This window comes from Bidens hawaiensis, unplaced genomic scaffold, assembly GCF_021521415.1.
Source record: "Bidens hawaiensis isolate Kalapana, Puna unplaced genomic scaffold, B.hawaiensis_p1.1 tig00010348_1, whole genome shotgun sequence".
In the NCBI taxonomy this organism is placed as follows: Eukaryota; Viridiplantae; Streptophyta; class Magnoliopsida; order Asterales; family Asteraceae; genus Bidens; species Bidens hawaiensis.
Genome location: NW_027491786.1, coordinates 849,909 through 921,997, shown reverse-complemented (window position 1 = coordinate 921,997; position 72,089 = coordinate 849,909). Strand labels below are relative to the sequence as shown.

Below are 72,089 nucleotides of genomic sequence, written 5' to 3'. Positions count from 1 at the left end.
CATTGTTACTAATTGTTAGGGCATAGGATTTATGATGAGAATCCTCTATCCTTGATCGATTTGTGGATCACTTATACTTATGATATGTTCCGGATTGTAAAGGATCAAGGATTCTTGGTATTATATGTTTACTAATAGTTGTATTTGAATGGTGTTGTGTTTGTTAGATATAACGGATGGAGGACTAAGTCATCCTATTCTTGCGCTAGTGAAAGACTTCCGCATGTGGTCAATGATGAAGGAACGGCTAGTGGAGTGGTGGGGTGAAAGTAGGAATTCTAGTTAGTTATCATCTTTGTTTATAATCGAGATAGATGATCAGTTAGCAGACACTTGTTTACACACACACTTGAGCAGTCTCTCATTGGTAGCTCACACACTTAGCTTTCATTGTAATATTGATCAATATCTCCACCATTTTTAACCTTTTTTGATATTAATAAAGAGGTGATAGACGTGTTGTCATCACCCGGGGTTTTTTTCCTTTGATCTAATCAAGATCAAGGGTTTTTCCTTGCAACAAATCACGTTGTTCATCCTTATTTTGTTGATACAATCGTTATTAATACCATAGCACTATACCTCACAATCACTAATTTAGATACATTATTCTTAGCAGATTTTAGTCCAAAACAATTTGGCACCCACCGTGGGGCAATTGGTGCTATAATCCAGAAAATACCCTACCAATTTTCACCCTTTTCCATCAATACCACTCTCAATGGCCTCTCAACAATCTTCTGCTTCATCAACCATACCTTCATCCGTTTCTCACTCATCAAGACCTTGCCAAGAACAACCGTGGCTGGAAACAATATTCAACTACCAGTCTTCCAGAGCTCGAAAACTTCTGCTGCCACTTCGGTTGTCAATACTAATAATGATGTTTCCGTTTTGTTTCACATGTCAAAGCAACATGGAACATCAAACCAAGACTAACCAAAGGATCCTTCGGGAGATAAAAGACCTCAAGAAGACTAAGACCCCGGTAGAGGATCAAACTCCTTTAATGCCTAGGAAGTTGGATTTTAACACTCCAATATCCTTGGCTCAACCTACTCAAGGATCATCCATCCTTCAACCAAGAGCCATGAATCTACAGACTCACGGACCCTCAATTTTCCAGCAAGGGTCATCTACCCATAACCCGGGGTCCATCGGTCAACAGGTTCAAGGATCCTCAACTTTTCAGCAAGGATCATCTATCCTTAACCTGGGATCCAGGGGTCAACCAGCTCAAGGATCCTCAACCTTTCAGCAAGGACCATTGATCGTTCAACCAGGATCCTCCGGATCGTATCTTCAAGGATCCTTCATCCATAACAAGGATCCTTCTACAAGAATCAAGGATCCTCAGGGGTTCAACATAAACGATCCTCCGAGGTCCATGATGGAGATATAATCCCCATGCAGACCATAGCTTTTGGTGGACCAACTTCTGTAGCAGACGCTTCTTACCTCAGCCACTCTTCTGGAATGCCAACCTTTACACAACAAAGATGTAACACGCATGATCCTATATCCTTAACTTCTAACCATGGTTCCATGCAGGATGCAGGTATCAACCAAGCCATGGCTAAGGAACTGTAGAAACTTAAGGATATGATATCCAGCGTACCGGGGGTGATCCGCCCAATCCCTGAGATACCGGAGGGAAGCCACAAATTGTCCAGATTTGCTCCACTAATCTGTCACGTAGAGATCCCGAAATGATTTCAACCCCCCCCCCCATGAAAGTGTATGACAGGACCACTGATCCTGAAGAGCACGTAGCTCAATACAAAGAAAGGATGGAAATCAACCCGATTCCTTAGAGGCTCAAGAAGGCTTGTCTGTGCAAAGGTTTTGGAGCCACACTATCAGGTTCTGCTTTGAAATGGCTGATAAGTCTTCCTCCCTTTTAACAGTCAATTTTCCTATAGTAGGAAATTTGAGAAGTTAACTAGTGATTTATACTGAGTTATCCAACCTAGTGATGAATCCCTTAAGGATTTTGTTATGAGGTTTGGCAGGGAAGCCCTGGAAATCCCCAACCTTGACATGGCTACTATTGTTGAAGCATTCAAGACGGCAATTCAGAAGGGCTCCCCCTTTTATGATGATCTTGTGATGACTCCTTGCAAGTCTTGGATGAAGTAAGAAACAGAGGGCTAAGGTTCATACGACTGGAAGATGACAAAAGGATCCAAGAACGATTGGGGCTCAGATGAAACAAGAATCCCCTGAAAAGAATAAAGGATCCTCATACATAGACAACAATTCTAAGCCGTACTCCAAATTCAACAATCAAAATGTCTGAGCAGTTGAAGGAGATGATGATGAAGATTACCCAAGCATCTCAGAATTGCTTCTCCGTAGATACCCATGGGTTGGTTTGTTCCATGAAGGATCTAGGAGAGAAGGCAATGTGGCCCGAAAAGAACGAGAAGTCAACCACCTTCAGAGACAAATCCAAATGGTGTGCTTTCCATGAGGATTTTGGCCACAGAAGACTGCATCGGATTAAGGAGGGAAATTGGATACCTCCTGAGTAAGGGTCATTTTAAGAAACTATTGGGAATAAAAAAGTCCAGGATCCAAGATCCTGAAGAGGTTCCTCAAAAAGCAACTCCGCCCCCACCAGATGCTCAAGTGATTAACTTCATTTTCGGTAGCTCAGACATATGTGGAACTTCCTTCTCCGCGGCTAAGAGGCTGGCCAAGGAGACCAAGTTAGATAACGGGGAACAACCGGTTATATCCACCACCTTGACAACAGACAAAAGGATCTTCTTTGATGAAGAAGATAAATCAAGCATCCAGGATCCCCATCATGACGGTTTGATTATTACTTTGTTTATTGCTAACCATTATGTACGCAGGATCCTAGTCAACGGTGGAAGCTCGTTCAACATCATCCAGCACAATGTTCTTCAAAAGATGAATATACCAGACTTGGAGATCATCCCAAGGACAACGGTGCTGGTCGGTTTCAGTGGTGAAACCAAGAAAACATTGGGGGACATCAAACTCCCAATATACATCGAAGGGTTAAATTCTTTTCAAAAATTTTATGTTATAGATAACCTTTCTTGTTGCAATGTTATTTAGGGCAGGCCTTGGCTACATGGTATGAAGTCAGTGGCCTCTACTTACCATAAATGCATCAAACTACCAACTCCTTGAGGAGTAGTAAGGATAGATGGTGACCAAGTCAAAGCCAAGAACTACTATTCTTAATCAATGAAGCCAGCAGCTAAACAGACGATCGCATAGCAACCATAGTAACATCCTAGGGACGTGCTGGAAGCTCGGGAATAAGGCATAAAGGAAATTGTTTAGGATAAAAATCTGCTAAGGATAATATATCCAACTTCGTAATTGTGAGGTATAGTGCTATGACGATAATAATGAATATGTAAATAAAATAATGATGAACACAAGGATTTGTTACGAGGAAAAGCCCTTGATCTTGGTCGGATTGTCGGCACAAAATCCCCGGGTGATGACAAATCGTCTATCACCACTTTATCAATCAAAAAAGGATGTTAAAAAGGTTGGAGTTGTTGATCAACAGATACAATGAATGCTGTGTGTTTGTTTACAGATAACTTAGCAGCTAGAGTCTGTGTGAATGTCCCTAATGTCGATCGAAACTCAATGTATATAAAGATAAAAGAAAAATAACTAACTAACAAATAAGTCTTATAAACTCGCTAGTCTTCCACTCCTCTTCATCGTGCTCTTTGACCACGTGCTAATAGACGTTTAGCGACGCAATAAGTGGTAGACTAAGTCTAGGAGCCGTTGTTGTTATTTAAACTTCATTATTCATACAAAAATCATCCATTAATAGCTATGTTGACTAAGGATCCTGGATCCAGACTTCAGCAAGAGAATTCTCCATGAGGATAATTGATTCAAGCACGTCTTCAAGGAAAACATATCTTGCTCTTAGTATTCAGTAATTGGTCTCTTTATTCTGCTACCTCTTTTTTCAGCCTAGTATTCAATTTTGATCATATGCTACTGATGCCTTGTAGTGAGGTATACGGTAGACTTGATCATAAGATTGTTATACTTGCCTAACAAATCATCATTAAAAATGCAATCATTAGTAACCAAATAATATCGAGGATCATTGATCCTTCATAACCTAACACATATCTTAAGGATAATTTATCCACAAGATAATTAAGGATAAAGGATCCTCAGCATAAAATCCATGCCCTAACAGAAATGCCCTTGGATCCCAAGGATCTAGATGTAAAGGTGTTCCTAGGATCTAGTATCCCTAGTGAGATCGAGGAGGATATAATATCCTTCCTAAAGCGAAGAAAGTCCATGTTTGCCTTCAAACATTCAGACGTGACATGTATTTCTAAGGAGGTAATTACTCACAAGTTTGGCATTGATTTATTTGTTAAAACCGTCCATCAGAAGCGAAGGAAATTCGCTCCTGAGAGGAACGCGATCAAACAAGAAGAAGTTGAAAAACTTCTTAAGGCCGGTATGATCAGAGAGGTTAAGTATCCTAGATGGTTAGATAATGTGTTTGTTGTTTCTAAAAAGAATGGAAAGTGGAGGGTGTGTGTTGATTTTACTGATTTAAACAAGGCATGCCCCAAAGATCCTTTCCCATTGCCACATATAGATTCCATGGTGGATGTAACGGCAAGACATGAGGTACTCACCTTTATGGATGCTTCCTCTGGATTTCAACAAATTCAGATGGAACCATCTGATCAAGAGGACACAACATTCATGACTCCTACCGGCATATACTGTTATATTGCAATGCCATTCGGACTAAATGTAGGGGAAACATATCAAACATTAGTCAAAATGATGTTCAAGGATCAGTTAGGCAAGACTATGGAGGTCTACATAGATGATATGGTAGTGAAGTCAAAGAAAGCTGAGGATCATCTCAGACATCTAGAAGAAGCTTTTAACATCCTGGATCAGTACAATATGAAGCTGAATCCATCAAAATACCATTTTGCCGTCAAAGCTGGGAAGTTCCTGGGATACATGGTGACCAAAAGAGGAATAGAAGCGAGCCCCGAACAGATAGAAGACATCATTAATCTAAAATCTCCTGTGAATGCTAAGGATGTCCAGATATTGACGGGAAGAATAGCTGCTCTCAACATATTCATTTCCAAATCCTCGGAGAAGTTCAAAGATTTTTATGACATCCTTAGGAAAAACAAGAAGTTCGAATGGATGGAGAAGCATGAAGTTGCGCTAAAAGCCTTAAAGGATTACTTATCCTCAGCACCAGCTCTGATGAAGCCTATGGATGGAGAATCCTTATATCTGTACCTAGCTGTTTCAGAAAATGCAGTAAATGTTGTCCTCGTGAAGGATCATGAAGGTGAACAACATCCCGTTTATTATGTAAGTAAAAGTATTTTAGATGTGGAAGCCAGGTATTCTCATTTATAAAAGTTAATTCTTGCACTTATTATGGCTTCTACGAAATTGAGACATTACTTTGAAACGCATACTATTATTTTAAGAACTAATTATCCTGTTAAGAATGTGCTTAGAAAACCAGAATTATTAGGAAGGATGGCCAAGTGGGCTGTGAAGCTGAGTGCATACGATTTCCAGTACGAGCCTAGAACAGCCATCAAATCGCAATCACTAGGAGACTTTGTGGCTGATTTCAGCAGTGACTTACAAAAAGAAGCTGATTTGGAAGTCCAGCTGTTAGAAGAAACTAAGGATCCTTGAATCCTCTTTACGGATGGAGCTTCCAACGTGAGAGGAACAGGATTAGGTATCCTACTGAAATCGCCACAGAGGGACATATTACTCCAGTGTATAGCCCGTGAGTTCCAAGCAATAAATAATGAGGCAGAATATGAAGCTCTGATCGCAGGTTTGCAATTAGATAAACGCATGAGGATCAGGTATCTTCAAGTATATATAGATTCATTATTGATAGCTAACCACTTTAATGGCTCATATGCTGTAAAAGGTGAAAAACTAGTCAAATATCTAGATGTCGTGAAGGAATTAGCAAAATCCTTCGAACTGTTTAGTATTGATTAGGTACCAAGGGAAGAGAATGCTGGGGCATACGCTTTGGCAAATTTAGCTTCATCTTTGAAAATTCCAGAAGATATGAAGATCCCAATCATCCATATACTCTCGCCAGCAATAGGAGAACAAGAAGTTGGGGAGATAACAACTAACAAATAAATTGTACTTTGGGATCCATCATCCTCTAATAAGCAAGGATCTTGGATCCTCCCAATCAAAAAATATATCCAAGATGGAGAAGTCCCAGCCACAGAGAATCCGAAATCTTTCAAAATCAAGGTATCACAATACATTTTATTACATGATATTTTGTAAAGGAAATCTCTTGCAGGTCCATACTTGATGTGTATCGAGGATCCTGAAATTCAAGAGGTGCACAAAGACTTTCACGAAGGAGATTGTGGTAATCACACTGGAGGTAGAGCTTTGTTTTCTAGGATTCTAAGAACAGGATACTTCTGGCCAACCATGAAGAGAGACGCCATGGAATACTCAAAGAAGTGTGATTCTTATTAAAGGCATGCAAACATCCTTCATCAACCAGCAGAACCTATGTATCCTATATCCTCATCATGGCCTTTTATGAAGTGGGACATGGATATTGTGGGTAAGCTACCTAAGACACCAGGAGGAAGAGTGTTCATGATTGCAATGACTAACTACTTTTCAAAGTGGATAGAAGCAGAATCTTTTGTTCAAGTCCGCAAAAAAGAGGTGATATCCTTCATTAAAAGAAATATTATTACTAGATTTGGAATTCCTTCATAAATTATTTGTGACAATGGTTCCCAGTTTATCGGGAAAAGATGATTACCTCTACTCCAGTCATCCTCAAGCTAACGGCCACGCAGAATCAAGTAACAAGATAATCATCAATAATTTGAAGAAGAAACTAGGATCCAAGAAAGGAAAGTGGGTCGAAGAGCTACCTTATGTTCTTTGGGCTGACAGAATAACACCCGAGAATGCAACAAGACAAACACCCTTCTCATTGGTGTTTGGGTCAGAAGCAGTAATCCCTACAAAGATGGTGGTTTCTACAGCCAGAACAAGCATCCGTGATCCAGAGGCTAATAAAGAAATCTTTCTCGAAGACTTGGATACTGTTGAAGAACATAGAGACCTAGCTAAGATCAGAATGGCGGCTTATCAACAAACGGTAGCTGGGGCATACAACAAAAGTATAAGGATCAGAAGATTTCTAGAAGGAGATCTAGTCTTGAGGAAAGCCTTCCAGAATACAACCAATCCGGCTGATGGAAAGCTAGCACCCAAGTGGGAAGGCTCTTATTTGATTGAGTCAGAGGCAGGAAAAGGGGCACATCATTTGCTCACTATGGAAGGCAACAGGTTACCAAGATCTTGGAATGCTATCCACCTCATGAAGTACTTCATCTGATTAGGATCATGTATCCTCTGAAAATCAAGTATCCTTATAGGATCTAGGATCCTGAAATGGGTAATATCTATATGATCACTTATTCATTTAAGGTTTTTATTAGTTTAAGGATAACATATTCTTAACATTTGTATTTTTCAAGTTTTAAGTAACAATGCAGGATTCTTGTTTGAGGATTAATGTCTTAGAGGTTGGCCACCTCTCCTTCACGTTTAAAGGTATTTTACAATTTCCCTTGGCCTAGCTCATGATTAAGGTATGACCCCCGATGGTCATATCTTTCAAGGTTTAAAGTTTTTCACTTTTCTTATAAATTAGAGTTTCTACACTCTCGCCTGGAACGCACGCTATCCAACGTATAGTTCGGGGCAGCGGGACCAGTACACGTTTAGTGGCTGACAATTTTGTTGTCTTCGGCTATATGGAGGATCCTACGATTTATGGTAGACGATCCATACCACCGGTTTATAACTTTTTCATGTTATCTCACGTTTGGGCAAGATCCCGGTTTGGGCGAGTCCCCAGTTAACATCCGTATTTTTGGGCCAGTCCCCCGTTTGGGCTTGTCCCCAATTTTTGGGTTTGTCCCCGGTTTTTGGGCTTGTCCCCAGTTCACGGGCTTGTCCCCAATTTGTTATTTGGGCTCGTCCCCAGTTTAACGGGTTTGATACCAATTGAATTTATGAGTTATTTGTAATAGATATCCTAAGTTCACTTATAAGGATCACAGAAGAATCACCACTTATGGATTCAAGTTCCTTAATTTATTTTTACAAAGATTACAGAAGGTTTAACACTTATGGTAACTTAGATCTACTTAGAAGTTATGGTATGGTTTCTACTTCTCAATTTACGTTTATTTGGTTGAGATCTTTATAAATCTTTTTGCTTAAGGATTTAAAATCTTTTAATTATTTTTACAAGGATATTCTATCCTAAAATTTTTTTATAATTATTTTTCATAAGGATATTCTATCCTAAAATTTTTACTCAAGATAATTTCCTAAAACTTTCAACAAGACTAAAGCTATAACAAACAAACTTTCGAAATAATAAATTACAAGCAAATAGTCAAAAGTTTTAGATTATTATTAATCATAAGTCACCTGGACTTATCCAAAATCCTTAACCCGGATTTCACCATACAAAAGATGAACCATCCACCCGGGTTAAGTAGGTGTTACTAGCTGTTCATAGAGTGCAGGAAAATAAAGAAAACAGGGGCACCAAAGGCTTCATCCCTACAAACAGAGGATCCATCCACCTTTGTCACCCCTTGAAATTGTCTTAAGGATCACTGATCCTTCAACCTATTTACTATTATTCATTACCACCACATAATCCATAAAAACATCAATAAAGGAAAAAAAACAAGAATGGGCTCATGCCTTTTCTTCATTATCCTTCATCGCCCATTCATGCAGCCTCCTCACCTTCTGCTGCATCCGTTCCTTCCTCAGTTTACACCACCTCATTTTCCCCGCTAGTTCCAGCTCTGTCTGCCATTGCCACGTCTTCTTCACCACCAACAGACACCAAAGTCGCTTTCCACTTCTCAACATCCCAAACAGCCTTGTCGAAGGTAGGATCACCAGCCTCTGTCACCATCTCGATCCTAGCATGCAAAAATTTTTTCGCAACCCACATCTTTGCCTCTTCGATAGCCTGTTTCACCTCTTCTTGGTGTTGGGCTTCTGCTGAGGATAGTTGATCCTCCAACCGCTTTTTGTCTTTCGAGAACTGGGTTATGACTTTGTCCTTGGCGATCGCAGCATTTCCATCACGGACAGCTTCTCACTCATTTGGTTCACAATCTTCTCATAATGATCCTTGCAAGCGTTTACAGCATGTAACCAATAATTATGTAAAAGTTAGAAGCATTTTTGATCCTCAAATTCAAGACATCAGGATAGAGGATACTTACATTGAGGATCATGTCGAAGTGGGTCTCGGGCTCAGAGGATCTCTTTCTCTTGGATGCTGCAGACTTGGATCTGGTAGTTGTGGTCCTTGGCTCGGAAGTTGCTACTGCCTTCAAAGTTTCCTTCTTGATACTTTGGGGAGTAATCATGCTGTCAATATCCTCCACGGAGAACTTGTTGGCAGACTTCTGGGATTTTTGAGCACCTGCACAAACCAAGTAACAGATAAGTATTCTATCTAATTTTATATATTTCTATTTATTATGCTAAGCTACTTGACATGTTGGAGTCTGAAGAGATGTCGTAAAAAACTTCAACAAATCTTCCTTGAAAAGTCCGAACTTCAGTATCCAGGGCAAGAAATTTTTTCATTCTCTCTTCCGTTCCAGGTAGCTTGGCCAAAGAAGCAAAGTTCTCATCTGCAAATAAGAAAGAAAAGAGAGTCAGAGTTAGATCAGTTATCACGGATTGTATCTTTGTTAAGGATCCAGGATCCTACCCTTCTTAACCCAAGTCAAAGGTAAATCAGACCCACTGGGTATGGAGTCTCGATTCACAAAGAAAAATTGATTCCTCCAGAAGGAATCATTTAGGGTAACTTTTGAGATTGGATTGGGTTGACGAGGTTTAGATTTCAGTAATAACCGGTTTGAACCGTGGGTAGTTAGGGTATAAAGATGAGACAGTTCTTGGATGCCAAAATCAACCTTTTCTTCCTCAATGATTCTTTCAATGGTGTCTAGAACCTCCAAACCATGGGCATAGCCTGGATGTACGACATGCCGGTGGATTCGAAAAAACTCTGTGTGAAAGGAGGAAACGGGTAACTGCAAAAATTGCAAAATAAAATTCAGATTTAAAAACTCTGTGTGAAAGGAGAAAACTATTTTGAAACATGTTCTACTATTAACAACCATACCTCTATTTCATTTAATTCCACGTTTGCTATTAGAAGCATTTTTAGTCACATTGGCCGCATCACCTTCACCCCTGCAATAACTAATCAATTGCTAAAATTTAAACCAACTAGTATATGACACAACATCCCCTTATAACACCTACATTGTGACAAATAAGTATAAAAAAGCTACATTTTAGTACATAACTATGGATTAAACTTACCCGTATCATTTTACCACAAAAAAATATATATCAAAAAAAACAACATTTAATGCATTCCTACATACACATTCTCACCCTTTATTACACTAACAAACGATCCAAACAAAATACTCATTACAATACATACAAATAGTACGACTTTAATCTTCCTATACTGACTAAAACAAATACAAACATAAACATAAAGGTATTATCCCATTGCATAAAGACACCTCATTATCTTGACCAATCAGCCTACAGAAACTATATACAATAACCTAAACTTAGCACATAGCACGCATTACATAGCAGTCATCATAAACATATTAAAATGCTGTCAATATCTATCATCTCACAATCCAGCATAAACATACCTACTATAAAACTTCTAACATAAATACATCATAAAACTATACCATGATTAAACAATGATAACATGCATTAGTACCATTTTTGGCTATCACATGTTCAGCTTGTTAAGTTAAACTCCTACCTACGTAGCAAATAATATCGCAAACTTAACCAAAAGGTTTACTTACATTATATTAAAGCTTATGAAACTATTAATTAACATATTATACACTAAAAAACCATACATCCACTTATCTTTTTTTCACGTTTGCTAGTTGAAGCATCTTTGGTTACATTTGTTGCATCACCTTGACGCCTGCAATAACTTATCAATGGCTAAAATCATTATACAAAAAAACTACACTTTAGTACATAACGACGAATTAAACTTACTCGTATCATTTTACCACCAACAAAAAATATATCAACACAAAATCATTTAATACATCCCTACATACACATTCTTACCTTTAATACACTAACAAACGATCCAAACCAAATACTCATAACAATAAATACGAATAGTACACCTTTAATCTTCCTACACTTACTAACACAAATACAAACATTAACATAAAGGTATAGTCTCGTTTCACAAAGAGAAATCATTATCTTTGCTAAGCAACCTACAAAAACTAAATACAATCACCTAAACATAGCACATAGCACACATTACATAGTACACATCATAAACATATTAAAATGTTGTCAATAACTATCATATCACAATCCAACATAAATCCCTACATAAACAAATACATCATTTTAATAAATCCCTACATAAATCCAAAAAAAAATCAATCTAGACAAACATCAGTTTATTACCCTAACAAACGATCCATACCAAATACTCATTACAATACATACAAATAGGACGACTTTAATCTTCTTACACTTACTAAGATAAATACAAATATTAACATAAACGTATTGTTCCATTGCACAAAGACACATTATTATCTTGGCTAAGCAGCCTAAACAAACTAAACACAATCACCTAAACATAGAACATACCACACATTACATAGTACTCATCATAAACATATTAAAATGCTAACAATATCTATCATATCACATTCCAACATAAACATACCTACTATAAAACTACTAACGTAAATACATCCAAAAACTATACCTCTTGGTTAATATAAACAATGTTAACAAGATTTAATACCTTTATTGGCAATCACATGTTCAAATTGTTCAGTTACACTCCCATCTACGTTGCAAATAATATCGCAAAATTAAACAAAAGTTTTACTTACATTCTATTTAAGCTAATGATGAAACTATTAACAAACATATTACACTCTAAAAAACCCTACCTCCACTTCTCTTTTTTCCACGTTTGCTAGATGAAGCATTTTTAGTTTCATTTGTTACATCACCTAGACCCACTGTAATAAAAAATCAGCAGTTAAAATAAAAACCATATACTAAATGACACAATATTGCCACCTCACCTACATTATGACAAATCCGGATAATTAAAATACACACTTTGTTAATTACGTACAGATTCAACTTATAAGGTTTTACATTCAAATTATATAAACACAAACGTCATTTACCAAATCTATTAACAAAAAAACATCATTTTAATAAATCCCTACTTGAACCCATAAAATTATGAATCTAGAAAAAAATTCAGTTAATAAATCCCTACATAAAAATACATACCCTTTATTAATCTAAAAATCGATCCTACACAAAATATGGGCCACAGTATTTAACATTCGTTAATTTTCAAACCCGAAAACTCGACCCATTTTAAATTTTTGGTTTTTTATACGTATTAATATAAATGTAAATCAAGTGTCGTTATATGTATTTAAATGTTCGTCAACCGATAAATTTTGAGGTTTCGATGTATTCATATCCTTCGTATATATATATATATATATATATATATATATATATATATAGTAATTTATCATTTTATTTAATAGCAATTACGATGTTTAACATTCGATGTCACTATTCGTTCTTTTTCCATTTCGTGTGATTCAATAACGAAACGTTGAGTCCTTACTTAAACGAGTCCCAAACTATCCGGTTGCAATTCGAAAATTATTCAAGAAAATAAACTTTTCTTTTTATATATAAAACATTTTTTAAAGTTAAAGGTTTATATTTTAAATATATTTTAAATTCAGTTTTAAGGTTAATTGAAAGATGAGAGACCAGAAGTGTAAATGATTCAAAATAATATAAAAAAAATAAACTTGCCCAGCCCCCACCCATCTTCCCCGTCTTTTTTCTGTCAAGCCGGTTCCGGCCATCGGAATCCGGCTCTTTGCGAGCCCCAAACTCTTATAAAAACTTGTTTCGATGACTAAACCTAGTTTAATTAAAAGCCATAACATGCGTAGACCATAACGACACGTCCTAATCATCAAATAATAACCTGTTTCGATGACTAAACCTAGTTTAATTAGAGACGTAACCATCGGATTATATTAAAATTCTAATAACTCGAATTAAACTTCAAACGCTCCAATTAGTAGTATAAATAGGTACTAAACCTTCAACTAAACTCGTACCAATCTTCAAAACCAACTAAAATACTCTCTTTAATCCCTCTTTGATCTTCAAAGTTTGTTTTCCGGCGAGGCTTCGTTAACCATCATTCCGGCACGGTTTGAGGTAAACTTTATATGTTTTCCACTTTTTTTAACCGAAAAACGAAACCCCTAACATCATTTCATCAAACAACCAACAAAACTGGAGAATTAAGAACCTAGGGTTTATGTGAAGAAGATGAAGTTGGGTTTGTTGTTTAAAATTATTATTTTTCATCTAGTAACATTAATAATTGTTTGGTCCAGTGGTTGGGTATGCTTTATGTGGTCATGGAGACCCGGATTCGAATCCGGTTCACAGCAGATTCAGTTCACATTTTTTAAAAAAACTATTTTTTTTGTTATATTAAGTCAAATACATATTTATAAATCATACAAAAAGAAATAAAATTATTTTTATAGTTAAACAAAAGATGTTTTAACTTCCGGTAGCAATTTCGTTCAAGAATCAGCTTTTACAAACCCGACAACACTCGTAGAATAATTATATAAATAATATATATAATAAATCCTAAACCGACAAACGCTTTTACTAACAAAACAATACCGGCAACGCTAAATTTCCGTATATATTATTATAATCAATATTCACCATGTAAGTAATATTATAACTTATTAAAATCCGTTAGACTTAATTATTAAAAATACTTTAAAATGGATAAAAGTATATATAAATAATAATGCATGTACCTTAAAACCCACCCTTTATTTTTCATAAAATTATTTAGTAATTCTTGTTTTATTATTATTCCTAGCTCGTGAGATTCGATTGTTTGGTTTCATATAACACGCTTTCGTTTCATTTTCGAGTTTGTCATCCAAATTCAAAGGTGAGTTTCTCACACCCCCTTTTTAACACTTTTATACATTTTGGGTGTAGCATATATATCCTATCAACAATACAATTTCGTTTATTCATTATTTACAAACTACAATTCGTTACATGGACTTGTGTGTTTATGTACTTACTTGCTCAAAGATTACGTGCTCATGGTTTCCTCATTAAGTATGATCATACGCCCCCCTATGCACTCAGGCCCTCAATGTTATGAGTGGAATAGGGACCCCCGATCTGAGTACGTTGGTTGTTACCAACGGAAAAGACACTTACTTGCGCTATTATCCGAGTATGTTGGTGCACAATCCCAAATGAAAAGGACTTTACTTGCTCATTTACACTTGTTCATGGAATTGTAGATTTTTATGTACTTATATCAAAACTTGTGTGAACTCACCAACTATTCATTTAGTTGACATTACATATATATATATATATATATATATATATATATATGCTACAGGTACCTTATTTGGAGAATGCTGCTGTGACGAGGACACTAGAACTTAAGTTATATTAATAAATGGACAAGTTGTTATTTTTTCTTGTATTTCTCTTGTATTTCTTGTTACAAACTTGTGTACTTGATGTTTAAATTAATTAATGATAATATTGTCACTTAATAGTGTCACATGTGTTTTGAGCAATCTGTACGTCACACTCGGGCGTATTCCGCTTTAGCCGGGGTGTTACACACTATTCCCATTAGACACAACATCTTTACACAAACAAACTTGTGTAGTCGCCTACACAAACAAACTGCACTAACCTACACAAAGCATACAAAAACAAACCACACTAACCTTAGAAGATCACCATTATCTTGTTAACTAGCACACATCACACATTACATTTTACTCATTAGAAAAATTTTTAAATGTTTTCAATATCTATTACATCTAAAACAAGCCTACACCTAGTTACCATAGTATGTATGAAACCAACAGATACCACACATTGTGTTGCTATTCATCAAAACATAAACATTTTAGCATACAAATTATAGCAATTACATGTATGCGGGGAATCTTCTACAGAATCAGAATCCACATCAACAAGATCCTCCACAACATTCGTAAACTTCGAAAATGAGGTTTTCAAAGCTATTCGCTCACTACTTCTTGCTGCACGCAACCAAAATATTAAACGATTACATCAAGAATATCAAACCTTCTAAACAAATAATATCACATTTGGGATACCTTTTTTCAATGCGAGTTTACCCTTTATTTTTGTTTTACCACACATGCATCATTAACAATAATTACCAACATTAGTGGTTAAAATAAAAAAAACTACTAATCCTGCGATTTTTGTGACCCGAAAACAACAAAACTCAAATTTTTCCTTCGTCGATTAACTCACTAATTTGTTCAAACTGTGCAAATATTATTGTTCATTTGTTAAAAACAAAAGTTGGTAAACATCAACCTATCGTTAACCTCCGACATATGTTAAGACTCACAAAAAAATGATGACTTCCTACATTAATCGGAAAACATACTTGGAGAAACACTAGTGCCAACATTAATCGAAATACATAATAGGAGACATATGATTATAAAAATCACTCTAACCTTCACGACTGTAGAATCCTTCACCGGTTGATGTTAAGAAGATCATCTGCAACGCACCATATTCCAAAACCCAAGCATATTGTTAGAACAAATTAAACCCCTCTTATAGATTGCATATGAAGTCGGTTGTTCAATTTACGGATGATTTGATAATTCGATGACATTAAAAGTTCATGAGACGGATCGTCATGATGTTACGAAACTGATCCTACTCTTTAATGTACCGAGCAAAAATCGGTACAAGATGAAAAACATGATAATATCTTGTTTAAGCCCAAATTTTATTATATCAAGTCACATGATTACAAAAGATATGAAAGTTAAGCACACGAGACTTAATGGATCATAAAATACAACAATAACATAAAGTGATCCAAAAGCCTTACAAACAAACCAACAGAATATCTATATATATAGACAGTTAAGCCAACGTATCAGGTTAACGTATAAGTGTAGCACCAATCCTTCAATGTATAAGTCCAAGTTTATCATGTAGATGTATAAGTGAACATGTCACACTTATACATGAACACAACAACATATACGTGAATAGTAACACCATGAACATGCACACATTCAAACTTATACGTCCATATATGCAAAGTGTGTTTGACATATCCGCTGACCCGTTTGACTTATCTGCTGACCCGTTTGTAAATTATCAATCCGATCATTATCAATACGAAAGCTAAAGACGTTCCTATATCAACATACTCCCCCTTGGATTTTGCTTCGTCTTGATCGTTTAAACACCTTTATGCTCTCGAATCTTCAATAATAGTGGTTTAAACTTGTTCGTTCAAATCAAAAATCAACAACCGCACTACTATCACATTACGATCATCAAATATATAGTTCTTATCTTCAACACACATCGTTAAATCATCAATACGTATGTAAGGATAGCGTCTACGTACATGTAACTTGAACGATCGTATATGTCCGATTCATATAAGTATGTGGAACCAAATAATGAATATGTATTATACTTACATATATATATATGGATGATGGACATCACATGTGAAGATAAGGTATAAACGTTTTAAGACTTTCATCTTCAACCTTCATTTATGACATCATCAAGCTTCAGCCTCCATTAAAATAAACATCATCAAGCTTCGGTTTGCATCAACACGAAATGCATCAAACTTGATAAGAATAAGATAAAATCGAGTTTCTCGAGTAGAATCGGAGCCACACGGCTCTGATACTAATTAAAAGTTCATGAGAGGGATCCACATGATGTTACGAAACTGATCCTACTCTTTAATGTATTGAGTGGAAATCTGTACAAGATGAAAAACACGATAATATCTCGTTTAAAAAGTTTATTATATCAAGCCACACGATTACAAAAGATATGAAAGTTAAGCACACGAGACTTAATGGATCGTAAAATAAAACAATAATAGAAAGTGATCCAAAAGCCTAACAAACTAACCTACAGAGCATCTATATATATAGACAGTAGCAGCCAACGTATTAGGTCAACGTATAAGTGTAGCACCAATCCTTCAACGTATAAGTTCAAGTTTATCATGTAGCCGTATAAGTGCACATGGCACACTTATACGTGAACACAACAACATATACGTGAATAGCAACACCATGCACATGCACACAATCAAACTTATACGTCCGTATATGCTAAGTGTGTTTGACATATCTGCTGACCCGTTTGTAAACACAATTATCAATGCGATGATTATCAAGACGAAAGCTAAAGACGATCGTGTATTAACAAATATTTTTAGGAGATTCGGTTGTTCAAGTGCATATGAATTTTGTTGCTAACTTGGAAGTACTAATTTTGGGAAGAAATTGGGTAATGAATGTCCGTGATATTTTGGATTTTTAATGTGGCGCCATTTTAAACGAAAAAAGAAATTACTACACTACCCTTTCTTGTCATATTTCTATCAATGACCCATTATTTACAATCATGCTACATTATATATAGGCCATTGGTCACTCTCAATCTAGGGCTATAATTAACTTCTCGCATATTTCGCAATAACTTGATTTCTCTCCTGAACCATCCCTATATATATATATATATAGCAACTCCACACAAATCGGGTTTTAAAAATAGGTTTTCACCTACAACTAAACCAGAAATGAAAGGGAAGTGTAACTATCGTTTGTAATGAGATGTCGGTAAGAATCAAGTATCAATCCATAGACAATGTAAATTTCTAGTACTAATTCTTTGTGAATGACCAACCGAACAAGTAAATCTCGATTTGAATTTTTAACTACTTAACCTAGTATAAAATAAAACAAAAAAAGTAAAAATACAAGAAACAATCAATCCAACAAAGCTACCTAGACCATGCATCCTTTTAAACTAGTGATACAAATAACAATGATAATGACAACATCATGAATTAAGATAAATATAAATATTATATTCCAATCAAGGTGTCCTAATACTAGCACAAAAACATCATGATGAGCATTCATTCAAGTTTGTAAACAGAGATCAGAAAGTTTGTCAAAACTACCCGATCTCACGATCAAAGGAAAGCTAGCGTGAAAATAATATCCTAACCATCTAAAATCATATAACAATAGACAACTTAAGAGACCAAAATTAACATAAGAATATTTCAACTAGCAATTATAAACTAAGGATTATGGCCCCAACCTCTAGAAAACATCAACTATATCAAGAATCTTGTTGTCACCATACAATTTTCCAGCATCAAGTGATAGGTTTCCATACTTGTTAAAATCTGCAACCAAGATAATTTACACTAGTTATTCCTAACAAAATGATATAAACTAAGAATGCATGCACATATAAAGTTTATAAATAAATACTCAAAACATGGTTTTCCAACATAATATGGTTAAGAATCCATCAAATTTACAAGACTATGTAAAATAACAAGCATCTCAACCATTAATTTCTACTCAAGAACTCATCATAAACTTGAAGAACACCAAAATTTTATAAATCATGCATAGATACTTATCACATAAGTAAAAGCTTCAACATGATTTAAGTAATAAAAGTATTTAGCCCATAGGGCTTGATACAGCTAAAATCAAACTAAAAACAAGCATACAAATCATGTTCAAGATCAAGTAATTGCAAACAATTTTAAAGCAAGATTGAAGATTGGAATGATGATTCTTGTGAATCATGGAAGCCTTTAAACTCCTTTTAAAACAACCTTCAATTTCTGCATTAAGTGAGAAAAAATAACCAACGCTTCACACTTGAAAATGAAGTGAAATTAATGTATAAAAAGCTATATGGACGAAGTGCATGGTTGTCCACATAAAGTGTACGGTCATGCACCGATATAGTAAGTTAATGTTATGCTTTAGGCAGACCAAAAGCTTCTATGAGAGGTTTGGCACTACCGTGCAAGGACATGGCATGGTCGTGCATGCCTGGCACAGTCTGTTGCATTAAGTCTTACAAGATCTGATTGTATCGGGGATGCGCACGATCGTGCCCGGTCATGATTCGCCACTAGACAATGCATCGACGTGTACTAGCCCTGATTCTCGGCATTGCAGGGTCGTGCCAGGCATCTAGGATGTTCGTGTCGGGTCACTTGGCTCGACACTAGCACTTGCATGGGCTGTTTGGCTTGGCATGGTCGTGCCACTTCTTGGCATAGTCGTGCATATTCTGGGCTGTCATTTTTATCTGTAACCCGAAACCCGAACAGAATAACTGTTAACTCGAACCCGAGTTACCCATACTCATGAAACCGGAACCCAAATCTAACAAACCCGAATACAACCCGAACTAATATGAGTCGAGTACGAAGTACTTTTTTGTGGGTTTCGGGAAAGCCGAATAACCGGTTTTACTAAGTATTATATTCAATTATTATATGTCATGCCTTTGTTATATTGCATGTTTTACAAGACTATGTAAATTTACAAGACTATGTAAAATAACAAGCATCTCAACCATTAATTTCTACTCAAGAACTCATCATAAACTTGAAGAACACCAAAATTTTCAAAATCATGCATAGATAAGTATCACATAAGTAAAAGCTTCAACATGATTTAAGTAATAAAAGTATTTAGCCCATAGGGCTTGATATAGCTAAAATCAAACTAAAAACAAGCATACAAATCATGTTCAAGATCAAGTAATTGCAAACAGTTTTAAAGCAAGATTGAAGATTGGAATGATGATTCTTGTGAATAATGGAAGCCTTTAAACTCCTTTTAAAACAACCTTCAATTTCTGCATTAAGTGAGAAAAAATAACCAAGGCTCCACACTTGAAAATGAAGTGAAATGAATGTATAAAAAGCTATATGGACGAAGTGCATGGTTGTCCACATAAAGTGTACGGTCATGCACCGATATAGTAAGTTAATGTTATGCTTTAGGCAGACCAAAAGCTTCTAGAGAGGTTTGGCACTACCGTGCAAGGACATGGCATGGTCGTGCATGCCTGGCACAGTCTGTTGCACTAAGTCTTACAAGATCTGATTGTATCGGGGATGCGCACGATCGTGCCCGGTCATGATTCGCCACTAGACAATGCATCGACGTGTACTAGCCCTGATTCTCGGCATTGCAGGGTCGTGCCAGGCATCTAGGATGTTCGTGTCAGGTCACTTGGCTCGACACTAGCACTTGCATGGGCTGTTTGGCTCGGCATGGTCGTGCCACTTCTTGGCATAGTCGTACATATTCTGGGCTGTCATTTTTATCTGTAACCCGAAACCCGAACAGAATAATTGATAACTCGAACCCGAGTTACCCATACTCATGAAACCGGAACCCAAATCTAACAAACCCGAATACAACCCGAACTAATATTACTCGAGTACGAAGTACTTTTTTGTGGGTTTCGAGAAAGCCGAATAACCGGTTTTACTAAGTATTATATTAAATTATTATATGTCATGCCTTTGTTGTATTGCATGTTTTACAAGACTATGTAAATTTACAAGACTATGTAAAATAACAAGCATCTCAACCATTAATTTCTACTCAAGAACTCATCATAAACTTGAAGAACACCAAAATTTTCAAAATCATGCATAGATAATTATCACATAAGTAAAAGCTTCAACATGATTTAAGTAATAAAAGTATTTAGCCCATAGGGCTTGATATAGCTAAAATCAAACTAAAAACAAGCATACAAATCATGTTCAAGATCAAGTAATTGCAAACAATTTTAAAGCAAGATTGAAGATTGTAATGATGATTCTTGTGAATGATGGAAGCCTTTAAACTCCTTTTAAAACAACCTTCAATTTCTGCATTAAGTGAGAAAAAATAACCAAGGCTCCACACTTGAAAATGAAGTGAAATGAATGTATAAAAAGCTATATGGACGAAGTGCATGGTTGTCCACATAAAGTGTACGGTCATGCACCGATATAGTAAGTTAATGTTATGCTTTAGGCAGACCAAAAGCTTATATGAGTGGTTTGGCACTACCGTGCAAGGACATGGCATGGTCGTGCATGCCTGGCACAGTCTGTTGCACTAAGTCTTACAAGATCTGATTGTATCGGGGATGCGCACTATCGTGCCCGGTCATGATTCGCCACTAGACAATGCATCGACGTGTACTAGCCCTGATTCTCGGCATTGCAGGGTCGTGCCAGGCATCTAGGATGTTCGTGTCGGGTCACTTGGCTCGACACTAGCACTTGCATGGGCTGTTTGGCTCGGCATGGTCGTGCCACTTCTTGGCATAGTCATGCATATTCTGGTCTGTCATTTTTATCTGTAACCCGAACAGAATAATTGATAACTCGAACCCGAGGTACCCATACTCATGAAACCGGAACCCAAATCTAACAAACCCGAATACAACCCGAACTAATATGAGTCGAGTACGAAGTACTTTTTTGTGGGTTTCGGGAAAGCCGGATAACCGGTTTTACTAAGTATTATATTCAATTATTATATGTCATGCCTTTGTTGTATTGCATGTTTTAGAGTATATATATATGGTTTGGATCTAATACAAATAAAATTAACGTGCTATACGTGATAACCAAGTAGAGTAATTATGTAATTCCTTTATGATTTAATAATATAATTACTCTACTTGTATATATAATTACTGTACCCTATATATATATATATATCTCAATTTACATTATATATAGAAAAGGAAATAAGTGTTATCCTACAACTATATGTATTTTTAGCAAGAAAAACATTTCTACGTTGATCACTTTTAACATGGCGTACGTCACTTGTTAAGGAATTGTGTATTTTGGATTATGTTATTTGATTATGTATGTTAAAAGTAGAAGATGGTATATTTTCTTGAATTTTTGCACATATATATTTTGTAGTTTTTTTAGGTAAACACTCGAGACCCGATTAACCCGTAATCATAAAACCCGAACCCGAATAACCCAAGGGAGATTAGGTCCGATATGAGTACTTGAAATAAATTTCTCAAACCCGACCTGAAAAACCAGAAACCCGAAAGTACAACCCGAATAACACCCCTATGCATATCTGGACATAATTTAGATTTTGTCCTCAAAACGCCATCTTTTCATCATTTCTTCATTGAGCGGGAGCCTTGATATGCAAGTTCACAAATAACTCGAATAAGTGTCAAATACAATGAATTTGCATTGAGTTTTAATTAAATATGATGATAATTTGATGCTATAAGATGTACACTTTATAGTTTATATTACATCAAAGATCCTTTATATAAACCTTGAAACTTAGTCAACTAGACATTCCTCTTTGAATTAAACTAGAGGAAAACCGACTCTAACAAGCCCTAGAAATTAAGCCCGGTCACTTTTTATCCCAAGTTACAAGATTAGGCTAACAAATAGAAGTATGGAACGAACATCTAATTTCTTCCGTTTGGTTTTCGATTTGAAAAAGACATGCTTTCGATTTCTTGCTTTGATTTTGTAACAGATAGAAACTGATGAGGCTTCAATAATTTTTTTAACTTTCTTTCGGGTTGAATCTTTCAACATAAACTATTATTTACGGTTTTTCCGAGTTAAATTTACCCTGTAAACTACGATGAGGCTTCAATAATTTTTTTAACTTTCTTTCGGGTTGAATCTTTCAACATAAACTATTATTTACGGTTTTTCCGAGTTAAATTTACCCTGTAAACTACGATTTGCCATTTTTTCGAGTTAAAATTTACCTTGTAAACTACGATTTGTGGTTTTTTCGGGTTGAATTTTACCGCGTAAACTATGGTTTGCGGTTTCTTAATTCAACCCGCGTAAACTATGGTTTGCGGTTTCTTTGGGTAAAATTTTACGATTTTCCCTTTTTTCAGGTTGAAATTTACCACATATATAAACTACAATTTGTGGTTTATTTATGCTTGAATTTTACCACATAAACTAAGTTTTTTCAATTTCTTACGGGTCAGAGTTCGAGAAAAAGAAAGATCAAGAAAGAATCATCCAATAATAGCAGTTCAGTTTTCTGTTATTTGATATCTTGAGGCCGTCACCTATATAGATGGATATGTCATTTACTTTACTCCAGGTGTAGGTGACTTTTATTTTTTGGAACGACCACGTAAGTAATGTCGGATACTCCGTACGCGACTCCATGGGCTAAAGGTAGCCTGAGCCGGCTACGAGTCCGGACGGACGGAGCCCTTAACCTTAACGGTCCACCTATTGAACGATTCCCCGGATAAAAACCGACCCCTATGCCCGCCAAACGGCACAACAACGAGGAACCGGTAAAAATGGGTGATAGTAAGGTTTAAACCCCGTACCTCTCACTAATAAAGTGATTGCTCTACTATTAAGCCACATCCAATTTATATGTGTATATGACTTAGACAAAGAGAAAGAAAACTCTAAATATCTAATTCAACAATTTTTTGATGTTTAGAAATGTCCAGTTAAAGAAACTAGCCGGACAAACCAGTTTCAAGTTTACATTTAAAAAAAAAACTCTTTGTTTTGTTTAAATTTAACAAGTTAAGAGACTTTAATATGCAAAAGTTAGGTTAAGGGATTTTACGAGTTTTTTTCCAAAAGAGTGTTGGTGGGAAAAATATTTACCTATTTGGTGTTGATTCAAAAATATTTACCAAAAGAGTGTTGTTAGATATTTTTTTGTTAACCATTCCACCTTGGTGGAGTGACCAGGCTGATGAAGGATAAGAACCTAACCTCCTTGAGGTCTCAGGTTCGAATCTGGAGGCCGTCCCGGGTTTTCTATTACAGTGTATTTACTCACGAGGGCTTGCTCTTGTGGACGGTACAATATCTGTCAAGTGGCAGGTGGCTGGAAATTTTCTTGAGGGACGCCTAACCAAACTCGGATGCCAAACGTGGGCGCGGTTAAGACAATAAAGTCTTGGCCCGAGTGGGGCGGTTGGGGCTTCCGACTTGGGAGCTGCGGTCAACTTAAGTGTGAAATTCGTCGTTAAAAAAAAATATTTTTTGTTTCTCACTCCTAATCTTATTGGATAACTTGTATTTTAATAATTAACACTATTAAACCTTTTTTTTCAATTACTCTCAACCAAATGTGAATGTTACATGAATAATAAAAAAATAGGATGGGTAAAATAAATAAGATGTTTTTATATATTTGGTCAATCAAAATGTGTCCATAATAATATTTGTGGATCCGAAGAAAATACGAACTTCTCTCAAGCTATGTAAAGATTTAAAAGAAAAAAATAAGACAAAATAATTAGGCAAGCAGATTTCCTAGCAAAACATAAAAAAAATGATTTTTTTTTTCAAAAACGTCCACTAATTCAATGAATAAACTTTTTTTTATATACATTTTGTTTTGATAAACCTTTTTTTTAAATATCAAGATGCATTTTTTATATCTTTTTCACACACAATACGAAGTGAAGAAAAAACTGACACGGTGCCATTTTCATAATTATGTGAATTAATGTGTAATTATGCTACAACAAATTTTCAACTAACATAATTGTGTTACGCCAATTCATTTTGTTTAATTCTATATTTTTATAAATAAACTTGAATTATATATTTTATTTATGTGTGGAAAATGATTTGAAAATCACATCTTGATTAAAATAAACTTACTGAAAGAAAATGTATACAAAATTTTCTTAATCATTAGTGAGCTTTTTGAAAAATAAAAAAAAGGTTCTCATTTTTTACGGTTTAGTAGGTAATCATTTATTTTATGCTTAGATTTTTACATAGCTGAAGTTTGTATTTTTTTTTTCAAATCCATAAATATTGTTATGTACACATTTTGATTGACCAAATATATAAAAACATCTGATTAATTTTACCCATCCTATTTTTTTATTATTCATGTAACATTGACATTTGGTTGAGTAATTAAAAAAAAGGTTTAATGGTGTTAACTATAAAAATACAAGTTATCTAGTAAGATTAGGAGTGAGAAACAAAAAATTAAATAAGAACACTCTTTTGGTAAATAGTTTTGAATTAACACCAAATTGGTAAATATTTTTCCCATCAACACTCTTTTGGAAAAAAACTTTTACTGGGCCAAAAAGAAAAGTAGGTTGGCCTTTTATGGTATTTGAAACTCTTGTCAAAATTAAAGTTACGTAGTTTAGTTTTTTTATTTGCATTAGAAAGATGACTAAGAAGATGATTAGGAATTATATATTTTTCATCCTAAAGTAGTATGTAGACTTGTGGACTTGCTTAGGCACATATATATGTATAAACTATTTATATAATAAATGTGTGAGTTATCAATTTTGAAATGGTCTTAATAGAGGATTAGCAAGGTACGTATAGATGATTTAACAAATCTCTAAATGAAAATAGGAGTAAGTAGAGGCTAATCTCAATCACCATTGATTGAGAATGAGTCTTGTATTAAGCAACATTAATTCCTAGTTACAATCCCAAGTTCAAATCTTGAATCATGATTACATATTATAATAGGTTCCAAATTTTGTCTCAACGTAGTCAACTGAGACAAGACAGAAAGATGAGAGAGGGAGAACATTGACCTGAGTCCTAACCATGGTTATGTGTCAAAGACCATAAGTCGAAAGATTGAAAATATCTCATTCGGTTTACTATCTTATGCATTGGAGCTCTGTTTCCTTTAACGGAGTTCACTATACCTAGCTAAAGAGTTGACATAAACTTGATAACCTAAATGCACTACTAATATGCCTTAATGTTATTCAGTAACATGAATAAACTCCCTTTGTTTAGCCAAAGTAAATTTACAATTGAAAAAAAAAAAAGAAAGAAACGTCAGATGTTCTTAGCCTTAAAAACATATGATGTTTTTGTGAAAACAAAATTTGGTGGAAAAGCACACTAGTTTTAACTAAAACATTCTAGCCAAGTTTTTTTTAAAATCTAAGACCAGGGTTCGAGTTTAAAAACAAAAACTTAGGGCACATTCCAATGCCCATGATTAAACTAAATGTATACATATAAAAAGACATCTTTCTTAAAAACATTGAAACTTGAAGCATTGACATTTTCTCTTAATTAAAAAGAAAATGAGTTGAAAATTATGATGTGTTATGTTTTTCCTCTTGGCAATTTCCATAAGCCAAAAACTGGTATAAATTTTCTCCAACTTATAAAGCATTATTTTTTAAAGCCATAAGATGGTGAGACCACATGCATATGTTTGTAGGGGACCCTGCCCTTTCAATAAAAGATAGAAAAATGGCCTTCAAATGATGATGGTAACCCCTATGGAGGGTTTGTTTCCATGCCTTGGATGGCCTTGATTAAACTTATCAAGGGCTCCATGAAAGAGAGAGAATGAAAGTGATAACCATGGTTGGGTCAAAGGTCGGTTTTGTTTTCTTAACGAAAAAGATTCTGAGAATGGAAAGCAAATCCTCGATAAATGCAATTCTTGAATCTCATAATGATGAGTAGCGGGTGATTGTAGAACCGTGCTTATGCCTGTGGCACAGCAAAACAAACTGTCAAAAATGTTAGTAACTTGCGATTAGCCCATAATGTTTTCTTTCTAATATTTTGTATCATGTCACACTACACCAAATCATTAGATTATTCATACTTGTTCCATACTCTATAAGAATGTTATTTTTGGGTTGGCTAAACGTACCTTTTCTAAATTTCATTATTGCCTCCCTAAAACATCAAATTAAGGGAATTTTTTTGTTCTTTTATAGTCTTATATGAAACGAAAAGAATATTACTGATTTGACGAGTTGAAATGAAGAGTTCACCAAATAAAAAGAAATGAGGCAGGTACATTTAGCCTAACTTTTTTTGTTTTGGTTAAAGGATTAAGTGGTTTTTCAAAAGATATATGATTAGTTATATACTAACATTGTTGCATTTTTCTTTGCATGCAAGAATAAATTGAATACTTGGTAACTTTCTACACTTTTAGCGCCTAAATAAGTCGAAAGACGTGTATAATCAGTTCAATCGTTGCTGTGTGACTTATAAACTTTTTAAAAAGCAATAAGATGTTTGGTATTGCTTATATTGTGAGAGAAAAAATTACCATAAGTTACACTTTTGTAACTTATTAACTTAATCAAAAGTTATAAAATGGCAAAATAAGGAACCCCAAACATCCCCATACTTAATAAGCAACATTATAATGCAAATTAAACCTGCAGGTTGCAATGGTGAAGAGGTGGCGAGGGAGATTGGGGTATCATACTGCGGGTACCCCACGGAAGAATTCACAGCCGAATACTGGTAGAGATGGTGTGGGTACACACCATAGCTCTGACCAGTAGCATAGCCTCCATGGCCGCCTTCTGCCAGATTCAGATACGGGTAGAAGGTGGCCGTAGCTGTAGTTACACCCGCAGCTGTAATCATACCACCACTAGCTGCGCTCACACTTGCTCCATAAAATGGATACTGCCCATTTGTACCTCCATACACATTATAGTAACTCTGAATACAAATATCATAAAATTGTCATTCAAATTAAACATTAATATCAACACAACGTTTTTAAAGCGAACATGGGACACAACAAACTTACCGTTGGGTAGGCGTAATCTGGAGAATAAGTTGAGTATCTGCCAAATTGGACAAATAATTAGAGATAAAACCTAACATGCATAACAAGCACTGTTACTATAAATGCATGCATGGGCTGCGTGGTGAATAATTTTAACAAAAAGTTGGTAAATAACAGATAATAGTAACTGGCATATGCCTGCAGAACTGGAAGTACTACAGTACCACTCATGTGCAGTTTGCAGGTTAGTTTGATTATAGTCAGAGTTAAAAAAAAATTATATATTATTAATCATGATGATGCATGCGGATAGTAGAGCACGCCTGAATACACAAAGATGCTTTTGATTTGTTTAATGATATTTTTTTCCCATTGAGTTGGCACTGCCCACATGCTTCAACCAGTCATTAACGGGTAGGGTACTACTTTCCCAATTGTGAGTTTTAGGTTTTTTAATAGACTTTAGATTTGTCCCTACTATAAATTTGTAATTATTTTTTCTCTGCAACTTTTTATGGTAACTTATTGTTAGGGAAAAAAAAAACTTAATTAGTGTTATTCTTTTTATTGATAATTTATATTTTAAAAGTTTTATACATCTCATGTATAATTGTGCAAATGTATACGTCATTTACAATAAAAGCTACAACCTGGTTTGTTAACATAATTAAAATTTGTTAAAACTTTTCATAACTTAAACATACGTTATATTTGTAAAAAAATTTATTCATATATTTTTTTTAAAACTATATATGAATAAATATTGTATTTATAGCATTTCTTAGATATTAAAAATTTAAGACTGAATATATATCTTCAGTCTTAAATTTTTAATATCTAAGAAATGCTATAAATACAATATTTATTCATCTATAGTTATAAAAGAAAATATATGAATAAATTATATATGTAGTTTTATTAAACCTGTTATCGCAATACACAGTGTTTTGTACAGAACCCACCTATTTCTACATATGCATATATCATTATATAGGGTGCTTAGTGATTTGTCAAAATGTATATACATACACATGTATGTATTTGTGGAGCGGATACATTTTTTAAACCGGACAATTGAGATTATGTTGTTGAGTAATCTTGTGTTACTAGCTACAAAGGGTATTTTGTTGCACTTGCAAAACTTAGGAGCTTTTGAGTAAAGTTTCTTTTTTGTTCAGTTTAATAAGGATTGTTAGTGATTAATGATTAGTAGTTTTATAAGTAGGGTTATTTGTAAATATTATTTATTACAAAAAGCTTATAAACGATCAAGTTAGACTACTCTTTGATATCGCTATGCTTTTATATGTTCCTTCACATAAAAATGTTTTGAAGATACAAAATTAACAATGAATATTGTAATACTTTGTAGAGAAACATATATACTCTTCTATTGGTAATTTGGTTGTATATTATACAGTCTCATTATTTATGATACAATGAAGCTTTTTCATGGATGTGATATTGTGGTGTATGTATATATATTCAGGGAGAGAGGGAGAGACTAACCCATAAAGATTAGTTGCAGGAAATGGGATGCCTTGGTGGATAGCATAATGTGGGAAGGCTGTAGCAGCAGGGAAAGTTGTTGTTCCCATTCCACCTGCAACACCAGCTTGATGATGGTTATGATTATAATACCCTCCTCCATAACCACCCATTACCTTAATGGTCCTTCTTCCACCTACATTATTATTTTATGCATATAACTACTAGGATATATATATGTACACACACATGATGTTTGAAACTTGGTAGTAGCACTATCTCGTAGTTATACTTTACTTCGTAAAATTGTTCAGCTTTTAATTGACCTATAGCTAAATTGGCTTGCAAGCAAAGACTTTTCCAACCCAAAGAAAGTTACAAGATATATTTATTTTAATATATATGAAGCTAGTGCTAAAGTAACCATTTAAGTTATCAATGTGACAATGTTTAACAAATTAAGTATAGAAAACAAAAATGATGTAAATATAGTAACCATCAACTCATCAAGTTGAACATACATGACCTGTCATGCTTTTATTCTTGTATCATTATTAATTTTATTTTTAGCTTTTAGAAGAAACACACATACATATTATGTACCCATGATTTATGGTTGTAATTAAAGCATTGCATTCATAAAATTCTTTATAAAAGTGAAAACCCTACCTCAATAAGTAATATTCATTGATTCGCTTTAATCAAAAACCTCAACTTCTTTCCTAGACTTGTTCGATAATTAAGGATATTCACCTTATTAACTTATAACTATACTATCTTTACACGCTAAAACTACGGCACTGACTAATCGAATTGCTCGCTATGATTGTTTATACAATCATAAATTCGTACTAACAATTCATTAAATGATGGATTCCAAATGTTAACTCTAATTAACTAACAATCCTGATATCATAATTTCAATGAAAGAACTGATGGATACCTAGTTTATTAGGGGTTGAGGGTTTGGATCTTTGAACACCCAAAGAAGCAAGATTGCAATTGGCCCTCCGACCATCAATCACCGGAGCCGCATCAACACAAGCCCTCATTGCGGCGTCAGCTTCCCGGAAAGTCACCTGCATTTATGGCCAGAAGTTGGTATGAAACACATCACATGATACATAACCTAATTGACTTCATGTTCAAGATACCAATATTAGGAAAACCCATTACAAATAATAATGAAACCCTTCATTTCCTTTAGGATCTAGCTGAAAATATGAACAAACAACAACAATACAATCATACCCAGTAAAAATCACGCAAATAGTAAGACTATTAGCAGGACCTCTATCCAAATGATGGAGAAAATAAGAAGAAAGAAAAGTACAAATTACTTACAAAGCCATAGCCTTTAGATCGGCCTGTGATCTTATCAGTGATGACAGCAGCTTCCAAGATCTCACCAAACTGCTCAAAGTACGTTTTCATGGTATCCTTTTGGGTTTCCCAAGCCAACCCACCAACAAAAACTTTAGTGTAAGTTGTGTCACCGAACTGGCCGGCTGTGTAGTTAGTAGTGGGTGTCGCTGCCGCCGGACTCATCTTTTTTAGTTGAAACTGAATATTTTGAAGAGTAGGAAGGTAAGTAGGGTTTAGTTGTAAAGAAAGTGATGAGGAAGGAGACAATTGGGACAGAAATCCAGGTTGGAGGGAAAATAAAGAAAGATAAGGGAGGGAGGGAGGGAAGGAAGAAGAGCGAAAAGCAAAAGGTGAAAAAGAGGGCCTATCAAAATATGGATATCAATTATATAGACCATTGATGACACCCCACCATCATATCATCTCTTTCTACCACCTTCTAACCATGCGATTGTAATATACTTTCTTGGTCAAACATGATACCACAGTATCTAAGTTAAATTCTATAAAATTTTACAATATTCTTTCAAGGATGACTAGGTGGTCTTTTTATCCAATAACATGAGAATAATTATTAAGACATGATTGGTATCTTAAAAACTTAAGTTTGAAGCTTGACTTAAATGAGTTTTTTTAATATGTGCTTTCTTCTAAATAATGTCTTTAAGTAAGTGATTCAGGTATGTAGTGTTAAAATATCTATAAACAGTTGATATCATGTTTTAGAAAGACTTACTTGAGTGTTAGGAGTGGTTTCATGTTATATAAAAATAAGTACATACTTAACTGAATGGTTGTTCCATGTGGTTTGCAGATATTGCACGCTTGATCTTCAAATTTATATAATCACAAACTTGCTCCTGATACTTATAAACTCATTACAAAGGTGGTTCAGATGTATGAAGTTTGTAACTACGGTGGTCCTAGCTTACTTGTGAAACCCGGCATTTTTAGGTTAACTCCGTTAACTAAACTTGGTTAGTTTCATTAACTCCATTTGATAACGTACATACATGTCACGTGAGTCCGTCCAAAAATGTTGGTGGTCTAATAAATATGACCAACTAAAAATAATAAAAATGAAATGCATTGAAATATATAGGTAATATATGTTACTTGTTACATATGGTACATGTATAAGATGTTACATGCTACATGACCTAATGTGTTACATATCTATGTTATGTTATGTCTAAGAAAATAAAATTATATGAATGTTACATGTTACGTATTTTATTAATTCATGTAATCATAAGTTAATAATATTAGGTTAATTAAAAGTGGTGATTAATAGAGCAATAATGCATAAATCAATTAAGTCATTCTAACAAGAGTTATGAGGAATGGTTACAAGGCTTTTGGTTGGCATTTTTCTTCTCTTTCTCATCTCCTTGTGGCCGGCCTCCATAACATAAACACAAGCACACACACATTCTTTTGTTCCCTCTCTAAACATTACACACACATATCTCTTAATTAGAATCATAAGCATGTCAGAAACATAATTTGCATGAGATATAGATGAAATTAGTTTCTTGGCAGATTCATATATCTTTATTGTTGGTGTTGTAAACGGATTTTAACGTGTGTTTTTGAGTGGTTATTGATTTTATGATTTACTACCTTGAGTATAGTTTCCAGAAAACTAAGCATCAAAATGTATGAATTTAGATTTCATAGTATTTATAATTATACAACTTTACATATCTAGGTTGTTGTGAAAAGTTGTATTATGGTCTTGAATCTAAGTTACATATCTTGGGTTTGACAAAAGCAATCGGGTTGATTCCACTTATGAAAGATCATAGATTCAGTTAGGATTTTAACTCATTTGTCTTTGCACTATTTTGTTTAGTATAGAATATTAGACGATTTATACTTTATGTTGCGCTCCGAAATAGTTGCACGTACATTGTTGTCTTGTATGAGTTGTTATGTTTTTCGTGTACATAGGAAAAATACAATAAAATAGCATGGTAAACCTAATACTTGTATTTTACTGTAGTAAAGTTTTCATAATTAAACTATGTGATTTGATGTGATAGAAAATAGATTTTGTTAGGTTAACATTTGTCATGTAAATTCAAAATTGTTGCCATGCTTTGTGGTCAGTTTTATCATTTTTGCACTATATGACTTTTCGGATGGTTAGTACATGGTTTGGCACTTAGGAGATACTTTGACATAATGTTCAGTGATGTAAGGATGAATAACGTACTTTAAGTGTTTTATATTGTGTGTTTTACTTGTTTATATGTATCGAACACAAGTAATTTGATTGGTTTTATGTTTACAGGTGATCGGAGCTTAAAAGAGCTTAAAGGAGACTATTTGGAGCATTCATTATGGAGTGGAAATGAAAGTAATGATGTATGATATGATAGATAATTGAAATACGACAAACGGGGACGAAAACAGAGTTGAAATGAAGATTTTATTAAGAAAACGGTGTTTTGTTGCTATAGCCGCCGTATGGCAGTGACGAGAGCCAGTAAGCTACGGCCAGCCAGTAGCTTACGGTGGCCCGGCCGTAGCTTACTGCCGGGTCTGACGGAAAATGGGTTTTAGGTATTTTTCTTCAATATTTAAAGAGATAAAACCCTAAGGTCGATATTATTAATTAACCATCAGTTTTGGGACTTCTTGGAGGCCATCTCACGCCACCAACACACATCCTAATCACACGATTGATCCATGAACTCCTTCTTCAACGTCATAATCAAGAGCATGAAGATCGAGATGCAAGGCTAAAGGCTTCATAACCATCTCCGGGTGTAGGGTTGAGTTGCATGTTAAGTTTTGATATTCGATACTTTAACTTTGGATTTGGATTTGGTTAATCATTCGGTTGATAAATTCTTTGTGTTTTCTTTTGTGCTTAAACAATTTTTATTAATTGATTGCTTAATCTTTTGTTAGTTAATTGATTTGTGGTCATCAACAATTAAGATTAAGTTCTTTCGTCTTTGACCCGTTTATCGTTAACCATATTATTGATTTTGTGTTTCAACAAGAAAAACCATTAATCAACTAGAATTTCATTAAGCCGTGTCAATTGTTCGGATTCAGTTCTGACGATTAACACAATCAATCGTTAAGTGTTTTTATTTACATATTTTATAAGAAACCATCCAAAGAAGTTTATCAATTCCCTAAACTGCTTTGAAACCCGAACCCTAGAGTTTGGTTATTTTCATATCATTGTTTACAAACTACTCAACTAAACTGCTTGATATCGTCTGTCCACTTTAATTATTTTTATAATAAAATTTGAGTTTCACTTACACTTTCCACTTATTCCCTGTGGATTCAACACCTTACTTTCCCTATCTAGTAAAGGTATTTTATCAGTGTTTTTTATTGACCTTGCGATATCGATCAAAATAGCGCCGTTTCCGGTGAATCAACACGCAAAGTGCTAGTTTAGTGTTTTGCTTACTTTTAGTTTTACTTTATTTTTGTCAGTTTTACGCTTGGTATCTGTGTCTTATGTGTGTAGGTAACTCAGGATGACGTGGAGTTGGTTCTATGACCCACATGAAAGATATAAGGCCATGGAGGACGATGAGTCATACCATACACATTCATATCATGTCCCACCTTCAGCAAAATCTCAAGGCTTCTACGAGTTAAATAACCAAAGGAGCATCAACCAGCATGTTCGCAACTGGCAATACCATAATTATTCATCGCCTCAATCTGATTACTAGGTCTTTTGGGTCAACATCAGGTAACCAAGAAAAGTTTTATCAAAGCAGTTATCAATTTGAGAAGAGAATTAATGGTTACCAGTTTGAGGATGATTCTGAGTTTGATAGTGATGGGCCCGGGACGCTAAGATTTGTAAATTATCAAGAGGATGAGGGATACTATTAATATGAATACCTTCAACCGACATACGAAGAAGCCCCTCACTATTATAATCAAGTTGTGTACAATCAGAGAGAGATTCCTGGGGGATATAATAAGGGGTATCAAAAGGGCTATCAACAAGGTCAAGGTCAGGAAGCAGTTCAAGGTCAAAATTCATTTCAAGATTCGGAAGTATTAACATTGTTGAACAATCAGATGACACTGTTAAAAGACCTCAGTCGGAGGATGGAAGTTCACGAAAAGGCTAATGTTTTTCATAATAAGTCGATGAGCCATCTAATTGATGATTTAGCCCAAATTAAGCGAGACATGGAAGAGGAGGATCTTGATCAATCAGATAATGAAGTTGAGGATGTGGTTGTGGAGATTAATACCGCACCAATTCCTCCGGTTACTGAAGTGCCATCGAATGCATCGTTTATAGTTGCTGATGATGAAGTTGAATGAGATGATCCAGACTTGTTGGAGCTTAGAACTGAATGCCTAGTCCCGAATGAAGATATATTAGTAGAATAAATAGAGATTAAGATAGTTTCAGCTTATCCCGATAATCCTCCATTACACATTATTCATATTGATAAAGTTGGGGACGATGATTTGAACTCGAATAAAAAGATTGTGAAGGGGAAGAATAGTGTGAAAAATGGTAAGAAGTGGGGTTATGTGGGTTCTACTGACACGACAACCATGAGGAAGAAGGTATGGGCACAACACCTCAACTACCGAGCATACACGGGGAATTCGGTGGGAAAATGTTCAGTTCGACCACGATCGAATCCTAGTGTTTTAATCTCAAGAAAGAGGGTGCAACCTTGATGTGTGAACTACCAGGCATATCTAGGAAACATTGAAGGTAAATGTGCATTCACACCGGCACACGTTTTTTCATTAGACTTGATAACGTGAAAGAAGAAACAGAGTTGAGGCAACCTAACTACCGAGCATACATGGGAAATTAGGTAGGTAAATGTTCCATTAGACCACTATAACTGCCAAATCAGGTAACGGTCTGGCTGAGGACCTTAACAAAAACTTAGCGCTGATCGGGAGGCAACCCAGATTTTAGTTTTTGTTTGTATTTTATTTTATTAGTTCGTTTAACCGTTTTATTTCAAGAGTACCGTTGTAGCAAAAGTCCATTGTGGGGATGCCACACGGAAAAGTCGGAGTTTTATAGTGTTTCTGTGAAAGAATTTTAAGTTACGTGGTTTCGGATATCCGACGTGCTTTCATGTTCCTTTTGCTACGGTTGATTCAGGTACGTATATATTTTTGTTGTATTTGAATTTTGTGGGTGTGGTTCTCTATAAACCTTCACGAGACCTCACTCGTCCACCCGGGCTACCGGGGGGTTTAAAGGGCTTGTTGCATATGCTAAATGCAATCCTGATTCCTACGAAAGTGAGTTAGGTCTTTTAACAATTCTACTAGTTTAACAAATTTTATTACGAAGTTTATTTAACTTAGCTTGGTAATTAAAATTAACGGTTTTGCAAATGGTATAAAAGACATATCCTAACAGTGTGACGCATGCTTCTACACATGTGAGAGTTTGCAGATTTTGTTGAGTGAATTGAGGAGCCGGGTTCGTTGAGAGCAAACATGAGTATATTTGAGTGGCTTATTTTTCTAATCAGGTGATTTGTTTTCATAATTATTTTTGTTTTATTATTTTTATTTTTAAAAGTGTAATTGTCTATATTGTATAAAGTATTAGCACCATCACATTAAACCCGGTTTTATTATTTATAATCAGTCAATTTTAACCCCGTTCTCAATAATATATATTTTATTGCTAAAATTTTAACATTGAGGACAATGACAACCTCAAGTGTGGGGATGGTGGTAAAATTATTTTTTTTTGCGTCAGAGTGCCTTGATTGTGCTTAAAAGCCGGAATTGTAAATAATTAATTGTTATTATTAATGCCAAGTAGAGGTCTTTCCTCAAGGTCAGTTTTTAAGCTTCTCGAAGGTGTTCCCATTCAAATTTTTTTAATAAGGAAAATTAAAATGGACCGTTTAGATGGGGATAACGAGTCATGGGTATGGGTACACATGTTTCATATCGGCAGCCTAATTCCTCCCGTGCGTGTGTGAGATTTTCTTTATAGATCGTACACATATAATATATAGTATATACACATGTCATACGAGTGCCATTATATAGAGTAACCAGTATATCCATGACATATAGAACTTGGTTGTCTTATGCATTTCGAGATCTTTATAGCACCACCTGTATGGAGAAATAGGACTGTAGAAATCCACATATAATGGCCTTTACATGAAAAATAAAATAATACTCCCTACCCCACATTATCCCCTAGGAGCCAAGTTTGTGCCTTTTTCCTTTCGTTTGTTTAAAACCACATTACAAGTCGTGTTTGCCTTGGCCTTTTATTATTTTTAACCATGTGGATGAAATTCGGTATGTCAAGAGTTGTATATAAGTTGTTTGTCGAGCATAGTACACAATGTACGTATGTCTCGAGTAAGTTGTTTGTATATTTTGATGTTAGTATTTGTGAAAAAAGAAAAAAATTGAAAAGGAAAAAAAAGTGAAAAATCATAGAAAAACTCAAAAAGAGTCAATGTTTGAGTCAGTTTCGTTTGTAAATAATCGTCAGTGAGTTTTTTGTTTGTTTGAATAAATTGGGTTTCATCTACCATAAGCTACTAAATAAATCCGCTTCCACACCCTAACCTGAGACACAGCAAAACCCTTTGTTATATTCTCTATGCAACCGCTGGGTAATGGGTGGAGATATGACTTTCTTCCAAGCTTATAACATTGTGTTCATATTTGGTATAGAGGACAGAGAGATACTAGCACATTTGATGCTGGTCCAGATATTAACCAATGATGTGTGGGTGAAAATATGTGTATTAAGTATGTAAATTCGTGTGTTTTGATAAGTTATATATTGTGAACATGATTACTTTGAGTGCGTTTGTGTTTAGAGGTGTGCAGAGCTTAAAAAACTAATATGGAGCATTCATGATGGAGTGGAAATGAAAGTAATGATCTATGAGATGATAGAGAATTGAAATGCGAAGACGTGGCCGCAAACGAGGAGGAAAACGGAGTTGAAACGAAGATTCTCTGAAGAAAACAAGACTTAAGCTGGCAGGACCATTAGGCAGAGTGTGCAGACCGTAGCTTACGGTCTGATCGTAAGCTACAGTGGCCAGACCGTAGCTTACGGTATGGTCTGACGGAAAATCTGTTTTTGGGTGTTTTTCTTCTATATCTAAAGCCCAAAAACCCTAAAGTCGAAGCCATTCATTCATAATCAGTCTTGGGACTTCTTGGAGGCTATCTTACACCACCAACAATCATCCTAATCATAAGATTGATCCATGAACACCTTCTTCCACATCATAATCAAGAGCATGAAGATCAAGATGCAAGGCTAAAGGCTTCATAACCATCTCTGGGTGTAGGGTTGAGTTGTATGTTAGGTTTTGTTATTCGAAGCTTTAACATTGGATTTGTAATTGATTAATCATTCGGTTAATCAATTCTTTGTGTTTGCTTTTGTGCTTAAACGGTTTTTCTTAATTGATTGCTTAATCGTTTGTCAGTTAATTGATTTGTGGTCATCAACAATTAAGATTAAGTTCTTTCGTCATTGACCCGTTTACCGTTAACCATATTATTGATTTTGTGCTTCAACCAGTAAAACCAACAAACAATTAGATTTTCATTAAGACGTGTCAATTGTTCGGTTTCAGTTCTGACGATCAACACAGTCAATCGTTAAGTCTTTTGATTTACATATTTTATAAAAAAACGTCCAAAGAAGTTTATCAATTCCTTAACTTGTTGCAAAACCTGAACCCTGGAGTTTAGTTATTTTTATATTATTGTTTACAAACTAATCAACAAAACCGCTTGACATCGTCTGTCCACTTTAAATATTTTTATAATAGAAATTGAGTTCCACTTGCACTTTCCACTGATTCTCTGTGGATTCGACACCTTACTTGCCCTAGCTAGTTTATGTAGTTTATAAGTATTTTTGATTGACCTTTCGACATCGATCAAAATGGCGCCGTTTCCGGGGAATCAACGCGCAAAGTGCTAGTTTATCTTAGTTTTTAGTTTTTCTTTTTCTTCATTGATTTTACACTGGGTGTACTTAGTCAATATGTGTTTGGTTTAAGCTTGTAATATGGGCTGGGCTACATATGTAAACCGAGATCCCGTGGGATCTCGTTGGGCTTTTGTTTAGGTTTAGGCATGTGTGTTTGTTCCCTATAAATAGCATATATTGTATAGGGTTAAAGGTTGTTAGTTCATTGGTTGTGTGGCCGTCTACGTGTTTTACTAGACGAGGTTGTAATCGTGCTTAAGCACTTGACGTATATCAATAATACGTGTGTTTTGAAGCAATTCGTGTGTTACGTGTTTGTGTTCATCGTGTTCTTGAATCATCGAGTATTGGATTTCCGCACCAGTATTGGTTTATTGATATCATAATTGTAGTAATCCAGATTCGGGACTTACAGTAAATTATATTTAAGTTATATTATTTAATAAATAAACCCAGACCCCCTTCCCCGTCTTCCCCGTTTGTCCTGCCAGGACGCCGCTGGTGACCGCGAAGCAACTCTGGCAACCCCGAATTCCCTTTTAACACACGTTTTGACCCAATTAAAGGCACGTGATATCTATTGTCCATAACGGCAAACTAATATTCAACAATAATAATGAGTAACAACGACTAATCCGGGTATAATTAATCCGCGAAACGACCAGAATATTTTTAAAACATCAATAACGAACATTAAACGAAATATTCTCCAATAGAGACAACAAATAGGCCGATATTCACCGTATAAACTTTAAATATCCTATCATGATATAAAATTTAAGTACCAATCATCAATTCACACTAATATACTCTCTAAATATCTCGTCTTGATCTTCAAAGTTCACTTTCCGGCCAACCTCCGTTCACCACTAATCCTGCACCATATCAAGTAATATATGGTTTTGATTCATTTTAAGCCAACTAACAAAACCCCTAACAAAGATTGAGAAAACATGAAACGAATTAGCAGAATTAAAACCTAGGGTTTTTGAATGAAGATGATGAACTTGAATGTTTGTATACATATTTTAGTTTCTATTCTTAAACCAACTAACAAGCTAGTCTAAATGGTTTAGTCACTTGTTTATAAACGGAAGGACCAGGGTTTGGATCGGGATCAAGCCATATCTTTTTGGTATTTTATTTTTTAAACCTTTTCTTTCATTTATTTATTGTATAAGTCAAACATATATACTAAAAATAGTTATAAATTAAATAATAACATTTTAAGTTAAATAAAATTAGTTATAATCCATATTTATCATTTTCCACTTAAAACCCAACTTTTGTTTCCATTAAAGTTTCCCGAAAACCCGATTAATATTATATTATTACTTAATTTTTCTTTAACTTTGTAATACACTAAAATAAGATTTTCCCGTTAAAATTCGTGCTCAACAAATATTAAAATTCTCTTGTTAACTAAACAATATTGACACAATAAAATCGTTAAAATTATCGTTACTACTTTAAATAGTATTATAATGCCAATTTCCATAAAAGATACAATAAAAGAAATTCATAATCTCAAAAACTAAATTATTCTAACTTTTATAACCCCGATAGATAGTCTTTAATTTTTGTATTTTCAATTATAGTTTGTGACGTTCGATCGCTTCGATTTCGTTAACTCCCTTTCGATTTTATTTCAAGTTTAGCTTCAATTTCAAGGTGAGTTTCTCACACCTCTTTTTATGCTTTTACTTTTGGGGTAGCATACATACCCTAGCAATATACTTAGTTTTACTTCACTTCATATATTCAAACTACAGTTCGTTATCATGGATTTGTCAAAGATTACCTGCTCATGATTTCTTCAATAAGTATGCTCATATGCCCCCTTTGCACTCAGGACCATGTTGTTAAGAGTGGAAAAGGGCCGCGATTATCCGAGTATGTTGGTTGTTACCAAACGTAAAGGACTTTAATTGCTCGATTACGCTTATTCATGGAATTGTATGGTTTCTACGTATTTATATCAAAACTTGTATAAACTCACCAACTATTCAATTAATTGACTTTATTTTATATGTGTGCTGCATGTACAATTATTAGAGGATGAAATGGCGAAGACATTAGAATTTAGGATATTTAAATAAATAAACAAGTTGTTTCATTATTTTTACTTTTCATGTATTTTTTTTTTTTACTTTTGAATTTGTGTATTTGAAGATTAAATCAATTAATAAGAATATTGTCACATGTTAGTGTCACATGTGTTTTGGGCAATCTGTATGTCACACTCAGGTGTTCCCGCTTTAGCCGGGGTGTTATAGTTAGCATCTATGGAAAAGAGATGCGGGTATTTAGACTTCATTTTGTCTTCACGTTCCCAAGTGAATTCTGCATCGCACTTGGTACCCTTACCCTTTTGATCATTATATCCACAATCTCTCAAGTGCATTTTTTTTATCGATACACACTTCATCAAGGGGGATATTAAGATTTTCGTCGGCTAAAAATTTTCGAAGATTTGAGACATGGAACACGGGATGGATGCCTTGAAGCTCTTGAGGAAGCTTGAGTCAATAGGCGACATCTTCGATCCGATAAAGAATCTTAAACAGACCAATAAAACAGGGTGCTAGTTTACCATTCATACCAAAGTGGGGTACTCCTTTCCAAGGTGAAACTTGAGAAGAATAAGGTCTCCGACTTCGAATTCCAAGGGTCTTCGTCACTTATCAGCGTAAGACTTTTGGAGACTTCTAGCAGCGAGCAGATTATTACGAATTTACGCAATTATGTTGGTGGTATCTTGTAGCATCTCGGGTCCGATGAGTTGGGCTTCACCGATCTCATTCCAACAAAGAGGAGAACAATATTGATGGTTGTAGAGTGTTTCAAATGAAGCCTTTTTGATGCTTGAATGATAATTATTATTGTATGAAAACTCAACCAACTTAAGATGTGTATCCCAATTACCACCAAAGTCAAGCACACAAGTTCTTAGCGTATCCTCAAGTTCAAACAGACTGACCATCCGTTTGAAGATGATAAGCGGTACTAAGATCTAGACGGATTCCCAAATTAGTTTGAAGGGTTTTTTCCTAAAAATTAGACATGAAACGACCATCACAGTTAGATATAATACTCAATGGTATACCACGGCGACAAATGATCTCATTAACATAAATCTGAGTAAGTTGGTCAGCAGGATGCTTTTCCCGAATGGGAATGAAATGAGTTGATTTTGGTCAATCCGTCGACAATTACTTATATGCTATCCTGCTGTCATTTAGTGGTTGGATGTTTTGTGACGAAGTCTGTCGTAATGTTCTCCAACTTCCAAACTGGAATTAAAGATTTCACGAGCAAACCAGCTGGTTTTTAATGCTCGGCTTTTACCTTAGCAAATGTTAGACATTTCCCAACATAAATGGAAGTATATATCTTTATGTTGGGCCACAAGAAAGTAGTTAGAAGGTCGAAATTCATTTTATCCGCACAGGGGTGGATAGAATATTTTGTCTTGTGAGCTTCGTCCATTATTGTGGGAAGTTTTTCACGATTTGGGACCCATAATCGATTAAGAAAATAGAGCAACCCATCACGCTTGATTTTGAGTTGGAGTTTAGCACCACACAAAATCTCATCGTACATATTTCCTTCGGTGATGGAGATGTGTTGGGCTTCAAACAAATAGAGCTGGAGATCGGTTTGAATCACTACACTTTAGAAAAGAATGAATTTGCTATGGGTTTTGCGACTAAGGGCATCAGCTAATACGTTTTCTTTATCAGGATGGTAATGTATTTCACATTATTAGTCGCTAGGAATTCGGTCCATCATCGTTGCCTCATGTTTAGATCTTTTTGGTCAAAAATATGTTTTTGGCTCTTTGTGATCGGTGAATACTACACATTTCGTTTCGTACAAATAGTGCCTCCAAATTTTCAACGTGAATACACAACACTGAGGTCGAGGTCGTGTGTTGTATAATTCTTTTCATGAACCTTAATTTGTCATGACTCATAGGCAATATCATTGCCTCGTTGCTTAAGAACGCAACCAAGTCCTTGATTTGAGTTACCACAATAGACAACAATATCTTCTTTTCCTTTAGAAAGGGCTAGGATACGAGCATTTCAAAGCATATGCATTAAGGTTTGAAAAGTTTCATCTTGCTTAGCCCCCCACTCATTAGTTTTACCCTTATGTGTTAAAGCGGTCAGGGGTAGAGCAATCTTGGAAAATTTTAGGGTCAAACGGCGATAATAACTACAAAGACCAAGAAAATATTGAACTTCAGTGGGTAAAGGCCGAGTCTTCCAGTTTTTAACAACTTTGATTTTAGTGGGGTCGATATGAATTCCCTTTTCGGTGACGATGTGACCAAGGAATTTCACTTCGTTTAACCAATATTAGCACTTGGAAAAATTAGCGAAAAGTTGTTCATTCTACAATAAATCAAGGATATCATGCAAATGTTTCTCATTCTAAACTTAAATGAGGATATCTTTGATGAATACGATCATGGATTTATCAATATAAGGCTTGCCTATGTGGTTCATAAAGTCCATAAATACTGTAGGTGCTTGGTCAAGACGAAGACATAAGTATAAATTCGTAATGACTGTAACGAGTTTGCAGAGAGGTTTTATGAAAGCATCCTCATGGATGCACAGCTGATGATAACCTGAATGAAGGTTGAATTTGGAAAAACAAGATGCGCCTAAAAGTTTATCGAAAAGTTCATCAATTCTAGGAAAAGGGTCATAGTTCTTAATCGTGAGGTACCATCCTTATTTTTAAAGAAAAGAATAGGTGCGACCCAAGGTGATGAACTTGGGCAAATGAAACCCTTGCTGGAGGGTTCTTGGATTTGACTCGCCAGTTCTTGCATTACCGAAGGTGCGAGATGTTAAGAAGCTTTGGCGACGGGATTCGCACCAGGCACGAGATCAATACGAAACTCCACCTCGCGAGTAGGAGGTAATCTAAAAACGATGTCAAGAAAAACTTTGAGAAAATCACGAGCCACCGGGATATCTTTTATTGTTTCTTTTCCATAACATTTGCAAGGAAGGCACATACTTGTTGCATAAAAATTTTTGGGCTTGGGTACATGACATTAGCTAAAGCCCTTTAGAAGGCTTTTCTCCGAAAATACACAAAATCCGATTGTTATCAAGTGGAATCCGAATGTACTTTTCAAAAAACGCAATTTCGGCACTGTGTTGAGTTAACCAATCCATGAATACTATGATACCAAAAGTTCTGAGTTACATAGGAATGAGATTGATAGAAAAATCATAATCGCTAAGATTTAGGGTACAACCATGAATCACTGAATTAATCGACATAGTTTTACAATTCGCGACTTCAACCGTCAAAGACTGTTTAAGTATAAAACGAGACAATGAAATCATAGGCTCAATATCAATGACACAAAACTCATATTGGCATCGATATCAACCAAAATTGATGCATAAAGGTTATTAACCAAGAACGTACCATTCACCACATCGTTGTTATGTAGAGCTTGATTTTCATTGATCACAAATGCTCTTCCGCGAGCATTGGGGAAGGCTGGTGTAGCTTGAGAATTTGAGGCATGATTAGCTTGAACCGGTTGAACAACTTGTTTGCCATAACTTGCGGAGCCGGGGGTTGAAAAGTCTGAACCTGAGGCTTATGCAGGGTACATAGGCAGAGAGAGCATTTGACTTGATATGCGAGTCAAGGACACGCGTTGCGGAAATGACTGGGATCTCAACAACTGAAACATGCTCGAGGGGTGGGGTAAGCTTGAGTGATAGGTTGAGTTTATGTTAAAACAAGATTTTGGTTGAAGGTGTGGGGAGTACAGTGTGGTTTGGTGAGGGTTGGTTGGGTACACATGAGATCAAAACATGCGCCTAGCAGGAGTCTGAAATGGCCATAATGGGTGAATTTTCGGTTAGGGGTGCCGAGTTGATTGTGTCATTGGAAAAACTGGCAAAAAGAGTGAGGACCGTGGTAAGGTTTCTTTGGGGTGGAGCTTGAAGGTTTTGGGTTTGGGGTTATTGGTATTGAGGTTGAGGTGGGTTTTTCTGGGTTAAGGCATAGATTTTTTTTTTCATTTCTAGAAGTTGTTGTTATTGTGACAGTTTGGTTTGGGTGTTGATTCGGCCTTGACCTCTTTGGAAGGTTCGGCCTCTAAAAAGCTTTCTTGCCGCCTTTGTAAGTTTCTACCTTGACATGGTTTTCAGACAAGGATGCAACAAGGACAATAGCATCGCAAAGAGATTTGGGAGCATTACTTTGGACTGATTCTTGTACTTGCCTTGGCAAATCCCGAATATACTTGCTAATCCCACGAGATAGAGGAGTGACAATATGTGGTACCAAGATGCTAAGATAGTTGAAGCGAGCAGTGTAGAGAAATTTATCACCACCCTCTTGATTAAGATTCCAGAATTCCACCTCAAGATTCATGAATTTGTTCGGTGGACATAACTCTGTAGTCATTATTTTCTTAAGTTCTTCCCATGGAAAAGCCATGGCTACGTCAGTACCATGAGTGGATTTTTCTTGCACCCACCAAGTTAGGGCTCTTTTTTCAAAGACACTTGAAGCAAATCGTGTCTTCTTGTCCTAAAAACATTCGATATGGATGAAAGTACATTCCATACTTTGGTAATATTATCGTATGGAAATAGCACCTTTAGAGCCAGCGAACTTAGGAGGCTTCGCATCGATGGAAGTCTTATGGCGACTAGAGTTGGAGCTCTAACCCAAAGTGGTTGAGTTTGAACTGGAAAAAATGGTTTGGTCCATTTCAGCCACCATTCCCAAGAGCATAGAGGTCAGTTGCTTAGTGATATGCGTTGTCAACTTGTGGCTAAGTTTCTTGCAAAGAGACGAGGGTAACGAACATACATGCTAGAAAGACATAAGAATAATATGAGTATGAGTTATCAAGTGAAGATTTCCATGAGTATAATACTTAAACCATTTGAATAAAAATTTCGTAACACTAAAATCACATGAAAATTATACTAAATTGAAGTTAGAATATTAATGTTTCACCAAGATTTTTCTAATACAACTTAATATTCATAAAGAAATAAAATTGGAAATTCAAGTGTTCATGTATCACCACGGCGTGCTGGACTTTTCAATTAAAATCACAATATTTACAATTGAAACTTTGGAACCATACGTTGCATGAATCACCATGACCTGTATGGAATTCTAATATTTACAATTAAAGTAGTGATTTGTATGAGATTTGGTGTGGTATGCTTTGGCCTAATAAGTTTTAACACCCTTTTCGAACACCCCCCCCCACCCCCCACCCCCACCAGTAAGAAACCGGGTTCCGTGGATGATTGAGATTTATAAGCATTGCTTATCCTTAGGCTTAAAACCTTGGTGTCAAGGGTTCGGAAAACAAATGTGTCCTCCTCCAGTTACTACATACCCGTCATGTAGAACCACTTTTAAGTAGTGCGAAAAATTAAAATATTGAAACCTGAACTTCTTAAACATCACAACTTCATAGAAAAAGAAAAAAAAAACAAAAAGAAATGAAAACAAATTCTAAACATAAGCCTTAGAGTTTGTGTGTGAATACGGTATACATGCGACATTATAAAATATCGTAAAGTTTTTAGAGAACCTTCTTACCGTCATCGGAATCCATCTATCCCAATTACATCCTTTTTGGTTGATGAGGATCCATCATTTTGAATATATTGTCGTTCCAAAGGCATCGTCCCGATGGTTGACAAGTTCTCTGTATTTTATAAGATTCATGGATGCAATAGTTGGCACAGTTGTTCCTCCACCAGCAGGGGTCATTAGCACTGAGGCTCCCCACAGTGCCGTGAATTGCGGACGGAATTCATCTAGGTCCACAGTGACGTGATCCCGCTTCGCATGGTTCACCGCTCTCTAGAGAAGAAGTTTCCCAACTTGAGCATTGCTTCCAATGTCAAGTAACCATGGTTCGCCACCATGACCCGTGTACCGACTTCTATGCGCCATATTCTTGAGTCTACACTGATGTGGGCGGGGATGAGCTGTTTATAGCCTTTCTTGGATTCGGAGCCATACTATTGTATGGAATATAGAAGTAAGTGTACTTTATCTTTTTGCTACATTAATTTGATGTGTTTGACTGTAGCATAGGGAAGTGCCTTCTACACTATTGTTGACACGGTCCCTGGCACCATGAGGTGTCGTCCTCACGAACCAAAGGAGCATCCTATCCTGTGTAACACCCCAGCTTTAAGTAGAATACGCCCGGGTGCAATGTACAGATCACTCATAAGCTTGTAACACTATTAATGGTGAGAATAAAATCATTATATTTCATAAAATTTGAAGTACTCAAATAGTTGATAATAAGCCAAATAACATTACATCATGAAGGAAAAAAAATATTATTCATTTTAATAATCCTAAGGTAGAACTAGTTTTCTTGTCTGGATCATATCAACCTACAACACATTTAAAATAATACATTTGTCAACAAGTTAATTTGATGGGAAGTCAAGAGGCTAGCCACAAGGCTTCAAATCATGGATTTTATTAATAAACCCAGTAATATTGTCAATTGATGACAAAGAATCATGCCCACAATTTGTAATAGGGTCTAGGTACATGTTAAAGCGTCCAAAATGAGTCAAAACGCGAGAAATCGGTTAGCCATGATTTTTTGACGTGAAACAAGCTCGTTTTTCTAAACTGGGCTTCCGTCGCGTATCATGATGGATAAATGGGCAAGTTGTCACATAGCATGTAAGGCCTCAGTCCCGGTGCCCTACTTGGACGTTGGATTTACTCATAAACACAATTCTAAATATCATAGTGAATTAAATTTTTTTGCGGAATAGTTAAAACATCAATCATTCATACAGAATCATTTAAAACTTGAACATGTCTTTAAAGTTCAAACATCACGAAACATATAACTTCAAATCTTTAGACGTCATCTTCTTTATTCATCAATCATGTGTGCTCCTCAAGCCAGCTATCTCATTCTATTTGTCTGCGTGCATACTAAAAGTCAACTACGCTGAGTGAGTTCTAGTGAATCAGACAACATACATTAAATTCACATACATATATATATATATATATATATATATATATATATACGTATCCGAAGATACATGTTACATACTTAAGCTATTTACCTTTCATTCACACATACATACATACATACATACTTTCATTCTTTCTTTCATACTTTCATTCTTTTAACCTATACATTACATACATAACTAACTATACATTTTAAAGAGCATTTCGCCCTATAACCTTCGCATATTTTATTAGAGTTTGCAACCCTTTAACCTTTGCATATATTATAAGGGTCTACAACCATTTAAGCATAAAACCATACAATTCTTACCATAGAACCATACATACCGTACATACTTATATATATATATATAAAACATCTATGCACATACTCATAGCTCTTCCTATATATATCATTCAAATATCATTCATTAACATTCATATAGCATAAACTTACCACTTAAGGTAAGTGTATTAACAAAACACATAGGAGTATGCACAATGCCCCCGAAAACATAACAGATAAAAGGGGCTAGAAACTTACATGTGTCCAGTTCCTTTCTGAGATAACGGAAATACCCCTTCTTAGTTGTGCACGACTAACTGTGTAATAATTATACGTATCAATTACCTACTTCTATTTTATCATACGTCTAGGTTAGTGAAACCCCTAGATAACGGCAGTCCGGGGGCAGCACCCCTGGCAGCGAAGTTAAAGAGGCGGCAACCCCTAGCAGGGTCCAAGGGTAGAGCCCCTGACTGGGGTTAAGGTGAAGTTCAAACCAAATCGAATCGAAGTTATACGTTATATAACATATGCGCCGCATATGTCCAACATATACGCCGTATATGTAGTTCAACATATGCTCCGTATATGTTACAAATGTATACGCCGCTTATACATGTACGCTCCTAACTGCACATCTGGTTATTTTTAGCATGTTTGAAGGTTTTTTCGCGTTTCCAGCGTCGTCAGCCACTGCTGACCGGAATTTGATTATCTTTGACCTGGATAAACTCGATAGATCTAAATCCAAGCTAAGGTGATCCTTAAGCTCGTTTAATCACCCGATTCGTTCTAGATATAGATTCAAGTGGCTCAAACGACGCCCTGGGGCTGCGGTGTCGAGTTCTATGTTGTTGGGTCAGCTGAGATAAAAGTAATTCTACCTTTAATTGATATTGGTTCGGAAGATTCAGCGATGTAGAGAGCGTTTGGCTTAAGTGTGTGTTTTTAGAGTGTGTAGGCTAAGGTGAGGAATTGATGGAAATGAAAGGGATGTAGGGTTTTAAGAGTATTTATACCCTAAGCCCATGGACCTTAGGCCCATCTTTTTCTATTAAGTCCATGATCCATTCTAAAGTCCATTTATTTTAAGCCTACCATGCTTTATTATTTTTTTATTTAAGTTACTTTCTTTATTTATTTATTCAATATGACTAATTTTTCTTTGACACTAAATAATAATATCTTACTATTAATATTAAAACTTCAAGATGTTACTTAGCATGACCCAATATTATTCTTGGATGAACCATAGTTTCGTCACAATATGCGACGGTCCTAGACTTTTGAATTTTTGAAATTTGGCAAATTTGGTCCTTGGATTATACTTTAAATGTAATAATAATTCAAAATACATAAAATTTGACTTGTCAACACTAGAAATACATTCCAACAACATATCAAACATTAGTACTCAATAAATACTTCACTTCATTAATGAATACAGTTCCTAATTGCAAAACGAAGCGGGTAAACAAATTTAAATACAAATACAAAAATTGAGAATGTCACATCCTGGACTATACACGGGACAATTTCCTCTTTCTGTGTTTTGTTCCCGTAGAGCCGATGCTTACTGGACTGTGACCGCGATGGGTGAATTTTTTTTAACTATCGACCCTTATCTGCTCTTTCTTCGGACGGGGCGATCGTGATTCTTTCCTCAAGTGAGGATTCATCGCTCCACGGATGTTCAACTCCTTCTTATACTTCTAACTTCACGAGTGTCCTGCATACTATCATAGATTTAGGTCGTGAACGAAAACATCGTAGCGGTGCTGGTGGTTCCAACATCGGCGGAGGAGACAAGCAACCTGACCCCGTCATTCTTGATGACTTGGTGCAGGCGGAATGTAATGTTGGTTCTCGCATGGAGGATTTTGTGGCGTCTACGACTTCCGATGTGGTTATTAAGGCAGCCTCTAAGAAGATCCGACTTGGTGATCGCACCAAAACGGTAGTGGTGGCCTCTTCAGGTATGATTTTCTTTTTATTTGATATCATTTAATTAGTATCCGAATTTTTGTTTACCTACATTTTTGTTTTTTAGGTCTCGCTAAGAAAACAACGGAGGGCGGTACCAAAGCAGTTGTTATTCGAGAGACCTCCCGACTCCCCAACCTCTTTCACAAACTGATCCTTCCACTATTAATAAGGGGAAGTCTATTGTCACACCCCGACTTAGGGCCTAGGCGTGTGACCAATAGTTGGTACATTTTTTCTAAATATATCGAAGTTTAAGGTTATAAAGCGGAAGTTATGGTTAAAATATTAATATATTCCAAAAGACGGGAATTAAACACTCGCTAGTTTGTTACAAAAGAGTTGAAGTTATAAACCATATTTTCCAATATTTTAATATTAAAATTTCATGAGCCATCGGATCGTCTAACGGCTAGAATCCAACTACAAACATCTAATCTTGGTAACCTATAAACAATATATAAAATACGTCAGCAAACATGCAGGTGAATATGCTGATGCCAAAACATTTATTGAAAACCTTTAGTTCATACTCGAAACAATCAGCCGCCCTCTCGACCGGAGTACAAATTATATTACCTTAGTCCAGCCCTCATAGCCCTATAGACTGGCTCAATGAGACAGGAACCTGGTACCACGCGTGGTGGGGTATGCCTACCCTCTGCCCACATATGTAAGGATCCAAGCACATGTATAACTAGCCCAATTTCCAGCAGATTATCCCATGTATACTTTTGTTTTTGGGTAAATGACTCGATTAAAGAGTTTTATAGATATGAGCGTATTCACCTTTGTTTTGATAAGCGCTTTCACTGATTTTGTTTTGAGGTTACCACAGACTATAGTACGAGAATAAAAAGGATAAATACTAGATCAATGCTCTAGCTTTAGACCTTTACTAATCATTACCTTGATAATTATTTCTTTATACTTGGACCTTTAGTCCAAAACATTCATTAATAAAACACTATGTTTCTTCTTCATAAGGAACATATATACTAAGTTTCTTCTTTATTAAGAAACGTTATGAAATCTTTATAATTATAAAGAAGTAATATTTTATCTATACCCTTGTTTTATAAAAACTATATTTCACTTTACTATCTTATCAACGTATAGACTATACCCCTCGACTAGGGTCTAAGCCATATATAATAAAATAATTGGGCAGTACCCCTACCTTGTATGGCTAGCTTATAGGAAATGCCTAAGCTTGACACGGGCAACACTTCTACTTGTCGGTGGTTAATTTAGAATGCAAACAAACAAGGCTTCAACACTTGCACGTACTTTGAGAAATGAATCGTCGGAACGTCAAGATCGACGCACGATTATTGAAAAAGTAAGTTATCAATTTCATTTGGGATGCATAAGGAAGAGCCCGGCACCCCTATTTATAGAGTCGAAATCATGACCAATCGCGATACGCGGAGGTTAAAAAGGGATCCATCGTGTATTGCGATGGAGCACTTAACCGCCACTGAATATAATATTCCATCGCGTATCGCGATGGCTTTTGGTTTGGCCATCGCATATCACGAGGCCGCACACTAGGCCTGATTGGTCACCAAGACCTGCCACGTGTTGCCATGTGCGTCACATGGCTGGACACGTGTCACGATTACTTCGCCTAGTCATCTCTTATCGTGATGACCCAAAATGTTGGGCGATCGCGTATCGCGACACCGCCCATCCTGGGGCAATTTGATGTACCTGTCGTGTATCGCTGATGTGTTGTAAAACACACGTATTTTCCACGCCTTTTATCATTGATTTAGTTGCTTTTATATATAATATTTAATCTTTCTTAACAAGTATGGTCATATATAATTATATATTTTGTAGGTTGCGTTTTTAAAGAAACAAAAAAACCGAGTTTTTGCAAGACTTAACGGTTTTTTTTATCAAATCTTGAAGAACCAAGTGGAAGCCCGACCCAAGCCCACTAGTGAAAACCCTTACATGTTATTATATATTATAACATAAAAAAATTAAAAACCCTAAGCTCTAAAAATTGGTCCGGATGTCAGTTGCAAGGAGAAGAAAAAGTTTGTTGGTTTTGGTTGTTGGCTGGGAGGGAACAGCATCTTTGTTGTTGGCTATTGGTTTTAAGGACACACAACTTCATTGTTGTTGGTTGTCCCTTTTAAGGAAACACAAAAATTGTGTGGTTGGAGGTGGTGTGGAGCCGTTAGAAAATCGTGCTGAATATTAATTTTTGAGTGGAGACAGAAGGAGAACGAAGGGAAAGATGGGCAGAGAAGACAAGAAGCAAAAGAAGCTAGAGGCATCACAAATATTATTGAGAAGGTTGTTGGCGGTGGAGTTCAAGGATTTATTCATTATTTGGTTCGAACTCTCTTATTTATCTTTCTTTAAAATTATCGTTATGAACTCAAATAATTTTGCTTTGTTTGTTATTATTATGAGTAGCTAAACTTATTTGCACTACCTAGGTTTTGATAATTATTGACATTGTTTGACGGTTTACTTGGTTTTAATTGATCACATGATGTATTATTATTGAAAGGCTTTATATAATTCGATCTTTGGTGCGTTAAAATATTGTTTTATATAATTATTACTCGTGATTCCGCGTATTACTTTGATTGATTGATTGTGTGTCGTTCGGTTAGGGTTCTACGTTTAGGTCATAGACTTGGTGTTTTTGATCTATTTGTGGTTAGTACTACCATAAGAATCTTGAGTGAGATTAATTATTAAAATTCAATAGGTTCACCTTCCTTGCGACCGAGAGGTAATAGGGAGTCGGTTTATCTCGCATCTTTATTCGGTTAGGTTAGAATTGCACGAGAGCGAGTTTTGGTTTTATCCGGTTTAGTTTTGTGTGAAAATATGCATCTTAGATCGGGTTAGATATTTTTACCCCTTTATCCCTAGAATTGTTAGTACCAACTTTTAGCGGGTTTTGTGTCGTTGAGTCCGAAAGGAGATGCGTCATTAGGGTACCTTAGTAATCTTTATCCTGGTGCATTTGTTCAATCTTCTTAGATTTGTGAGGGTTAGTTGGTGAGACCGAGAGGTAATCTAGCGAACTTTAATGAGCCTTAGTTGATTATTTTAAGATCCCGATATCGTGTTATTAGTTAATTCTATTAGCCGTTGAACTGTCAGTAGGATTCTTTCCTAGGTAGTCGTTTCTCCATATTTGTTAAAACCTCGTTAAGTTTCGTTAAGTTTTCCTGTTAGTTTCGTAAGTTAAGTAAGTTAGTTAAATTATTTAAGATAAAAATTAAAATAAAATCAATTAAATTTAAGGTAGGACTTGGATTAGGATTTATAATCTGAGCCGTTCTCACGTCTCTTCGAGTTCGATATCCAGACTTTCCTCATCTTTGCTATACGCGACCGGTACACTTGCCATTTGTGTGTACAAGGATAGATTGTTTGGTTTTTAAAGCTTAGTTTCGATCGTGTTTATTATATATATATTTTCGCACATCAACCGCGATGGGTCAACTTTCGATCCATCGCATATCGCGATGGGCCTTGAATTCCATAATTTTCATTTTAATCATTTAACTTTAATATCTTGTCACTTCCTGATCACACTTCCATTTTCCAAAAACAATAAGGCGGCTCTTAAGCGGTGATGCGAGCGTGAGAGCGTGCTAAGTGCGCCATCAAGGTGCCAAATTGCGCCCAACGCCCTTCTCCGTCGCCTTCGCTATCTTCCTCGTCCTTGTCCGCACCCTTTGCTATGACCACTTGGTGCATGCTAAGAATAAAAGAATATTACTATGGAAACTTCATCTCTTATACAGAGCTTCCAAATCTATCTCACTTTAATGTGGGATGATATTTATTTTCCTTATTTATACTCATGTAAAGGAATTCCATTTTCTTCCTCCTTTCCATGTGGATTGGAATCATTTCCTCCATTTCTTTACTATGAATTCTTCTAACTTAATATAATCCATATATATTATTTCTTTACCATATTTATTATTAAATTATTTTTGGGCCCTTCTACTTTCAAAGTTGACATTTTAACCCAAAAATAAATATCGTATTTTTCTAGATGTTACATCCTCCCCGCATTAGAATGAATCTCGTCCTCGAGATTCGTTAAAATAGATGTGGGTATTTCTTTCTTTTCTCAGATTCCAATTCCTAAGTAAATTCTGGTCCTCTTTAAGAATTTCATCTTATCTTGACGAACATTAGTTTTCGCCTTTTAAGTTTCTTAACTTTAAAATCTTCAACTTGTAGAGGTTGTTCTACAAATTTCAGATTCTCATTGATTTCAACATCTTTTAAAGGCAGAGCTAAAGATTCGTCAGCCAAACACTTACGTAGGTTGGAAAGATGGAACACGTCGTATATTCTTTTCCTTTCTTCGGGCAAACGTAAGCGATAAGCTACAGTGCCAATTCACTCAAGCACTTCGAAGGGTCCAACAAAACGTGGACTTAGTTTTCCTTTCTTTCCGAATTGTACAACCCCTTTCCAAAGTGATACTTTCAATAACACTTTATCGCTTACCTGAAATTCCAACTGCTTACGACAAACGTCAGCATAACACTTTTGTCGATATCTAGCCGTCTTAATTCGCTCACGGATTGGCAACACTTTATCCGTTGATTCTTGGACTATTTCGGGTCCAGGCATTTGGTTATTTCCAATTTTATACCAACATACTGGCGTTCTACATTATGGTCCATACAAAACTTCAAACGGTGTGGTTTGAATACTTGTGTGATGTATATTGTTATACGAGAATTCTGTTAGGGGATGATGGTCGTCCCGCCTTCCTCCTAAGTCAATCACACAAGCTCGAAGCATATCTTCAAGTGTTTGAATTGTTCTTTCGCTCTGCCCGTCAGTTTGAGGATGATAAGCAGTGCTAAGGTTTATTGAGTTCCTAACGCTTTTTTGAAACTGTACCAAAAATGTGATGTAAATCAACTATCTCGATCAGATATAATAGATAGTTGCTCGCCATGTAACGATACGATGTTGTTTACATATATCCGTGCTAATCTATACATAGAGTAAGACTCGTTGATAGGTAAGAACTGTGGGGATTTGGTTAACCTATCAAATGATAACCCAGATTGCATTATGTTGACGAGTAGTCTTTGGAAGTTTTTTTATAAAGTCCATGGTTATCATTTCCCATTTCTAAATGAGAAGCTCGGGTTGCTGAAGCAAACCCGAAGGCGTTTGATGCTCGTCTTTTACTTGTAAACATGTTAGGAATTTGGCTACATGCAGAGCATTGTCTTTCTTCATTTCATTCCACCAGTAGTTAGGTTTAAGATTCTAGTACATTTTATCACTACCGGGGTGCATCATGTATTTAGATTTATGAGCTTCATTCATTATCTTTTCACGTAGTTCTCCGATTATTGGTACTCAGATTCTATTTCCAAGTCTAAGTATACCATCATCTCCCTTTACTAGAGAGTCAATTGTGCCATTACGCTATTCTTTGGAGATATTTTTTTCCTTAATGGCTTGCTCTTGAGCTTTCTTAATTGGCTCGATTAGATCTATTTAATGTTCTAATATTAAAGCTTGAACCCTTTTGGGTTTCACATGTTCCTTTCGGCTTAACGCATCAGCCACCACGTTGGCTTTACCTTCATGATAGATGATTTCGTAATCATAATCATTTAAGGTTTCCATCCATCTTCTTTGATGAATGTTAAGTTATTTCTGATCAAATATGTGTTTTAAACTCTTTCGATCAGTGTACACAATTAATCTAACTCTGTTAAGATTTCCAAGGAAGTATGTGTTCGGATAGTCCAAAGTCCCGGTAGATAGCTCTTTGCCTTCCAGTTGATAAACAACGTCGATGAAGCCGTGTAGGGTGCACTATTCCGTGATGGGGATTGTAACTTTCCATAAATTTCCCATTTTTCCTCAACGATCGAACTTTTCTTATTTCTTTATTTTTGAGAATCGACGAATCAAATGGTATTTATGTTCCAATTTTTGCCTCTTATTTTCCCTCTGAATCAAAGTTTTTATTGCCATACTTGTTAAGTTCCTATTAGTATCAGAGATAGTGCCTCCATAGTTTTAAGGCAAAAATTATAGCACCAAACTCTAGATCGTGAGTTGTATAATTCTTTTCGTGTACTTTTAATTGACAAGAAGCATAAGCTATTACTTTCTTTCTTTGCATTAGTACACATCCTAAACTTGAATGGGATGCATCACTAAATATAACGAAATCTTTAGTACCTCCTAGCAAGGCCAATATAGTTGCGTTGGTTAGCTTTTGTTTAAGTAAGTCAAATGCTTCTTGCTGTTTAGTTCCCCATTTGTACTTTACATTCTTTCGAGTTAATGAAGTTAAATGAACGGCTATTCATGAGAAATTCTCAATGAATCTTTGACAATATCCCGCCAAATCTAAGAAACTTCGAATTTTGATTGGCGATTTTAGAATTTCCCGTTTCTCTATTGCTTCAATCTTAGCAGGGTCCACTTGAATTACTTTGGCGTTAACCGCATGACCAAGAAATTGTACTTCATGAAGCTAGAATTCGTACTTTGAAAACTTAGCGTACACTTTCTTGTTCCTAAGTATTTCAAGTGGGATCCTAAGATGCACTTTATGATCTTCTTCCGATTTAGAACAAATGAGTATATCGTCAGTGAATACGATTACAAATTTATCTAAATAGGGTTTGCAAATTCTGTTCATCATGTCCAACAAAGTGGCTGGGGCATTGGAGAGTCCAAATGGCATTACGGTGAACTCATAATGTTCATACCTTGTGCGAAATGCCGTCTTCGGTATGTCTTCTTCTTGAACTTTCAATTGATGATACCCCGAACGTAAGTCTATTTTCGAAAAGTAGCTCGATCCTTGCAATTAATCGAATAAGTCATCAATTCTAGGTAGCGGATATCGATTCTTAATAGTTACTTCGTTCAAGGCTCTATAATCAATACACATCCTCATTGATCCGTCTTTCTTCTTGACGTATAATATCGGAGCTACCCAAGGTGACGAACTTGGATGAATGAATCCTTTTTCTAGTAGCACATCCAATTGTTTCTTCAATTCTTTCATTTCCATTGGAGCTAAACGGTATGGGGCTTTGGCTATTGGTGGAGTTCCTGGTATTAAGTATATTCTAAAGTCGACTTCTCGATTAGGTGGTATACTTGATAACTCTTTGGGAAAGACGTCTAAAAATTCGGCAACTATAGGTACATCTTTTATTTCTTTTGGTTTTGGCTCTTTAGTAACGTAGGCCATGAATGCTAAGCAACCTTGGTTTAGACATTTGTTAGCTTTAATCATAGAAATTATGCTAACTTGACCATCATCTTTGTCATCGGTAATTTGTAATGTTCGTTTATCAAGAGCTTGTAGTTCTATGGTTTTCTTATTACAAATGATACGGCCATGGTTATCGGATAACCAGTCCATACCAAGAACTATGTCAAAACCGGCTAATGTTATGGGAAATAATTGAAGGGGTATGACATAACATGCTAACAAGATCTTTCCATTTTCTAAAGTTTCAAAAATCTTAACTACCTCACCATTGGCTGTCTCAACGCTTAAGGTTTTATTTAATTTCATTAAAGGTTCGTTTAATAGACTACAAAAGTTATAATCTATAAAACTTTGATTTTCACCTGAATCAAATAAAACTCTAGCATAAATGTTATTAACTACAAACGTACCGGTGATGGTGTCCGGTATGTCTGCAGCCTTCTTGGTATCGAGTATAAAGACTTGAGCCTTTCTTTTCTTCCCATCATTCTTGGTGCCGCTTCCTCCAGCCCCATTTCCTGCAATTAAATCAAGTCATGTTTTTCTTTCAACAATTTTCCGCTAAATGGCCTGGTCGTTTATATAAGTCACAAACTTTTGTTGTTGAAGTAGAAGCTTCATATCTGCATCACCCCAAATGGCGTCTCTTGCAAGTCTTACATAAAGGAATTGTTGGAGTAAATCCTCCATTATTCCTCTCCACTTGTTTACCCTTGAAGCGGGTATCCTTCCTTCCTTCACCATCTCCTGTCTTGTCTTCCTCCTTGTTCCGAATCAAACCATTCATCTTGTAACTGGCCAATTCCATGGTGGAATCGGCAGTTTGTGGCAAATGAGACCTCTCCATGTCTCGTATTTCTCGTGGAAACCCTAGATGTAATGAGTCACCTTGTTTGACTCGGGAGTAACTAATTAAAGCACAACCTACAATACTCTTGGAACTTAGTATTGTAGTCTTTCAGATTGGTCCCAACCAACTTGTGGTCAGTGGCGGAACCAGAAAATTTCAAATGGGGGGTCGTAATATAACTGTTTTACAATCGGAATTCAAAAGTGTACACAAATTACTTTTTTTTACCGGTAGCCGGTAACTGGCATCTTCGAGGTCCCATAGCTTGAAATCGTTGAAGAATTTCTTCATTTTCAACACTTGCAAAGATATCTTTCTCTACATAGAACGCCAATGCATTCGTGAGAAAATTATCACCAATATTATTACGTAAATCAGTCTTGATAAACTTCATCACGGAAAATGATCTTTTGACGGTAGCTGTTGCAACCGGCAAGACCAAAGCCAACTCAACTAGTAGATAGACGAGGTCATATGTTATATGATATTTCATCTGAATCATTTTCTTTGCAAGTTCTCCAATATCATGAAGACCAGAAAAAACTTCATTACTTTTCATATTTAAAATGTACCGATCAAGTTGTATAGTTAGTTGACGGAGATCAAAATCAATATATTTAAAATCATCTGATTATAACTCAGCAATCCTTAGTAACTTCTCATGGTCAAAAGTTTGAAATGAGTCTCTAGGGTCAAGACATGCTATACATGTAAGCAACTCCGAGTTTGCCTTAGTAAAACGCTCATTTATTTCATTAAGAATCAACAACTTAGAATCATGTGGAAATAAAATATATAAAGCTTGCCAACAAAAAATGTGGTAATCTGAACTTTGTTAACAAAAATAAATGAGAATAAGGCACCTGATAAAAAATAATTGCGTGAAAGAGATGGAGATATGTTTGTGCCTCATCATCAATTGTCCTTCTAACTCGTCCTGGAATAACGTCTTCCATATTAGGCATATAAATTTCATTTTTAGAAAAAAAATGTGGTGACATCATTCAATAGCTCCACCCAGCCGTCATCCCTGTATTTCTTCATATCATATTTCATATCTTCAATCAATCGAACCGCATTACTAATATATTGATTCTTCAATTGTAGGGCTTGTGACAGGTCATTTGTCTTTCTTAATAAGTTTACCATTAAATGAGCAATGAACACAAACTAAAAGTTTTCCATTTTCTTAGCCATACCAAGCGCATTACCTCGAGTTTTTGCTTCAGTGCCCGCTCTTGACAAAGAAATAAGCACTTCTCTCACCAGTTTCCACAAGTCTAAAATTCGAAGTATAGTTTTAAGATGGGAACCCAACGAGTGTCACTAGCTCAGGCTAAACTCATTTCTTGGTTTTTACCTTTTCCTGTACATACTTCACTCGTCTCAATTCGTTTCACAAAATCATCATGTTGTTTTTGTCGAATCAAATCTTTCCTTTTACATGAAGCTCCAACAAGATTCACAATCTTTGTAAGGTAATCAGAAAAAGAACTAACAGATGCATATTCAGATGACGTGGCCACAACTACCAATTGTAACTGATGTACAAAACAATGTATATAAAACACAAACTTATTTTCAGCTAAATTTTTTTGCTTCAATCCATTTAGCTCTCCACACATATTGGAAGCTCCATCATAACCTTGACCTCTAACTTTAGACATTGTTAAATTATTTTTTTGCAAAACAATTATCAATAGCACTTTTTAGGGATGATGCACAGGTGTCGGTAACATGTACTACCCCAACAAACCGTTTAATCACTTCTCCACCATCATCCACATATCTCAAAACCACCGCCATTTGCTCCTTTATAGAAAAATCACGATATTCATCAATTAAAATAACAAAAAACTTATCTTTAACTTCGTTCACAATAATCTTTCTTACCTCCGTAACACATGCATTAACTATTTCTTTTTGGATTTTAGGCGAAGTCAACTGATTATTTCCATGTGATTTTGAATTAAATGCCTAATTTACTTCATTATTACGTTCACAATACCATTTTACAAGTTCAAGAAACTTACCTAGACTATTAGATATTATAGACACTTCATGCCCGCGAAGAGCCAAACCTTGTTTCAAAAGGAATCGAATCACATCAACAACAGCGGTTAATCGAACACGATAAACAATCTCATCTTGCTCACATTGTTGTGACAATACATTATCAAGATTGTGCCTTTGATCTTTAAATAATTCAAACTGAACTCTAGCATGATTATGTCTATTATTTAGACCTCCTTCATGATCACGAAAATTTTCAAATGCCTTTTTCCAGTTTTTAAAACCATGGTTGATAAAGACTTCATCCCCATGTCTATTACCAGTAGGGAACAAATAACACCACAAACAAAATGTTGCATCTTTTGATGCGCTATATTCTAACCAACAAAAACGATCAAACCATGTTTTTTGAAATTTTCTCAATTGTCCACAAATTTGTGTTTTGGGAAACTTGTGACCTTTTGGTTGGCAAGCACCTTTCGTTATATAACGTCTCCTTACTTCCTCTCGGATATTAATCGAATAATAACTTATCGGTTTGCGCAAGGCTGGGTCACCAACAATTTCATCTTCCGATTATTCAACTTCTTCTCGACTTCTTTTATTATTATTTTCATTGGCATGTGACGAACTTGATGGAGTCTCGATGCTTGATTTGGGTGTTTTACCAAAATTGTTTTTGATGGAAGCATTTCTACATACACAAATATAAAAAATTAATTATCACAATCATTACATAAAACAATAAGTTCTAGATTAGATCATATATATTAACTGATTTTGTAAATTAACCACATAAAAGATAACTACACAACAAGATTTCTAATTCCTACGGCTAAAATCATAAACTATTAGCATACTAAATAATAACAACTAATTAAAAAAAAAACTAAATACAATAAGTTAATTCATATTTTTGAGATGGTGCCACAGTAGGAAAAGAAACACCAACAAAGTGAAAGTAGTAGTTATAACAGAGGAGTAGAGCGCAACACGGCTGAACTTTTGATTTTCCTCTACACAAGGTGAAAAGTGAAAATAAATTATCAGTAAAATATTGGGTTTGAATATGGTCTCATTAAAAGAATTAAACTGGTTCATTTAAATGGCCCAAATTCCTATATACCAATTTAAAAATACAGTAAATAGTAAATAGTACATGCCTTTTCAGATCTACCCACAACTCATGTCATCTTCTTCATTCTTCACCATATTTCAAAGTTTTGCAGGATCACCACTTACCGAAAATTCTCAAACACAATATGTCTACTTTTTATTTTGACTCTAAGCACTCTGTGAGAAGTGATCAAGAGGGTCAAGCCATAAAAAAAATACCTACTCCGATCTACTATAAATTTAGCCGGTCGGAGAGTCAAGGGACCCTCCCTTAAATCCGCCAATGCTTGTGGTTTAGGAACTTGGTTTGGATTAAGTCTGTTTCGTGCATCAGACAAAATTTCTGCATCATCAATTCCTTCAATTCTTCCCACATCAATTGATACATGGGCTCTCTTCCTTTAGACATGATTAGAGTGTTCCACCACTCTAACGCGTCACCTTAAACATTTGTGAAGTATACTGAATCTTTTCCTTCACTTGCTTATTACCACGATCGATTCCATTTCTTCTAACCATCTTAAAGCAACAATGGCGCCCTTGTCGCCACAAAATTCTTTTGGACTGTAAGTCTTGAAATATTTAAAAGGACAACCTTTGTTCCTAAGATTTTTCTTGAAATTTCGATTTAAGTTATCACTAGCATTCGATCCCTGGTCACTTTCTTCATATTGGTGGGTAGGGCTAGGATGTGTCTTAATTTTATCATTTTTATTGGATTGTACGGTCTTGGGGGTTTGTCGAGTTTCACTTTTGCGAACTAAACCAACTTTCATAGCTTGAAACAATGGAGTCATATCTTATGTTTTCAAATCTTGCATTTTTATCATTAGATTCTCGGGAATATCTTAAGCAGGTTCAGTTCTAACTCGGTTGCTTCTTGTGTTAGAAACTTCTTGGTTTTGCGAGGGATTATTTTGGTTTTACATATGAAATTACAAAGAATGAATTTAGAACCAAATATTTTTATTTAAATACCGGTGGATGGAATATCTTACAAACGCAACTTGGAATATCATACAAACGATTATAACTACGAATCTCAGTGATAGAGTATATTACAAAGACTGACACATAAACAAACGATACAAACACAAACGTGTAGGATTCCTAATCTCTCATATAATCTTTGATCATCTTTCTCATTTTACTACATTTATGTAGTAATTTACTTCCAACTTTCTTTTTCTTGCCACCCTCAGTATCAATCTTCTTCCTTAAGTCATCGGTTTCATGCAAGGCCCGATCAAGATGTTCCTCTTGTGACTATGGCATAACATTTGGGTATCCATATTGTTGTGGTGGATCACGGTATCCCATCATAACAATATCATAATGATTCTTTTGGTATGGTAGTGGGGGACTTGCTTCAAATGGTAAATTTTAATACGCTTCAACAGTTGCTTCTTGTTCTCTTATTTCATTGGCTTGTTCTGAGATGGTAGGAACAATTCCAAGGTATGGTGGAAAACTTGGAGGGAACATTTGAACATAAGGGTCTTGAGAAATATATCCATAAGGCATATGAATTGGTGGTTCTCGAAAGGCATAGTAAGAGGTCATAGTAAGCATGGGGTGTTGGAAACCAATATTTGGTGGACAATCACACTTTGGAGCATCCTAAATACCAGGGTTATCTTCCTCGGCAGTTATTTCTTCCGAAATTTTTTCTTCAAAATCTTCCTCTCCTCCTCCAGATCTTCTTCTAATTCTTCCTCCGTCCACACCTCTTCATCATCTTTGTTCATATCCACTTGTATTTTTATCTTTTCTTAAGGTTGAATCACCCTCATTTTAGGTCTCTTTGATGGACCTACTAAAGTATCATTGTTGAAATCTGATGAGTTATAAGTTGGAGTTCCAAAACGCCATATTCGTTAATCGGAATGACACTGCATCCAACTGGTTGTGTTTTGCTCAGATTCTGATTTGATACGATTATCCACTAGCATTTCATTGGAAGGGTGATAGCCCAGAATATCAGTAGAATGATACTCAGGAGTTGGTGGATCACAAGGTATGTGAACTGGCATTTGCTCCATGCTGGGGAAATGGATGGGTTTACTTCCATATGGAACTACAGGTATGATTGAACGATCTTGATTAAAGAAATCTTCATAATAATCTTCATTCTTGTTGTCCTCCAGGAGTATTGACTCGGGAAGGCCAGCTCTTCTTGTGTCGCGCATAAAGCCGTCCATCGCTTTCTTGAATGACATCTAAGTTTGGAATTTTAGAATGATGAGGGATAGGAGAGAATACCAACCTATTTTATCCCTATATTATATGATAAAGTGTTGAAACTTATCCCTTGATCAAAGCTTAGGTACGATTAAATACCTAATTCGCTAAGATCGATGCCTCTGATACCAACCTGTCACACCCCGACTTAGGGCCTAGGCGTGTGACCAATAGTTAGTACTTGTTTTGTAAATATATCAGAGTTTAAGGTTATAAAGTGGAAGTTATGGTTAAAATATTAATGTATTCCAAAAGACGGGAATTAAACACTCGTTAGTTTGTTACCAAAGAGTTCAAGTTATAAACTATAATTTAAAATATTTTAATATTAAAACTTCATAAGCCATCAGTCGTCTAACGGCTAGACTCCAACTCCAAGCGTCTAATATTGGATACCAGTAAAACAGTTTACAAAATACGTCAGCAACACATGCGGGGGAACATGCTGACGGTAAAACATTTATAAAAAACCCAATAGTTCATACTCGAAACAATCAGCGGCCCTCTAGACCAGAGTATCAATTATATCACATTAGTTCATCCCTCACAGCCTTATAGACTGGCTCAATGAGACGAGGACCTGGTACCACACGTGGTACGGTATGCCTACCCTCTGCCCACATATGTAAGGATCCAAACACAAGATTAACTAGCCCAATTTCCAGCAGATACTAAAGTTTTAGGGATACATTATCCCATGTAAACTTTGGTTTCTTGTTAAATGACTTAATTAAAGAGTTTTATAAATATGAGCATATTCACCTTTTTTATGATTAGCGCTTTCCCTAATTTGGTTTTGCAGTTACCTCGGACCTATACTACAATAATAACCAAGTATAAATACTAGATCAACGATCCAGCTTTAGACCTTTAGTCTATTTGCATAATCATTACCTTGATAATTATTTCTTTACACTTGGACCTTTTGTCCATAACATTCATTAATAAAACACTACGTTTCTTCTTCATGAAGCAACGTATATACTGATGGTTGGGTAAAAGTCATGTATATTATTATATTATTTTTTTACTTTTATTTTAAATAATATGTGAACTTTGATACTTCAAGCGTGTTTATGTGTTTCAGGATACTTGACGTTAAGAACGCTTATCGGGATGAATTACGGCCTTGAAACGAAGATATAGAAGACTCATGATGATTGGCACGCGTTCCTATACAAAACAATAGAAGAAAAATGAAGAGGATGTGTCAGACACCCTTATTGCAGCGCTAAGGGACTTTAGAGCTACTCTAAAGTCTCACATCAGGAAAGTTGACCTTAGCCCGACGCTAAGGTCTCACCCCCTGGACTTTAGCGTCGCGCTAAAGTCCTCCAGGCGGTAAATTAAAACCTAACTCTATTATATTGAGTTTTCAGCCCCCATTCGAGATAACCTTCATTCTTTCAACCAAGTACAAACCCTAGGACGATTTTGCATCATCTTGAAGCCTCTGGTTTGTCCGTTCATCGCATGCTTTCATCCTCTCATCAGATAAGCGAATCATTCGTGATTCTGATGTCAGGCTAAAACTGTTGGGTTTTAACAAGATTACCAGAGTCATATAAACCCATTTATATGAAAAACGCAGAGGATTAATAAGTTTTAAATCTTGTTAATTAGATGAATATAAAACCGATTTTATATGCAAAACCCAAGCCCCGGATCCATTTACGAATTTGCATGCTTGCCAATATAAACAACCATAGGGTGTTCATAACATACTACCTTCAAGAGTCCAAGAAAATGAAGGAGATGATGATATGAATGGCGAGTCTTCAAGATAGAAGAACCTCAAGCTTGTATACCCTTCAAGCTTCCAACAAACACCTTGATTTTGCTAGGATTTACACTTGGAAAACTCTTCCTTGATATTTCTTTCTTTGGCCGAAATCCAGAGAGAGAAAGAAGAAAGGTTTACTTGCAACTTGTATATGAGAGAGAGAGAGAGAGAAAGTTGTGTGTTACCAATGCACTATTTAATTCAACCAACCACCACTATTGCATGTCCTGGAATAAATAAAACGTTAAGTGAGGAGAGAGAAGGGGGAAAAGTATGCAGCCAAAGATTCCCACCAAATTCAAACTCAAGTAATCTATTTTATTTATTTATGTTATAACATAACATGCAACATCCAGTATGCATTGCATATTGTTATTTAACCAACTTAATAACTTTGTATATGCAAAATGCAAAAGCGGTAGGTTTTGCATATTGTTATTTAACCCATTTAAATAACATCGTATATGCAAAATGCAAGATGCAGTAAGTTTTGCATATTGTTATTTAACCAACTTAAATAACATCGTATATGCAAAATGCAAAAGTAGTAGGTTTTGCATATTGTTATTTAACCCATTTAAATAACATCGTATATGCAAAATGCAAAATCTCTCATAACATAAATTATCCATATAATTTATTTATTACAGAAGTGAAAATATTTAGAAATCCAATTTCCAAATATTCTAAGTGTTGATATTTATTTGTTAGATCATATCTTAAATAAATATCGTGGTGTTTGTCTAGCTTGTTATTGGGTATGACCCAACTTGGATCATAACGTACTAGCCACATCAACTCTAATATGTGTCTTGGGCAGACCGATTCCAACAATCTCCCACTTGCACAAGATACATAGAAGATTGATGCAAATAGCAAACACCGCCTAACAACGGTTTACTATCCCTAATACGTATGACAAAGTGCCATTCAGTAACATCATCCCCTTCAAGTCCCCGACTTGAAATGATTTAGGTGAATCTATCATTTATCCTTTGGCCACGGATGTCATGTCAAATCCAAAGACACAGAATGATCATTCTTTATTGATTTAACTTAGCAGGCCTTAGACATCTCACTCTCAACGAATAAGAGAGAAAAATCCCCTATTGACTACATACGTCTCTCACAATCACCTTGTACTACACTTGAGCTCAGCCTTATGTACTGACATGTTTCAGAGTAGCGAAGAACTAAGTCAAAGTATAATAGTCGATGAATATCAAGACCCAATATGTATCTCAGGTCGGAGGATACTATGATGTTCGCCTTTACTCAAATTTACTTATGATCACAAATCACAAGGATTCCATGCAGTAAAATTGAGGGCGGGTCAGTCCAATATTTATCCCATAAATATCTATGAACCTTGGCAGCAACGCTTGCTATATTCATACCTTATGAATATCTACCAATCCAAGTTCATAATAGTCTTACCTTCACCCCTATTCCCACAAATGTGATCGACTACGGACATTTAGAATAATTAACTTATTCACGGATTTAAACATGCTAAAATGGAACATAACTCACAAGCATAATCATAAACCATAATCATATGAATGAGTTAGAATAACAATTGTTTCGATATCAAAATAAAAAATTTTGATCAAATCCAATTACTAGAATATCCAAGTCCTAAGGCACAAGTATGACCTTCATGCTTCGGCCTTTCAAGGAGCTTCGTGAGTGGATCCGCAATGTTTTGATCAGTGTGAACTTTGCGAATACATATCTTTCCCTTTTCAAATTCATCCCTTATGTAGTTGAATCTCCGCTCAATATGTCTAGTCTTTTGATGTGCACGGGGTTCCTTGATTTGAGCAATCGCACCCTCGTTGTCACAAAAGATTTCTAAAGGGTCCTGAATGGTACGAACTACCCCTAGATCGGCCACGAACTTTCTGATCCATGCAGCTTCTTGAGATGCCAATGAGGCGGCGATGTATTCAGATTCAGTGGTGGACAATGCTACCAAATATTCTTTTACGCTCTTCCAAGAGACAGCACCACCATTCATAATGAAAACATATCCTGATTTTGATCGAGAATCATCTCGATCAGTTTGGAAGCTTGCATCGGTGTAACCCTTTACAACGAGTTCCTCCTCACCAGAGCCATATATCAAAAACATATCCTTAGTCCTCCTAAGGTATTTCAGCATGCTCTTAACCGCCATCCAATGGCTGGTTCCCGGATTTTGTTGGTATCTACTTGTCATGCTCAAAGCGCATGACACGTCCGGTCTAGTGCATTTCATGGCATACATGATGGATCCAATAGCAAACGCATATGGGATTCTATTCATTTTCTCTTGCTCATCCTTTGAGCTTGGACATTGAGACCTACTTAATATTGTTCCTCTTTGAATAGGTACCAAACCTTTCTTAGAGTTATCCATCTTTAACCTCTTCAAGATTTTATCGATGTATGCACTTTGGTTTAAACCTATCAACCGCCTTGATCTATCCCTATAGATCCTTATTCCCAGAATATAGGCGGCTTCACCAAGATCCTTGATGGAAAAACAACTTCCAAGCCAGGCTTTTACACCTTCCAAGGTTGGAATGTCATTTCCAAACAGTAATATGTCATCGACATATAACACTAGAAAAGTAATGATGCTCCCACTAGCTTTCTTATACACACAAGCCTCATCAGCGTTTTTGATGAATCCAAATTTCTAAACTTCATCATCAAAACGGTGATTCCAACTTCTAGATGCTTGTTTCAATCCATAGATTGACTTCTTTAACTTGCATACTTTATTAGGATGTTGTGGATCGACCAAACCTTCAGGCTGAACCATGTAGACATCTTCCTCAAGGTGTCCATTTAGAAAAGCAGTTTTGACATCCATTTGCCATATCCCATAGTCATAATATGCGGCTATGGCAAGCAATATCCTTATAGACTTTAGCATCGCCACCGGCGAGAAAGTTTCATCATAATCAATCCCTTGAGTTTGAGTGAAACCTTTTGCTACAAGTCTAGCTTTATAAGTATCCAAGTTTCCATGCATATCGGTTTTCTTCTTGAAAACCCACTTATTTCCAACCAGTTTGGAATTAAGAGGTGGAGCAACCAAGTCCCATACCTGGTTGTCATGCATTGATTGCATCTCAACGTTCATGGCTTCCGGCCATTTATCACAATCAGATTGTGACATTGCATCTCAGTATGTGGTTGGTTCATCAGAATCTACCACATAGCATCCATCCATGAAAAATCCATATCTTTCAGGTGGGATGCTAATTCTACCAGATTTTCGAACGTTTTGTGTGTTTTGATCAACCATTTGATCATCATCAACAACCTCTTGTTGATTGCTAGTGTCAACCAAACGTGTATCGGCTTGTGGTTCTCGATCCTCTTCGAGTTCCATAGTTCTATCAGTTCCTTCCATAAGGAACCTTCTTTCCAAGAACTTAGCCTTGCGATCTATAAACACTTTATGCTCATTTGGATTGTAGAATTAATATCCCATTGAATCCTCGGGATATCCTACAAAGATACACTTAGTGGATCGGCTTTCAAGTTTGTCTGGGGTGTAGATCTTAACATAAGCCTCACAGCCCCATACCCTTAAATATGATAATGATGGAACCTTTCCATGCCATATTTCAAAAGGTGTCCTATCAACTTTCTTGGTTGATGCCATATTTAAAATACGGGCAGCAGATATCAGTGCGAAATCCCAAAATGATAAAGGTAATGTGCTTCTAACCATCATGGATCGAACCATATCCAATAAAGTTCGATTCCTACTTTCAGACACACCATTATGCTGTGGTGTTCCAGGTGGAGTAAGTTATGAGACAATCCCACAACTCCTAAGATGTTCTAGAAACGCATCATTGAGGTATTCACCTCCTCTATAAGAACATAGTACTTTGATTGTTTTGTTGAGTTGATTTTGTACTTCATTTTGGAAGACTTTGAACATTTCAAAGGCTTCATTTTTGTGTCTTAACAAGAACACATACCATAGCGACTATAATAGTCGGTAAAGGTAATGAAGTATCTTTCACCATTCCTTGTCATTGTTTTAAAAGGACTACATACATCCGAATGTATGATACATAATAAGTCTTTCGCCCTTTCATTAGTTCCATTAAAGGGCTCCTTGGTCATCTTTCCCAATAAACAAGATTCACATTCATCAAATGAATCATCACTTGATTTCAAAAGACCATACTTTTGAAGTGTATGAATGCGATCCTTGTTTATGTGACCAAGGCGACAATGCCAAAGAAAAGTCTTACTCAAATCCAATTTGAGTATTTTGGTGCAAGATTGGTACAACGAGTTATCAATGGATGTGTTATCATGAACTAATTCATAAATGCCATTAGACGGCATCGCTTTAAAATAAAAGACAATATTCATGAATGCACAAATACCATTGTCCACAAACTTTAAATCATAACCACATTGTCTTAAAAGAGAACAGAGATAATGTTCCTAGTTAAACTAGGAGCATACAAAATGTTTTTCAAAACAACTTCCAAACCATTTGGAAGCTTCAAAACATAGTCTCCTTGGGCTTCGACAACAACATTTGCTCTGTTGCCCATGAAGACACTTGTACCTCCTTTCTTGAAATGTTTATTTCTTTTGAACTCTTGCAACGAATTGCAAATATGAGTTCCACATCCGGTATCCAATACCCATGTGTTAGAAGAAATAACATTAAGATCAATATAGATCATGAAAGTTGTACCCGAGGTTTGCCCCGCATCCCTCTTGTCTTTCAACTCTTTGAGATAGGTTGGACAATCCCTTTTCCATTGTCCTATCTCACCACAACCAAAGCACGGGTCATCAAAGCTAACCTTTAGCTTCTTAATTTTTGGTTTGGGTGGTTCCGCTTTATCCTTCCCTTTGAACTTACCCTTGACATGTCCCTTACCTTTGACAACCTTTGCCTTAGGTTCCGGGTGATTCCTCTTCACCGATTGTGTTTCTTCCATATGACATGTATGAAGCGCTTGAACCCTTTCAAAACATTCCACCCTAGCTTGAGTAAGGAACATTTCCTTTAGTTGGGTGATCATTTCATATGCCCCATGATTTTCAAAGCCCTATTGAAATTCGGGAATAATAGTTCCCAACATGAGACAAGAAACTTGCACCGAATCCTCGGTGTATTTTAACCAATCGTTATAGGCATCTACATCGTCAATGTTTGGTTCGTCGGGTATAGGATCGTCTAATATGTAGGATTTCTTTTCTTGTTTGAGAACAATTCCCAAATTTTGATACCAATCCATAAAATTTTTACAGTTAAGACGATCCTTATCGAGTATGGATCTTAGTGATAGGTTTTGCACAGGTGGGATAATTGCGTTAGGTGGATTGTTGATTGCGGACATCTACACAATTTAACAAAGTTCACTTTTAGTATTTGCGATATCAACAAATTTTAATCGTTAATACCCTTTAATGTCTCCAAGAAAATTAATGATTAAAACCTAGAATCCAACGTTTCATTCAAATAGTAGTTAGGTGACCTCTATCCCACTATTCAAATTAACAAGGTAGTCAACGTTTGACAATTGCAACCCTTTGCAACTTCTAGTTTTATGGGATCGGTTAAACATCAAATGTTTAGTTGGCATGTTTAATCCCATCAACACCTTCGAACCCCATGTGCCGGTGACCTTATTCACATGGTTTCCAAATCAAGTCATCCTACTTACACACAAGTGTGAGTTTACACATACAAGTGATTAGGTGACCCTCATCCCACAAGTATTGTAAAACCACCTTAAGATCACAAGTTTTCTTACATGTGGTTAGGTGACCCTTACCCCACATCAAGTCTACAAGTGACTTAAGTGTCGTATAAAAGGATGGTGTTCAACTTGTTTTTAAAAGGGATTTTTGTTTTCTAAATTGTAGATTTAAAAACAATTTGCATACCTGCATTTGCATGCATTCAAATGCATGGTACTTTGTTTGAAAAACCAATTTTTAAAGTTCCTTTAATAAAACCCATTTTATTGTGAAATCATTAACCTTTAATAAAACCAATTTTATTACCTAATGATTTCTAAGGAACCAATTCTATGCAAGTTGTTGATTTTAAGTTAACAATCCATATGCAAAACATAAAACAACCAAACATGCATAAATAAAACAACCACAAGTTCATAACCATAGCCACCTAAACTTGGCTACACTTGTCGACCGAAACAAGTGTGCCAAAAGGTCTCTCCTAAGGGACGAGAATGACACAAATCATGTGTCGGTGAACTCCCACTTGTCTCCGCATCCAAATGCTTAAAGTGTCCACCTTGTGTTGTGACTATTCCACTTTATTTGGGCTTTCTTTTGGGCTCCAACTTCAGCTCCTAGCTTTCTTGGGCCTCTATGTTTGGGTTTTGGCCATTGGGCTAAAATCCCATCTTGGACTATGAGGTCCATTAAGGCCCAAAACCAAAACCGTAAGTTTGTTGCATCTTCTTTTACAAAAAATATATCCTAATACATTTTCTTCTAGTAAAAGAAATACAACTAATCTACTTATTATTACAAACCAATATGAAATGAACAAATAGATTACAAACCCAAATAAATGAATATTACAACCATATTGAATAATTGAATAAATCACAACACAAACACACATCCAAACACAAGGTCATGGCTAGGTTATGAACATGCAAATGCATATCCGAATATGCAAACTATGTAAATCCAAAATGGTTCCCCTTTTCACCCTTAAAGTTTTCGGCCAAGGTTAAGTAAACCGAAAACTTTGGGTTTTTTGTCCAAACAAAATAATCAATCATCCAAATGACTTAATTCTTCAAGATTACCACATGCATGTAAAGTATAAGCTTGAAAAACCAAGGGGTAACCAAAAGCCACAAAACCTTCGGCCATATGGTGAAACACACCATAAAACCCGAAAATCTTTAGATCTATTGAAGCATGTATCCGTATAAGCGGCTCTTGATGCCATTGTTGGGTTTTAACA

General features: G+C 35.8%; 3 protein-coding genes across 5 annotated transcripts; all 3 read right to left on the bottom strand.

Moving 5' to 3' along the window:
* Window positions 1-26,292: 26,292 nt before the first annotated feature.
* Window positions 26,293-31,023, bottom strand: LOC143534899 (uncharacterized). Of its 3 annotated transcripts, none has more exons than XM_077029271.1 (6): window positions 30,558-31,023; window positions 30,157-30,292; window positions 29,235-29,328; window positions 27,747-27,783; window positions 27,364-27,655; window positions 26,293-26,677 (listed from the first exon to the last, which is right to left on the bottom strand). In XM_077029271.1, the coding sequence occupies exons 1-6, from the start codon at window positions 30,759-30,761 to the stop codon at window positions 26,439-26,441; spliced, it is 1,002 nt and encodes a 333-aa protein (XP_076885386.1). In that variant the 5' UTR covers window positions 30,762-31,023; the 3' UTR covers window positions 26,293-26,438. The 3 variants fall into 3 exon arrangements, with proteins under 3 accessions (XP_076885386.1, XP_076885385.1, XP_076885387.1); XM_077029270.1 differs by having other exon boundaries at window positions 29,235-29,409; window positions 30,558-31,019; XM_077029272.1 differs by having other exon boundaries at window positions 26,524-26,697; window positions 29,235-29,409; window positions 30,558-30,996.
* Window positions 31,024-58,165: 27,142 nt separating this feature from the next.
* On the bottom strand, window positions 58,166-58,510 carry LOC143534905 (uncharacterized). The gene has a single exon (XM_077029275.1). The coding sequence runs from the start codon at window positions 58,508-58,510 to the stop codon at window positions 58,166-58,168; it is 345 nt and encodes a 114-aa protein (XP_076885390.1).
* Window positions 58,511-59,282: 772 nt separating this feature from the next.
* On the bottom strand, window positions 59,283-61,599 carry LOC143534904 (uncharacterized). Its single transcript, XM_077029274.1, has 5 exons — window positions 61,515-61,599; window positions 59,938-60,341; window positions 59,845-59,895; window positions 59,698-59,763; window positions 59,283-59,492 (listed from the first exon to the last, which is right to left on the bottom strand). The coding sequence occupies exons 1-5, from the start codon at window positions 61,597-61,599 to the stop codon at window positions 59,283-59,285; spliced, it is 816 nt and encodes a 271-aa protein (XP_076885389.1).
* Between the last annotated feature and the right edge of the window lie 10,490 nt (window positions 61,600-72,089).

Coding starts and splice junctions, on each gene's coding strand:
- LOC143534899 (XM_077029270.1), bottom strand. CDS start 30,761: ATGAGTCCGGCGGCAGCGACACCCACTACTAACTACACAGCCGGCCAG. Junction 27,656..27,746: donor CAGATTACGCCTACCCAACG/GTAAGTTTGTTG, acceptor ATTTGTATTCAG/AGTTACTATAATGTGTATGG. Junction 26,678..27,363: donor TTCACCATTGCAACCTGCAG/GTTTAATTTGCA, acceptor GCTGTGCCACAG/GCATAAGCACGGTTCTACAA.
- LOC143534905 (XM_077029275.1), bottom strand. CDS start 58,510: ATGAAAAGTAATGAAGTTTTTTCTGGTCTTCATGATATTGGAGAACTT.
- LOC143534904 (XM_077029274.1), bottom strand. CDS start 61,599: ATGGTTAGAAGAAATGGAATCGATCGTGGTAATAAGCAAGTGAAGGAA. Junction 60,342..61,514: donor ACAAATGTTTAAGGTGACGC/GTTAGAGTGGTG, acceptor TTTGTTGGTTAG/AATATAGCGCATCAAAAGAT. Junction 59,896..59,937: donor ATTGTGAACGTAATAATGAA/GTAAATTAGGCA, acceptor GGAAATAATCAG/TTGACTTCGCCTAAAATCCA.